Source organism: Psittacula echo (assembly GCF_963264785.1).
Source record: "Psittacula echo genome assembly, chromosome: 3".
Classification (NCBI taxonomy): domain Eukaryota; kingdom Metazoa; phylum Chordata; class Aves; order Psittaciformes; family Psittacidae; genus Psittacula; species Psittacula echo.
The window spans coordinates 72,971,148-73,043,236 of record NC_137736.1 but is presented as its reverse complement, the minus strand read 5'-3'; the positions used below and the strand labels follow the sequence as shown (position 1 = coordinate 73,043,236).

Genomic DNA, 72,089 nt, shown 5'->3' with positions numbered 1-72,089 from the left:
TCTCCACGCAGCCTTCTCTTCTCCAGGCTGAACAGCCCTAACTTTCTCAGCCTGTCTCCATACGGGAGGTGCTCCAGTCCCCTGATCATCCTCGTGGCCCTCCTCTGGACTTGTTCCAACAGTTCCATGTCCTTTTTATGTTGAGGACACCAGAACTGCACACAATACTCCAAGTGAGGTCTCACGAGAGCAGAGTAGAGGGGCAGGATCACCTCCTTCCACCTGCTGGTCACATTCCTTTTGATGCAGCCCAGGATATGATTGGCTTTCTGGGCTGTGAGCGCACACTGAAGCCGGCTCATGTTCATTTTCTCATCGACCAACACCCCCAAGTCCTTCTCTGCAGGGCTGCTCTGAATCTCTTCTCTGCCCAACCTGTAGCTGTGCCTGGGATTGCTCCGACCCAGGTGTAGGACCTTGCACTTGGCATGGTTAAACTTCATAAGGTTGGCATCAGCCCACCTCACAAGCGTGTCAAGGTCCCTCTGGATGGCATCCCTTCCCTCCAGCGTTATCAACCGAACCACACAGCTTGGTGTCATTGGCAAACTTGCTGAGGGCGCACTCAATCCCACTGTCCATGTCACCAGCAAAGATGTTGAACAAGACCGGTCCCAACACCGATCCCTGAGGGACACCACTTGTTACCGGTCTCCAGCCGGACATCGAGCCATTGACCACAACTCTTTGTGTGCAGCCATCCAGCCAGTTCTTTATCCACCGAGTGGTCCACCCATCAAATTGATGTCTCTCCAATTTAGAGACAAGGATGTCGTGTGGGACAGTGTCGAACGCTTTGCACAAGTCCAGGTAGATGACATCAACTGCTCTGCCCCTGTCCATCAGTTTCGTAGCCCCATCATAGAAGGCCACCAAATTGGTCAGGCAGGATTTCCCCTTAGTGAAACCATGCTGGCTGTCACCAAGCACCTTGTTGTTTTTCTTGTGCCTTAGCATGTCTTCCAGGAGAATCTGCTCCAAGATTTTGCCAGGCACAGAGGTGAGACTGACTGGTCTGTAATTCCCCGGGTCATCCATTTTCCCCTTCTTGAAAATCAGGGTTATATTTCCTTTCTTCCAGTCGTTGGGAACTTCACCTGACTGCCATGATTTTTCAAATATGATGGCCAGTGGCTTAGCAACTTCATTCACCAGCTCCTTCAGGACCCGCGGATGGATTTCGTCAGGTCCCATGGACTTGTGTACGTTCAGGTTTTTAAGTTGGTCTTCAACCAGATCCTCTCCTACAGTGGGCCTAGGGTCTTCGTTCTCACATTCCCTGCGTCTGCCTTCCAAGACTTGGGTGGTGCGGTCAGAGCCTTTGCCAGTGAAGACCGAGGCAAAGAAGTCATTAAGAACCTCAGCCTTCTCCAAATCCCGGGTAGCCAGTTCTCCTGATAGCTTCCGGAGAGGGCCCACGTTGTCCCTAGTCTGTCTTTTATTCGCAATGTACCTATAGAATCCCTTCCTGTTATCTTTCACATCCCTACCCAAGTTTAATTCTAACTGGGCCTTAGCTTTCCTAACCTGGTCCCTAGGTTCCCGGACAACATCCCTGTATTCTTCCCAGGCCACCTGTCCTTTCTTCCATCTTTTATAAGCCTCCCTTTTCCCTCTAAGTTTCCTCAGCAGCTCCTTATCCATCCATGGAGGTCTCCTGGCCTTCCTGCTGCACAATGCTCCTGGGCTTGTCACAACACTCCTGAGCTTGTATTTTATCTTTTCCCATTGATTCTACTGGCCTTCCTTCAGAGATCCTTGGATCCAAATTAAAAGCCAGGCAGAGAAGTTCCTTGTGAGCTCACAAAAGCTTGTGTGAGAGTCACTTCCAGTGGGGCTGACCAGATGGCCTTAATTTTCATAACTAAAGCAGGAAACCACAAGCATTTAAAGTGTCATTTAATTATGGATTTGCTCTGGGTGGAAGGTAGAGTAGTCTAAACCTTCCTAGAGAGGATCTGACTTCCACGCAGGCAGTGCCTCACCTGCTCTGTCCAACTTTTTAAGGTCAGGGAGAAGACAGAGAGGACAGGCTGCAATCCAGGCTGACTGCAAACAAACCCTGCTTCAGCAGCAGAAACAGCTCTCTGCTTACAATTATTCAGCCAGAAACATTTTCCAGTCTTTCACAGTGAATGCTGTTCACATGAAAGGTTTTGATGAGAGCTTGTGGGTATGGTGAAAACCCAATGGAAAACACAAGGTGTAGAATTGTGAGGGGACATCATACTGCGAGGAGCTAGGGATTCCTTTTCAAGTGGAAACCAAGTGCAGTATAATTATTCTCTTATTTGCCTCTCATCTACATCTACATCAGATGTTCCCTCTAAAAGATGTTTCACTGCTCCTTGATGGAAAGGACTTTCCTTTTTTTAACCTGGTATTTGGGAGTTTCATGTCCTTTGTTTGTTTCCTCTCCCTTTGCTTTAATTTTAGCCATAATGCCGATGCATCCTTCAGTGAATGCAGCAGATACATTCTTCTTCAGGAAGAATGATCAGAGGAACTGCTTTCAAATCCAAGTTTTCTGTGCAATATAATTATTCCTACTTATACAAAGGACTCTAGCAGCGCTACTCAGCAGCATCTCTCTATACAAAGTGAGGGTTGTTTCTTCTTGACACAGCTCTCTTTCTGCTTTTCTCAGAAAATGTCTCCGTTAGAATCAAACACTAGTCCATCAAGTGCCTAAAATCAATGATCATTTTATATTCAACTAAATCCTGACTTTAAAAAAAAAAAAATCACAATGAAATGTAACTGCCCTATTTTACTTCCCCTTATTCTTACTATTATTATCTCAGGAATACTGCGGAGATACAGCTGCCTCTCCTTTAATTTTCAGCTGCTTTCTAAAACATAGCTGGATGTGGCTTCATGCTCCAGAAGTCCATACACTTGAGCCAATTTGCAACAAAACTGATCAAGAAAATGGCCCCAGTAAGATGTGGTATTTGTAGAGCTTGGATTTAGTTCACTCTGATGGAAACATCCAGAAATGTGTGTTGTAGCATCATGGCATCAAAAGGTTAACAGGGCTAATGCCCATTGAACCAGCTGGAGTTTGTGGTGGGGCTCCTCAGCAGCGAGACCTGCAGCAGCTGGGCTTTGCTGGGGTTAGAAACTTATTACTAGAGCTAAAAGGAGTAAACTTGGGCTGGGTTACTTGGAGCAAGGTATTAGGATAAGCTAGTGTGTGGATTTATGGAGACTGCCATGTGCTAGTGCTCTGCAGGAGCTGTGGCCAGCTGCTCTGCAGTGAAACGTGCCCTAGCTGTTGGAAATGGAAGCAAGCATCTCACATCTTTTTAAAGGTAATGATTTTTTTCAGGATCTCATGGTGTCTGTCTGTGGCAATCAGCACATGCATAACCAGGTTGGCTGTGAACGAACCATAGAAGGTCCCCTCAGGTGCATGAATGAGCAGAGCAGCTCAGTCCACCAGCCACATTTATAGATTTACTATAGGAACAAACATCCTACAGCCTGCTAGCAGAGCTGGAGGCAACGGAAAGGCCCAAAGGAGAGCACTCAGGCACAAACCAGGGGTATGTGTCTTCATCCTGAACAGTCCAGCACACCCCTAACAGCCACACCAGCTGTCCCATTCCTGCACATGCGAAATAGTATCACTGTTCAAAATAAAACCCAAAGTCCTCTAACCTTGGTGCCAGCAGTAGCAAGACCCGTCTGAGAAGCTAGTTAAGTATGAAGAATAAAAGTCTGTGGCCTCTGCAGTAAGTCCTGTCAGCTTCTTCTAGTTGGGATTTCTTCTGCCAAATCTCTAGTGGATTCCAGCCCTGGCTGCCCTGGAGCCATCCCCTTCTGCCATGTTTCCTTCTTGCAAAACATGGCAGAATTGGATGGAGCACATGCAAACACAAATGTAGAAATGCCTGTATCTGTCACACTTGTGGGGGACCCAGGGGAGCAGGTGGGTTTTACAGGTCCAGCCGGATCATGAGGGAGTCTCCTCAGCTTCAGCCTCATAATGAGCCTGAGGCTATTTCTAAATCACCTGGGAAGTTGATTAGCTGCCATGGGGCATCTACACACCTTGGAGGTGGCTGAGGTAAGACTAAGCTTGCCCACAACATGCCTGCCTGTTTCTGTCCTGAGCTGCCCTTTGCTATTGATGGCATCTGCTCACGTCTTCAGCTGTACACCCAGCTCCAACCAAGCCCCTCAGCAAAAGCTCCTCAGCCCTTCCTGGCATCCCTACACATGCCTTCTCCACACAGCATAAGACACAGGGCTTGGATTGCTGCATCTTTCCCGTGTCAGGAAAAGCCCTATACCCTTTTAGAGCATTTTGCACCCGTTTAGGGGTTAACTTTGCATTTGTTTTGATGAGATGAAAATAGCTGGAGGTTTATGATGACAGCAGCCTGCAGCTACGTCTGCTGGTACAGCAAACCCGCTGCACCTGCTGCAGGGAGGAACTGCTCTGTGCTGTGCTGCTGGGGGCATCCCTGGAACCTCACACACCACTGCCTTTGTCTTCTGGATAAAGCTCAGATTGGCACCTTTTCCCAATCCTCAGGTCCCCAGGTTTGGGTTCATCACTGCCTCCTTTATCTCAGGGGAAAAAGAAAACTATTTAAAAATCCCACTCTTCAGGCATTTACATTCTGAACAATTTAGCTTCCCACTTTTGTCCCTGTGTGTCCATCTACCCACACACTGCAGATGGGCACAACTGCACAGGTAGAGCCTGTGGGGGCCTACCATTTAATTTGTTTTGCCCTCACATGGATGAAGCACTTGTGTGAGCACAAAGAGAGTGCCGCAGCACTGCAAAAGCAGCACCTCATCCCTTCAGTTTTAGCCTTTGGAGGACATGAATGTTGTTCCTGTCCTTTTCTCCAACTGCCTCTACATCACTCCTGTGACAAGTGAGGGGCTTGGAGGAACAAAGTGTTCTTGTGCTGCCAAGGGTTCCCCAGGAGGAGGGTTTGCCCCTCACTTAGTACTGGATGTGTACTTAGCATGGCAGTGAAGAGACAGCTTCCCTCTTCATGAGTTCCCCCATCTGCAAGATGAGAATGACAGCACCCAGGGGTTGGGGAGGTTGTGGTAGGGAGAAGTGCAGAACTGCGGAAGGTTCCCTTCTCCCCTCTGCTGCTTCATGTGATGCTGTTTAAATCAAGGAGCGACATGTGAGCATGGAGACAGGACTGGACCAAAAGCATTATTTACTTTATCCTTGGCAGGTTGAAAGCTCTGGTGTTTACACAGTGGTCCACAAATGCCAGAGAGGTCATCTCCTCTGGTCACATAAATTAACACAGCTTTAAGGTATTAGAGTTTATGCCATCTTACAGCAGCTGACTCTGGCTGAAGGTTTTCAAGGCCATAGAAAATACTGCAGCTAAGACTGTTCCTGCTCTTTAATTTCCTTTACGTGTTGTTCAATCGATGTTTCTTTCTCTAATCAAATGGCTTTGTGTGACAGTATATCAGCATTAGAGACAATCCACTTCTTACGCACTAGCTAAAATACCAAAATAAATGAAATTAAAAAGTACAAACAGAGTTGCAAACAGCCTGTTTAACCAAAACATGCTGCTTTGTCTTTTCTTTGTAGATAGGGTTTGTGTGTCTGTGTTAACTATATTATCATCCTTTTTTTCTGGACAGCTACTTGACTTAGAATATGAAAAAATATTATTTCTTGCTCAAACAGGCAAGAATTAACCACTCTAAAAAGTTCTTGATCATGACTGCGTTTAAATAAAACTCAGTGGGGTTTGAGGCTATTTACATACACAGACACTTAGACAATATATGCAAATTGAATTACCACTTTTTGCAATTCAACACCCTTTTTTTTTTTTTTTCTAGTACACGTTTAATAATTTCAACAATTCAATAATTCTTTGTTTGCAAGAGTATTTTATGAAAAGCTAGTCCTTAACTAGACAGGTGGTGGCTGACTTGTATGGTTAAGAGTGCATTTCAGGACCACAGTGACCAGCAACTTTTGCTGCTTTTGTATTCCTCTGTGTAAAGAAAGATACAATATTATCTGACAGAAACATATTTTCTCTACGTATTTCCTCTACGTGGTTACACATATAACTACAGCTAATGTACACGCACACCTCCAAAAGTATAGGCCTGTGGGGAGCAGGGACACACGTTTATTCCCTCCCCTCTCTTCCCAGACACACACACACAACAGGCCGCATTACCATGGTCCAGAAAACATGCAGCTAGCCCAATACAAACTGCCATTCTGTGCAGTGAGATCAGGTCTATGTGAAAGTTCCTGAATCATTCTGGAAAACCTAATAGTATAGATTTGGTGTGTTCTGAATTGCTCCCCAATTATTTTGCAACAATCTACCTACAATTGTATCAGCCCCCGCTGATATCCCAAGAGCGTATACAAAGAGAAGCTGGAGCTAACTGTGTATTATTTTCCTCAAGCAAATGAGCTATGGTTCTTCTTTAAAGTAGCACATACATGTCTTGAGCTTGTTGGATAAGCCTCCCACATAACACAGCTCTGAAAGTTATTCGAAAGCAGCAGTCACAGGTTGCATTCATGTACAGCACTGAAGACCTAAATAAAGAGTATTCAGGTGCCATACACCTCACTAACTCAGTTCCTTTTTGAGTTTCCCTTGCATGAATCTTTTCTCCAGGCTCAGAATGATTACTGAGCTATTTTTTTCTTTATCCATAGTCACTGTTGCCAAAACTTCTGATTTTATCACAAATTTATGATATTGGGTCTTTTCAAAGCACCAGCTACTGGGATCAAGAGCATGAGACTTCTGGCTTCAGTTAAAAAAAACCTAAACAAAACAAAACACATGTTCAATCTATGAAGAAGCAGTGAAATGAAGCAATAATATCTAAAGACTAAAAGGCAAACCCAATGATCAGTGTGGGGATGCAAACCCTCTTGATTTTCAAGTCTTTAATGTTTATCTTTGAAGGCCATTGGTTAGCAACTCCTATGTTGATACAGATCATACATGAAACTCATGATTCTGAAGCTTTTAGTTAAAACTTCCTGTTACGCTAATTAGAGGTTGGGCTCAACAAGCTCCCAGAAGAGGCAACTCCAGAAGAAGACCTTCAGGTAGAAACAAAGAAGTTACTCTACAGGTGAGACCTGCCTCCCCACGCCCATATCCCCAAATTACCTCCTATCTAAGTCTATTCACTGAGGCAGGGAGCATGGGCCCGTGCTTGAGCTGGGCACACTTGTCCAGCTATTTGTGTATGGAGTTGGGGCAGCAATGGCTGATAAATCGGCTGCTGAGATTTTTGGGGCATCTCACATCCCCCAAGCAATGGCCAGCCCCACTGAAACTCTCTCTCTGTAGTCTGCCCTTAAAACCTGCCTCTTGAGGGATTTCTCAGGGGTCTTTTGCTGTTTGATCTGGATACTCTGCAGAGCAACCAGCTCCACAGCCTCGAACAGATGATCAAAACCCAAACACCCAGAGCAAGTGTGTCCATTTGGACACGCATCAAAAAGATGCATCCTCAGTTTTAGGACACGTACTGAATTGAACTGATCTAAGTTATGATTTGATTACACGAGATGAAGATTAAACGCTGCCCCTTTCAAGAAAATGCATATAGAAGAAACGTGAAAACTGTATTAGAAATCTTATTTTAATTTACAGTGTAACTCACAGCAATTAAGGCATCTTACAATTTAATTCAGTTCTGAATATTTTGCTCAAAATAACCATGTAAAAAGAAAATATTATTGTAACTGTAATATTAAATTTTCATTGACGCCCACGAAATACAAGTCCCTGATGCTTATACTCTGGTTATTAAAAAGAAGGAGTTAAACTTATTTCAAGTCTGACTCAGGGAAAAAAAAAAAGTGGCTATGCGACTTGTGACAGATATTGCAAGACTTTTGTACCTTAATCAAAACAGACTATCATTATCTTCACTTTCTACTAAGTCTTGCAACTGAATTGATTTATTTTTGCACATCATGAGGAGAAAGAAAGAGTCAAATGGAATAATAAATTAGCTGGGTTTAGTTTATTTTGCTATGTTGCTTTTATATTCTGAAACTGACTTTCCCTCTTTCGAACCTACATCTGAATGACAGCTATTTAACTGAACTTTATTGGCATATGAGCATTTCTGACAAAATTTAGATATGCAATGGAAGCTTTGCATGAAAATTAGCGACACCAAGGTTTCCTCTTTGCTTTTACGGGAAGCAAAAAAATAATGTCTTGTGAAATGCCATAACCCATCAGCAGAAGTCCACCAAAACTATGCTAAAATATATAAAAAAATCAGGTCACAAACTAAACGATAATATTTTCACTTAGATTTCTTGCTGCTCTGGGGAATGGTATGATCAAATTTTCACTCATAATAAAAAGAGGGGCCAGGAGCAATTACTCCTTTTAAATTTAACCACCATCTTCAACTGAACACGATGACCTTATTATGTGACAGGGATGGCTATCTGACTGCATAAAGTAGTTAGAAAACATCAGCCCTAACCCTCAACAAGTGATCCCCTTCCTTTGAATGGTTAATTCGCAATGTCTGGAAAGAACATTCATGAGATGATAACAGCAGAAAGCTGTCCTGATTTGCAGAGCTCTCAAACTGGCCATGCTCTGAAATAAACCCATGGGACTGAAGCCTTAATGCTCCTTTCTGGTTAGAAAATTAAATTATGACTGAGAGAAGACTGCAGTATGCCTTGTCCTACTGCCTCCATCTCTTTCAAACTGTAAAAAACAAAAAAAGGCAGACTCTGGAGACTGGAGTACACAATTGAAAGTGGCAGGTATGGCAATTTAATGAGTATCTATTGGTGGAGCCACAGTAATTGTGTTCAAACTTGTTGCCCTCTCTAGTTGTAAGGTAAAACACATTAATTGAATCTCCTTCTGCTGGAATTTAATCTAGTTTGTTTTCCTTCACAACACAAAACAGTCTCTTGGGAAGAAACAGGTGGGGGTTTAAACTGTTTAAAGCTGAGGATGGCGTTAACTCTGTTCCTCTTCCATGGCTGAGTCCCTGGCAGGTAGCAAATATAAAACAATTGGCATTTCTAGTCTGGATTCGCTTTCTACAAATTCAGGGAGCTGAAATGGCCCAGCACAGGTGTCATGGGGAGAAAGGCAGTATAGCTCTGGGCAGAGTGGGGAAGCTAACACAGCAAGCAGGGTCTGCTTACATCCCTATGGAGTCACAGGAAGTGCAAGAGACCATTTTGGATTTTTGCTGACTCTAAACATGCTTAAATGAATGCTATAAGCAATTTAACCTGAGGAGAAGAAATCTGCCCACACATTTCTGATCAGCTGATTTAAGATCTCTCAGCTCAGCATGCTTGACTGCTGCAAACCCAAGCGCTAAAGTCTCAATTTGGCGAAGAATTTCCTACCACTTACCACACCTTTGTGAACTTCTTCCCAAAACCAGGTACCAGAAGTAAAGCACGGCAATGCTGATCACTGGCTCACTTACTACACTCAGTGGATCACCTGAGATCCAGCCCCACACACTCAACTGTGCTAAGCATACCTCCTATACCTTGCTGCCACTGGTCGGGCCCTTGGGCTACCAAAGCTGCTACCCAACCACTACCAAACAGGATAGAGGAGGCCCAACCTCCTTTCCCTTTGCAAGTGCACTTAGGCGGTTTTTGCTCTCCTCTAGAAAGCTGCTGTCTTAATGAACAAAGATGTCAAACCCCTACAAATTTGCAGTCAGTAAAATAAAAAAAGGACAATATTTCCAATGGGATGAAAGGGAAATTAACAGTGTAATCATCTGAAAATGCTAAGGATAGCGTAAGAAAAGTCAGCCACCTTTCACTCCAGTTAGTTGTATCCTGAATTTGATAACAGTTTTATGGACAGTTCTAATAAGATAATTAATTTAGCAAGTAATATTTAAGACTAAACATAATCTCAATCCTTAACACTTCCTACACTTCCTAAAATAGTTTAATGACACATGCTTAGGAGCAATCCATGTGCTGAAAGAATGCCACTAAAAGCCCAAATGTAAAAATATGACAGTAAGCAAGGACAGGGGATCACTGCTGTTCTACTAACATGCACTAAAAAAGCTCTTGACCAGGGAAATCAAACATACACTAGAACAGTTTGCAGAGTAGACAGACTCTATTTCACACGCTCTTTTGTGCTTCAGCACCAGGAGACCATCTTCAGCTCTCGGGGGGAGTGGGCTATGGATTTATGGATTTCCCATTTTTCACATTACTGCAGTTTACATCTTGCCACTGGTACTGTTACTACTGAAGAATTAGCAAACCCTGGCTTTGTAATTAAAACAGGTATTAGAGACCTTGTTCCTCTTTCATGCCCTAATGCGTAGTCACAGGCAACAGCAGCTAGCAAAAAAAATCTGAAACAGTATGTTGGTTTCTGCATAAGATAAAAAAAAAACAAACTATCTTTATTGAGAAACTTCATCATAAAAGAGTGTGGTCAGCCGCAGGCTGCTGAAATTTGAAATAGAGTAGTTTGATATAAGACATAAAAAAGACTTGAGAAGTGAGCAATTAAACTGAAGTTTCTGAATCCTAGGCAGCCGGCAAAACCCAGCTGTAAAACACAGAGGGACTGGATGCCTCCCGAGTCTCCTTTCAGAAGCTGCAGAGGAAGTTGTGCTGGGAAAGCATGCTGTGGGCTGAGACATTTGCCTGGTAAGCCTTGCCCAGCTCAATCTTTTGTGGCAGGAAGTTTCTCTTCCATGAAATTTACTTCTTCCTCTCCTCCCCCCAAATCCCCTTTGGTAAAAGACAGGAAAAGTATAAGCAGCGTGCATAAAAGAAAGACTGGCCGCACCTAAACAGCTCCATGTTCTCCACCTCATTATAAATAACTCCACATAACTGATACTGTATTTGATTTTAGGGCTGAGCGTCCAGCACTTATTAGCTAAATTTTCAATGTTGCTGTTCTCCCCAGGTGAATCAAAATCAACCAAGGGTGAAGGCTAGAAAAACGGAGCAATGGGAAGGTGTTCAGCCTCACAACAAAGTATCTGAGATCCTTGGGAACAGTCATCCATTCAAGGCATCCATTACCCCTCCCAGTAGCCCATTCTGCCTTTTCTTTTCCATCCTCCACGCTCCTTCCATACTGTCCCTCTATATTTTGGGTTTGTACATGTTTCTTTAGTCCCTGCACACATCACTCCACTATCCTTATTAAGAGAAAAAACACTTTGCTGCCCATCAAACTCAGTAATCTATGAGACTGAACACCTGGTGTAAATCTTTCTAGTGTGAACACTTCTGTTATCTCTTTCTGAACTGTTGCCTTCTCACTCTAATCATCATCCTCATTGCAAATCAGCAGTTCTCTTTCTGAGGAGTATTGAACATCAGGAGATTGTTCCAGTCTCACGACGAGTAATAAGGGAGGCCCAAATCTCCTCACTTCAACACAGATCACAAATCTATTTTGTATAGATCATCTTCCTGTTCTGAAGTGCAATACAATTTGAAGCCTGTTACACATGTTCATCTTTCACTGGTTTTAATCGAAGGCAAAGCCCTCAGTCCTCTGAGATAGCTCTTAGTTTTCTATCTAGATTATAATCAGTTTAAATCCATGCTCTTCTATCAATATTGTTCATTATCTTAAATGCTTACTCACTTGAGCTTAACTCCACCCTGCTTTACTGGTTACTCTCAACCCTCCTCTGCATTTGGTTTTCCTAGGTTAATCAGACAAATATTCCTAGTGTACTCTTGTAGATAAGCTTTGTTCTTTTCCAGTAACCATCCTGGGTGTATTTCTGTGCAAGTTCCTCTTTCCTGCACCTGGTTTATCAGAACTGGACACAGTAATGTCTCACTAGTCACCCAGAAGCTTGACTGTGTGCACACCACAGTCACATTTGTTTTTTCCCCAACTGCATTGAACTGGCAGCTTCCTTTCAGCATTGACTAATGAAGCCAAGTATTTTCCCATTACTCTGCTGGAGGGTTCCTGGATTTATGCTACAAATACTTATTAATCCATACATGCAGTATCTTGTATTTTGTGCTATGACATGTTCTTGTAGGCTCATTTCTATTACTTGAAGGTGTCAAGTCATCTATGGAAATGAGATTATTTATTGAAATCATTGCTCACTTCTGACTAGATTGACCAGGCCCTGCAACATGTACAAATGGATTCTCATAGTCCTGTAAAAAAAAAAAATAATCCACGTTTGCCTTTGGTATTGAATATATTTATAGAGATGTGTCGCATTCTCATTTTGCTTTGATGGTTTTGGACTACAAGGGCATTGCAAGAGCCCAGTGTATTATATTCTTTCTTCTAGACAGACCAGTGCTTTGGGCACTAAAAACACACAGAGGGAAAACCAAACAGAATGCCCAAGCAAAACACTAGAAAGCTTAAAACACTCACGTGGCAAGCATTTCACCAAAGACTCAGAGAGAGAATAAATGTGCTCCAAAAAGCCAGAAATACATTCGCCACCCAAAAGCTCCCAGTGAGCTCTGGAAACATGAAAACAAGTCAACAAGGAAGCAGACCAGAACTGGGCTTGCCTGGAAAGCATGCCGATACCTTGGGCCTTACTTAAAATGAAGACATGACAATGCAAAGAATAGCAGAGTAAGAATAATAGGCAACCCCAGGAGTGAGCTCCTTTCCTGACAGCCTTCAGAGAGTAACTGGTCAGCAAACAAATGGCTCTGACTGAAGCTTAAGCCTCTAATAGAAAGGAAATCTTTTCTGCTTACATCAGATCATTCTAACCAGTGATGTTTGAGAAATTTCAAAAATGAAAACCAAAAAAAGGATTATGGAGTCTTACAGTAACCAGAGGAGCATACAAATGTGCATCTTTCTAGAGCACTACTGGTTCCCATGAGAAACTGTTACTGTCATCTCATCAATCATCTTCATTTTTGTTACTGTTTAGATGGAGTATTTTTACCAAACTGTATCATTATCTTTCCTGGCCCCCTATCAGAGGGGGATGAGTGGGTAGCACTCGTTAGTAGCAAGCACCTAGCTACATCCCAAGCCCGGACCAGCATGGCGATCGCAGTGCACTCAAAAGGACACACTCACAGGATCGGTGCGTTGGATTTTATGAATCCCTGATATTTTTGTACACAAAATAAGTGGGATTAACACGGTGTTGGCCTCGGGCCCTACGGAGACACCTCCAGCCGCCGGAGAAATGCCGGGTTTAAACCAGCAAGCACTTACCACGACAAAGCACCCTCCCCCAGCGCACCGGGAAGCGGAACCGGGGAGCCTGCATGGGATGTCAACTCGAGCGGCTCGGAAAGGCCTCTCCCCACTCCTGCACTCCCGCCACCTACCGGGACAGGGGGCAGCGCCGCCACATCACCCTACCGCCCCGCACGCCCCCCTCGCCGGTGCGACACCAGCTCCCATTCGGGCCACATGCCGCTTCCGAGGCCCAGGACCGAGACGGCCGCAGCTGCCTCTGCACCGAGTCCCGGCACCACGAGCCCCTGACAAGCACTTCCGGCCTCGGGGCCGCCGAGCGCCCACCCAGCCCCGCTCTCCCCCAGCCAGCGCTCCCATTGGTTCATGCCGCCAGCCGCGTGACCGTTGCGCGGCCGCTGGTTGGCCCTGCGGGAAGCGCGTGTCGCGCAGCTGGCCCGAGGAGCTGGCTGCGGGGCGGGGGCGGGCCGTTGTCTCCACGGCGACAGCGGCGGGCGAGAGGCGGTGCCGCCGCCGCCCGACGAGTCAGCTGCTGCCGTCGTAGTCACGTGAGACGGCTTGCGCCCGCCGGTTGGCCGGCTCCTTCCATCCTCCCCCCTCCCGGCGGGGGAGGTGCCACGTGACGAGACACCGCCCGCCCGCCTCCCCGCTCTTTCTTCCTCCCCGGCGCCCCTCCGCGCGCCGGCCGGTTGGTTGTTGCCGTGGCGACAGGGGCAGGAGGGGGAGTGGCCCGCGCCCCACCTCAGCCGCGCCGCAGCCCGCGAGCGCGGCCCCGCCGCCGGCAGCACCGCCCAGCAGCCGCCGCGTCCGGCAGCATCCGCCGGGCGGGCGCGGAGCGGAGCGGGGGTGGCGGCGGCAGGCAGGGCGGGGCGGCCCATGGCGGGGGGGTGAGGAGGGGCCGTCGGCAGGTGCGGATCGGACGGACGGGGGCTCCGTCCGCGCTGGCGGGGGTGGTGGCGGCGGGAGGATGCGCGAGTACAAGGTGGTGGTGCTGGGCTCGGGCGGGGTGGGGAAGTCGGCGCTCACGGTGCAGTTTGTGACCGGCACCTTCATCGAGAAGTACGACCCCACCATCGAGGACTTCTACCGCAAGGAGATCGAGGTGGACGCCTCCCCCTCCGTCCTGGAGATCCTGGACACAGCCGGCACCGAGCAGTTCGCCTCCATGCGGGACCTCTACATCAAGAACGGGCAGGGCTTCATCCTCGTCTACAGCCTGGTCAACCAGCAGAGCTTCCAGGATATCCGACCCATGCGCGACCAGATCATCCGCGTCAAGAGGTGACTTGCCTGCCGGCCTCTCGCTCCTCCGCCGGCCGCGCCCGACGCCCACCTGCGGCCCAGCCCGGCCCGGCGGGGCCTGCGGGCCGCCTGTCCCCCTCTCCGTTCCCTTATCTCCCGCGCCGGGCCGCCCTTCAGGGCCCGGATCTCCGGCACGGGGGCTGCCCACGCCCTGCCTGCCGCCCGCTCAGGTGCCTGCCCCGTGGCTTCCTTTCCTCGCCTCCCTCCTTCTCTGGAGGCGCCCCTGGGCGGCGGGACCCCCTCCGGTGCCTCTCTCCCAGCGCCGGGCTCCCCCGGGCTACGTTCGGCAGGGGTAGCGAAGCGGGGGCAGGGGGCTCTGGCGGTTTCCGCTTCTCACCCTCCTTCCACCACTTCTCCCATCCCCCTTTCGCGTTTACGACGCGGTAAGTTTGGGGTGCTCCTGCGAGATATATGGCAGGCAGGCTGAGCACAGGCGGGCAGGCGGCAGTCTGTGCCGTGGCTGTAACCTGCGGCGGAAAAGCAGTTCCCCCAATATTGCATCGGGTCTGTCCTCGACTGTACTTTTTTAATGGATATGCCGTAGCTGATTTACAAGGGAAGCACCTGGTGTTTTCGTGCGGCACATGCCTCCAACGGCAGGTAGAGATTTGCCTTTTCAGATCCCTTCATAGGTACCTCTGGGAACTTCCCACTCCTTTAAAAAGTGCAGAACGCAAGAGCTTGGGTAAAGACGTGATGGCTGTGAGCGTTAGGCCTCATATATATGCTGGTTGTTCTCTTAATTTCCCACGATTGCGCTGCCAGCCGCTCTGTCACGAGTGAATCCACTATGGTGAAACACCGGTGCATACTGTCAGTTTGTTTTTATAACCACTACGTTGTTTAGATATGTGTCAGTCAGATGTCAGCAGCTGAAATGCAGCCAGTCATGCTAAAATAAGGGTAGATGCACTATTTGAAATCATAGCAACCGTCTGAACCATAGCCTGGATGAGAAAATGCCGCTGGCCACATCATCGCAGACAGAGATCTGTTATTGCCTGTGGAGAGAGGTTGTAATTATGTCGCAGAACTGGTTGCAGCTTTGGCTTGGACATCTGAAAGGGGAGCCCTTGTAAATAACTTAAGTTGGACCACAGCTGTTGGATTTGCATTTTAATGTAGAGTGGAGCATAAAACGTGGTAATGGCTAATCATATGGTTGGCATGGTCTGTTTGCAGAAACTACCATTCCAGACCCAAGGCCTGGGGAAGATGTATTTTGAAACTGGGGAGGAGGGCAAGTTGGGGAAAGGAGAGGGAGGAGGCAAAGCCATGATATTTTTAGATACTTGCAACTCTGTTGTGGTAGGTGTTTCTTAATGCGTGTCTTAACTTTTTCACTGGGGATTTCTTAATCCCGGTGTAATTAAGTTATTTTGGATTATAGTGGAATTGAATTTATTGTGGAAAATGCGTTTTCCATGATATCCTCATGATCCTTATTATTCACACATACCTTATAGAAGAACTTTTTTTTTTCCTCTGAGTGGTTAGGGTAGACTTTAATCATTAATAAATGCTTTGGTTTTCCTGTATTTAATCAGTGATATAAATTAATTTACTTTATGAATGCTTAGCTGTGGCTTTTGCAGGTTGCATTGTGCCTTGCGATGTAACATCTGCATTCAAACCCCAGCTGAGAAGCTGTAACTAGGTGAAGCAGAATAGAAAGCAACTTGTACTTCCATAGTTACATTGGCTCAGCACTCCTGACAGTGTATCTAAGTGCTACTTTTAATTGCTTCTGTCATCTCTTACTGCAAGGCTTTAACTTTTGGCTTTTGGTTAGGCACTTTAGTGAAATGTAGGATTAAAACATTGCTTATCTGTCTTTCACAATGTAATCTAAAAGCAGATGAAATCTTGAAAATATTAACAAGTCCTGAGTTGCAATTGAAATGGATATGCTGTTGACTTGCAATATTAAAAAGATGTAGTTTCAGCAAGTGTACTGGATTTTTCCTTCTCAACTCACCTCATCTTATATTTGTGGGTTGTTTTGTTGTTGTTACATTTTGGAGCTCAGGTTTGCAGGTGGTGTAAGACAATGTGCTGCTGACTTAAGCTTGCATCCTTTTTACTAGTTAAACTGGAACAATGCGTATTTAAAGATTTATACCTGTGTAAAGACTTCTAAATTATAATTTATAGTTACACAAATACATTTAATCCATATTGAAAAATAATCATAGTCCTGTTTACTTAGGGATTTTGGATGAGATGTGCCTGAAAATAACAACTGTATGCTTGCTTTGCTACAAAACCATGATCTAAATAATCTCTGAACTTTCATTGTTCTGGAAAACCAATTGGCCAGGTCTCTTAACTGTCAGGTATCTCTGCACTTTATGTGTTGTCCTTGCAATTTAGTTTTTTTTTCTTAATGCATAAATCCTTGTGTTATTACATAATTAGAGAGTAATTTTAATTACTCTCCCATGAAGTAGAGAAGGCAGGTAAATTTCCTTCTTCAGGTTAAGAAACGCACGCTTGAGTCTTCTGCTTCCCTGGTCTAACCACCACATACCAGGCCAGACTAAGCTAAAGGAATCCTTCACTCCACCTGGTGAAGTTAACTTTACAGGAACAAATGACATCTTCATGAATGAAAAGGAGGAAACAAGTGGACCTTACTTAACTCTGAAGCTTAGTGGTTAGAAGAGGCTGAGGTCAGTGTATTTCTGTTCTCATTAAATGTCTGTTTAGTATTTAAAAAAATGCATAAATAGACTCAGAAAAGGACTGAAATCCAGGTCTTCCAGTTTACAGAGAAGGCTCTTATGGCAAAACTATGTAGTCAGTCTTCTTTGTGTACTGTATAGCGTGGCAGCCTTGCATCCCTTTCAGTCATGGTGCACAGCTTTATCAAGAGTGGAGGATGCCTCCGTAGCTTTTAAACAGGTAATTAAAGTTCTTTCCTGGGAAGTGGTTTAAATGTAAACCATACTCTTATTTTTAAAGTAAATAAAATATTTTTGTCTAGGTCTTTCTAAGAATGAGTCCAGGTGCTTTGCCTTCAGTGAAGGAGCCCTGTCAGTTCTGAGCAGATGGGTACACACCCAATAGCTCTGCCTAGACACAAAGTGAGGAGAAGGAAGAGGTTTCATAAGTGCTCACTGTACTCTGGGACAGTTTCCCACTGTGCAGAATGCTGCTGGTATTGGATGAAGGATCACAGTGGTGCAAAAATCATAGCTGCTGTTCCTCCTCCTCCAGATGCTGTGTCTTACAATAGTTTCTACCCAAGAAGTTACTTGGCTATAGCTTGTGTTGTACAAAGCAATCTCTTCTGCAATCAGCTGTTCTTGCAGTGCTTACAACTAGCCCTGCTTATCTGAAACTTGTGCTTTGGTATCAGGATGTGGGGGCCAGGAAACAGATGAAGTGGGATGTGCCTGTGGTGAGTGAAGCTGTGGATGCCTTGTTTTTCTGGATGAGGAGTGTAATCAGAAAACAGGAGGATGGAGGGGTTGTGTCCTGACATAGGGTGATGAGTTGTGCAGAATGAGGCCACAAGTAGAGGATTGATCTCTGGGTTTAGGAACCTGAGTGTCTCTGTGCTTGTTTGAAGGTGTTACCACCGATGATGGTAGCTAAGTAAGCATTTTGGTAGCTCCTAATCACTATCCAACTGACTACTTATGTGAAATGAAGTGTTCTAGCCCCCATGATCTTGGGGTTTTGGGCACCTGGCACAAGTTTCTGGATCCTACTTGTGCCAAATATGTCTATTAAACCTTGTTTCCTCTGGCTCTTGCAAGTGCTGGGGGTTTGTGCTGTTGGGAAGATGGAGTGTAAGTAAGCATAATATTTTTTATGTGGTAGCTTTGAAGAGTACTTCTTACTTTCTGTATACAAGAAGGATAAAAGGAATCATCTGCTGCTTTACTGTCTCCTGGTGAGATGTTATGCAAAAGATGTTATCTGTGCATTTGTAGGTGCTGCAACTCTGGGACCTTCTTTCCCTCCAAAATGGATTTGCAAGCTTGGCAGCCAAGAACAGTCTGTTTATGCTGTGGACAGAACTCGCTGTAGTTGCAGAATGAGCTGTTTTCTGGAGAAACCTTTTATTTGGGAGAGCAAGGCTAAACTGAGCAGCCCATGCAAGCGAAGATCTGCAGTGGAGGAAGAGCAGAAACTGTCAAATGAAACAGATTGGAACTGGTACTCCTCAGTTAGGTATCAAGATTTAGAAATAAGTAGTGAATATGTAGGCTAAGCAGTGTAGTTTTTTGTGGGGGTTTTTTTGAGTTGGTTTTTTTTTTTTTTTTGGTGGACAAAAGGAGTTAGGTAACACTTTTGTATTTGTCTTCTGTATGATTAGAAAGTTCTCTGAAGAGAATCTGCTGTTATTATATTGATTTTTAATTTTAGAAATTACTTTGCCAATATTTTTCTTCCATGAAGGTATGTTTAAACCTTGTTAGATATGTATTCTAGGTGCTTATGAAGCCTTCAATAATGTGATTTCTCAATCTGTCCTCCAGGCTTTAATATACATATTTTTAGTAGAACCCCATGAAAGAGAAGAGATTTTTTCAATTTGAACAACAAACTAAAGCACAGAAATAAAAAGGAACTCAAAATTTTTGGAGCTTATCACTTGCAGTAGTTTCTCTAGATGTCTGACCAGTGCTTTAAAGACAGGAATGTTGTATTCATGTTTTGGAGACTCTTAACAGATTCTGCGTAAAGCATTTCTCAAAAATACTATTTTATTTCCAATAGTGAAAAAACAAAAAAGCCTTTTTATTAATCTATTGCTCTTTTTCTGGAAAACAAAGACCAGAACATTTATTAATTTAGACTGGCTGAAGATGCAAACTAAATGATACAGGTATATTGCTAAGAAATATGACAGGAATGTGTTTCAGAGTTGAGAATGTTCTTCATGGTGGTGTTTGTTATCAGGGCGAGAGCCTGCCTCTCAGTCTAGGGACTCTGTGTGGTGATTTAAAACATACAAGAGATGTAATTATTGAAATGTACTAATTGTGAAATCAGCATCTTCAGTCAGTGCTAATTGACATATTTATTGACTTAATGGCGATTAAGTCTGAAAAACTATACTTAAAATTACAAATTGTGCAAATATGTAGTTTGAAAATGTTGCTTTCCAAGTACTATGGAAATTAAGTCTGCTTTTTACTCAAAGATCGTAAATCCTCTTTAAGCATGGTTGAATTTAGAAGATTTCTGGAATTCTCTATATTTCTCATCTTTATTTTCAGAAAATATTTTTCTAATTTTTCTAACTTTCTAGAGAATTCTTTATAAAAACTGCTATAACCTAGTCAACACAAACATAACTCCAACCTTCCAGGAAGAAATACGTAAGGGTTTGGTAGAAATGAAACTTGGAAAATCCTATTCCTCTGAAATACAGTATGTGAAGCTTGACAAATGTCTAAGGACTTTCATAGATGCTGAATGTGTAGAGATGATAGAAATAAGAAGAGACTGAAATCCTGAAGTCTTTCTCAGCAAGAGTTTTTTCTTGCAATAATCTCAGTGTAGTAGGCTGATTAGAGTACTCATCTTTACATGAAAAAGGCAGAGCAAGTAATAAACATGGTCCCCATTCTCTATAGGATGCCTGGCCAAGCTACCAGCCACTCTTGTGCACCTTTCAGATGATATTTAGCACTTTATTGGAAGAACAGATTAATATGTCTTAAATCCCATCAAACACTTGTACATATTTTGGAGAAACTGTAAGAACCTGGATAGAATTCTAAGATCTGTAGTGATATAAAGATCTAAAGGAGAGGTAAACACAAAGAATCAGTCTTATCAAATTGACCCTGACTGTACATAACATCAGAACCTTTAGCTGTATGGCCATTTCTTCTGTCTTATTGGGGAACTGGTACATAGACTGTAATAGTGTCTGTAATAGAGTACAACTTTACAGATACAGGACATTACTGCAAAATTTATTTAGTTTTAAACTCAGATTTTTAGTTTTTCTCTATGTTCTCATGCTTTTAAAATAACTTTCCAGCACTTCTTTCTGGCTATATAGAGTTTAGATCTTTTTCTTTTGCAAATCAACCTTTGTTTTAATTTGAAATTAATAAACTAATTCTGTCAGACAAAATTATAGGTTTCTTGATTCAACTGAGGAATTCATACATACTCTAAAACATGTCTCTGACAGCATGCAATTTTAAGTTATAGAGGATTATTTTAAAGTTGCTTGGTTTAGTCTTAAACTTGGATATTTCAAGGTGTTCATGCATCTTTGGAACACACTAATGTTTTCCTCTAGAAGCTTCTGAATTAAATGTCATACTTGCAGAGTTCTCATGACTCTTTTGACTCTTGCCCGCACACACACACACACATACACGCACACATACTTTCTTGATAATCTGAAATATTCATGTTGCTTTGAATTACTTCAGGGGGAAACCATGATAATTTGAGAGAATGCTATAACCATGACAGGTTTTGGCTGCTCCCTCTGCCCTCCACCCCTCACCCCAGATAATTGCATAGGTATTATTTTCTAAGATTTATTAATTTTTTCTTTGTAAGGTAAAGTGACATGATAGTTTCCTTATGTGTGCACTGAAAATAAATCTTTTTATCCCCTCCTGCTTTTAGGTATTCTTTGGACTTTTATTGGAAAAGTCAGGTAGGCAAGCTCCTTCTGTATGCATGTTTAGGTTAGATTGTGCTAGTTTAGAGTAGAGCACATCTATATCTTTTTATGATGCCTGTATCACTTAGCATCATCTCTTCTAAGGTCTTAATTACTGCTGTAGCTCATGTTGTAGTGGTGTGTGAATAAATATGGATAGCTACAATAATGAAGTAGTAGAACAATGTGTGGCAAGACTTCTTAAATTCGTTTTGGGTTGTGCAGTGTTGCTTGATCATGTCTGTGTTGTAAAAATGCTATTTAATGTGTTAAAGACCAAATATATAACAGTGATAATGGCTTTCATCGTTTAGTACACTAATACATCATTGATGCTTGGGGTTGAATGTTTTCTATCTTGCTCTTCATTAAGCTATTTTGACACAGATTTTTGCAATGACTGTTTGGAAAATTTTATCAAAAAAAAAATCATTGCTCATTAAAATTTCTGTTTTGCCTTTGAATTTCTGTTTTGCCTAGAGGACAATAATTTTTTAAATACTGATTTTTATAGCCAACACAGTTGGCAGTAACTTTCATCTCAAAATAACCATGATTCTCTACTCTTCAGTTGAATAGTATATGGATAAAGACAAATCTTGTTGCTTGGCCATACATAAAACCTTCTGGGTAACAGTATGTTTAGTTAAAACTCTTGTGTTAGTGGGCATGCTTTTTGGACTGAAAATTCAAAAATACACACTCTTTGGCATTTGGAAGTTTTTAGGTGAAAATTTGAAATGTCTGAGTGGGTGACTTTCCAAAAAAATCATTAAATGTAGTCTTTCCCTTAATAATTCAGTGTCAGGTTTTTATTTCTTGCACCTAAGAACAAACCTGGGGTTACTGGTTATTTCCATTCCTGAAATAATTGCAAGTGTTGCTCAAACATTTTTTTTTTCTCTTCTTTTTCCTTCTTGTAAATTGTGTAGGTGGTATGTGATGATAACGTTTTGAGAGAGAATAAGGAAGCAATTGGGACTGCAGTGCTAAATTATCCTGACACGTAGTAACTTGCACAAAGATTTACAATTTATGTGATTGTTAAGGTAAAAAGAACTATGGCTATCTGCTTCTTCATGTTCTGTTATTCATTAGCTTCCTGCTGGTCTGTTTTTCTTTGGTGGTTTTGGGTTTGCTGTTTTCTTTTTGTTTTCCAGAGGTTTCCAATACACAGCTAGTATTCGGTTTTTGCTGCACTAAGGCAAACAGTACAGTCTAAGTACAATGATGAGTGCAACTCAGACACTTTCTTTGTTAACAGATTGCATTTTAACAGCTGTGTTGTCTTAAATCCTAGTCTAGACAAGAGAATTAAAGGTGTGATATGAACATGTTATCCTTTCTCAACATTAATGTCATAGAGTTCACTCAGTAGTTTGGTGCTGTACCCTTTAAAAATGCAATGGTGACAACGTTTCAATTCTTGTCTTAATTGTGCCTGGACTAGGTGAAAGATCGGGTGAAGGACAAAAGATTAAGTGTTTTTCAAGTTGATTAGCTTGTTTTGAAATGTTGCTTGTGTCATGTAGGTGGAGCCTTAACAGCTTTAAAAATATCGTTAACTTTTGCAAAAAGTCAGGGTAATGAGGCAGACATTAAACTTTTTAAATATTAGAATGTAACAGCTTAGGGTACTGATCTGGGTAAAATAAAATACAACTCTTACTTTATAGAATGGTTTGGTGACTTCCTGTTATTTATTGTTCTGGTTAACACATAGCCAGCTTAACTAAAAGATTAATAGTGTTTGAGATTCCCATGTGAGTATCAACTCAAGTACAATTTAATTTGAACTGGAAATGAATTGGAAAGGGTGCTGAACTTAAGTGCTCTGAATGTTGTGAAGAAGAGCTTTGGTCCTGGATTTCTGATTAATTGCAAAAAAAGGTGCTTTCTAGAAATATTGACAAAGATTACCTCTGGACCGTATGTGTGCTTGCTGTGACAAGCAAGTTTTGCTTTTACTCCTAATGTATTTTACAGTATAGAGGATAAGCCAGTACTGATCAGCCTATTTTATCTGATTAGATTTGATTGCAGTTTCCCACATTGCTATAACATCGTTTTAACTACAGTACAAAATCTTACTTGAAACATTCTGTAAATATGCAAATAATTGGAATGTGTTGGGTTTTTTCTTTCGAAAAACCCATGAAATCTGTAAGACCTATGTTATATACGTAAATCAGGTCTTAAGAAATAAGAAATACGTAAATTAGGTCTTAAGAACTGCTTCTCTTTTGAATTTTTCTTACCATGTTTTCAATTTCATTTTTAAAATTTGCCCCTCTTCTGCTGAAAACCAGTCGAGTGATGGTATTTTGTGTTTTTCATGGGTTAGTTGTGGTTTGGTGGTTTTTTGTTTTGTCTTTTTTTTTTCTTTTTTTTTTTTTCCCCAGGAATTCATTTTCTTTTTGAAAACAGTTTGGAGCACAGAAGATGGTCACCTTGAGCTATTTCTTCTGGAGCATTTTATCAGATGCCTTTCATACACCTTGCGTGCCTCCCATCCAAAAAAATCTAAATGGCTTGAGCTCTTCTCAGTCTCCAATCAAATCAGGCTTGCCATCTTGCAGTTTAAAGAAGGCATCTGCTCTGCTTGTCTCAGAAGCGGTTAGATTTTTGGTGGCTGACATGCAGATTACTCCCTACAATGCCTGGAAGAGAGAAGCATGAGTCACCTTCTGTTGGGTTAATGCTGCAGTCCACAATCAAAATCCGAACAGTAATTTGGAATGAATTCATTTGGGTGCGGTGTTAGGTCTGGGGAGGAGAGTGCATGTGGAGGGGTCAATGTAGTACCACTTAAATCTGTTTGATCTGCTTGGGATCTTTAGCAGATAACCTCCTCAGTATACACTGGAGGTTTGGGGGTAGCAGAGATTGGCTTTGGTTTTGTACCAAATGTGCAGGATGCTGTCCAAAGCAGGGGATCCTGGCACTGATCTTTGGAAAATGCAGTGCACTGGAGGAGATGCTGCTCCCCTGCCCCCTCCTCCCAGTGTCAGCCTTCTCTTTTCTTGCATTTTATTAAGAAATAAATGAGAAATGGGTCTTGCAAAATAGCTTAGTGTTTCTTTTCTGTGTCAGATTTTGGGAATCTGCTTTGCTCTGAGGTGTGTAGTCCTGTTGCAGCAAACCACCTGAGCTGTCTCCTTCTATATGTAGAATCTCTTCTCTTGAGAGGGTGGCCTTCTCACTGATCAAAGCTCTTCAATTCTGAAAGAATAGGGGAAAAAATGGAAGCCATTGTGTCATTATGAAGCAACAGCTGACTTTTCCTGAAATACTGTGGTCACTTGGACTAGGGGAGTATTTTGGTGACATTTCAGTATATGGGGTATTGAGGTTGCATTTTTGCAGTGGCTTTTGGCAGTCCTAAGAAATCCCTGGATTTCTGTTCCTAGTATCTTTCTTCAGCATGTACACCTGACCTTTTCCTGTTCTTGTTCCCTTGGGACTTGTGAATTTGCTTTCATGTATTTTGTCTTCATAGTGGCTCATCTTCAACAGGAAGACTGAAGAGTATTTTCTCAACCTCACTTGTAGCTTAGTGGCTGGAGTAGTCTCCTGGGAAAAGCAGATGTGAAACTCCTGTGACTAAAGAAGGTGTATGGTATAGGTCTTCCACCTCCTTGATCAGTGCTGTAATAGCTGTACTGCCATGTTAAAAGTGAGAAACGGCATTGCCACTGCTTGCTTTTATTCCCGTGACTTCCTGTGGAAGGGAAATCGGTTGTGTGTGTTGTTATCTTACTGTTACTGTGTTATTAGATTCACAGAGGAATGTTCAGTGAATTAGGCCACTCAAGGGACATGGCTGCTTGAGTGCCTAATCTATAAATCCCAGGAGATCTTATGTGTGACCCTGTTGTGATTCCAATATATGGCTCAGCTGGGTTCGCACAGCTGAAGGCCTTCAGACAGCTACCTTGTTTTGACAAAAAAACTTCAGATGGATGTGGCCTGTCAAGAAATTAAGTGGGTGTACAGAAATATTGTGGAGAAGTCTCTTGGACATGGCTCCCTAAATTTTTCTGGAGTCTCAGTATATTTACCTACCCCAGTTTTGCATCTGAAATATTTGCCATCAAAATGTTTTTCTCTCTTTACCTCCTGCTTTTCACATGAGTTGCATTCCTTACATTTTGAGCAGTGAATTTCTGAATGCCTTTGTATGGATCTTGTTAGTATAGAATATTGACTAGACAACAGACTTGATGGTCCACAGCATGGGCTTGGCAGTTCTTGTACTTCAGATGTCTTCCTTCTCTAAAAAGAGTTCTATGTACAGGTTGTATTATATTGCTGATTATAGCATTGTATTTGGAGCAGAATCTGCTTAGGTGGCTATCTTTGTACAAACAGTTTTCTGAGGGATGATAAACTCGTTCCTAGGAAAAAAGCGGAGAAGCAGATGATATCAAGATAGCCTTCTGAGAGTCCATAGAGATTTAATGTTAAATATCAAATGTGAATAACTTGATTAATTAGTCTTCATAGGCATCTATTCTGTGTTTCCCCAAACTCCTCCCCTTCAGTTTGGATGTCTGCAGCCTCACTTAACATTAAAAGCTGCAGTTGCTCAGCAGGCTGTCTTCGTATCATCTGCTTCTCCAGTATTTGTTACAGGTTGGCGATGTGATAGTATCGGTAGCCCTCTGCTCCTTGATCCTCTGATGTTCCAGAAAATTTAGGCATTATGGCACATTCTGGAACTCCACTCAATCCAGATATTCCCAAATTTTAATCAAATTCAGGAGAAGCTAGGCTGTCTGTTGATGTGGTAAATGGCTGTTTTTGATGGGATTAGGCTTGAAGAATCCTCTGCTGCCTTTAGAGATTATATTATGGCTCAGATGATAGTTTTGCCTGGATGCATGAATGTATATCCAATATCTTGCTTCTGGTCTGGCACTGTGTATACATTATTGTTGTTCCATTTGGGATTGTGTAACCTCTGTTACTTACTGAAGTGTCACTATCATAAAATATGTAGCTGCTGCAATTTTCTGGTGGATCTGTTTACCATCTAACAGTTTTCAGTCAAACCTTGTAACCTGTTTATTTCTGGTGCTTTCTGTAGCCAGATTTCATATCATCCGAAATCAGATGCTTGCTACCCATCAGATGAGTCTGTCAGCAACTGTTGGCAAGGAATGCTGTTCCTATTAGTACTAGGAGTACCAGTTTTTTACTTAAAGGTCTGGCATTATTGTGAAAGTAGTCCTGCTGACACCAGGCCTGGTGCCTCAGATTCTTAACTGTCCATGGAATTGGAGGATTGCTGGAATTGCTTTGCATCTGTGCAAGTGTGGGGTTTAGGAACCATAGTGAGCAACTGCAGTCCTTGAACAGCCTCCTGATGGACCAAAGCTACTGTTCTTCCCATCTCTTTGATTTACACTGTCAGCCATGTTAGTAATTGCCAAGATTTCAGCTACTGGGCAGCTGTAAGGAGGTACAGACAGGACACAATATGAATGTTGAACTAGAGACAGGGTCCTTTCTCAGGGGAGGGAGATGACTGGTACTTGCAGACAATATGAACCCTCAGTCATACTACTGAACTACAGCAGATATGTTCAAAATAACCATTATCTATCTGAAAACTTTGTCACGAGAAGCTCAAGATAAGCATCATGGTAGTCTGACCTGATGATGGAAAAGTGGTTTCTCCTGACTGCTTCCCCTTACTTCTTTTGTAACAAATCAATAATAATAATTCCATTTCTACCTACCAAGGTTTGAGGAAAGCTAGGGTCAGGATACTTGAACTTAAAAAGTCCAGACTGCTCTGGAACATAAGAAAGAGGGAAGAAGGGTGGCCTGCATACTATGTGTTGCAGGATTTACTGGCGTATCCCTAGGCTTGATAGGGACGCATTGAGGAAAAAAAACAAACCTCTAGTTACAAAGTTTTCACCTCTGGGAAGAGTTGCTAGCTTGTTGATTCAAACAAAGTCTACTCTGTATTCTTTTCATGGATTCTCAAGAACTTCAGTATCATTTGCTGTTTATTGCAGGATATTGTTTGTCTTGTTCTAACCTTCATAAACTGTTTTTGGCTAAAATATCCAAAACCGCATCCTTTTTTAACTTGAGCATATTGAAGACAGAAAACAAATAACCTGAAGGTCTGAAATAGCTGAATTTAGTGTATGTTGAATTCTCCTCCAGATGGTTTTATTCAGAAATAGTGACTGCCATCATGGTGGCTTCATCTGCCAGAAAAGGACAATGGAAAGCTCAAACTTGGAAGAAAGCTGAGAAGGCACACCTTGAATGTCCCTTATTACTCTAAAATTAAGCAATTGTATTGCCTTCCTAGCTGGGATAATTGGACTGGTAATTGAAGTCTACATTCTTCTCCCAGAGATGATCAAAACGCCTTCCTTTTGAAAGACTTTCTGTCAGCAAGAAATGTGGTTAGATTAAAAGGACTGGGAACAGTCTGGGCTTCACACCCACGCACACACCTTCATATTAATTGAAATGGCCTTTCTGCATAGGACAACTTAATGTGGAAAAAATAATTAGTGGACAATTTCAGGAAATTCTAGTTACCAATTAGTGATTCAATGAAGAAGGTATAATGGACGCTAAGGTATGTGGTACCTTTAAATATAGGCTCTTTCTTAAAAGAAATCCAACTTTCTCAAATATTTTCTTACCATTATTACTGTCACTTTTGAAGGTTAAATATACAAATTGTCATCCTTTCTGTACCTGGAACGTGTCAAACAGACATTTAAATATTGTGGTAGTAGTTTGTTTCTCAGAATAAAGTATTTGATAGTTTAGCATCTAAGGTATCAAACTGTTACCTACCTAAATGCTGCCACTTTAAGAATAAGCTTACTGAGAGACAGTTAAAATGTACATATATGCATATATGTGCAGAGGAGTTTTTCAGTCTTCCAGCCTGTGGGGTCAGGACGAAAAACAAAATGTGGATTTCACAAGGTTCTGCAGTCATCTTCTATTTAAAATAGGCTTTGTCCACATATGAAAATTTTGTCACTAAGCTACCTTCTGAACAAGTCTGGTTAAACCAATATGAAGCCACATTATTTGTTTCCTGCCTAATTTAAGCAATATTAAAATGGGTGCCCATGTGGGAATTTGCAACATCTTGAAGAAATTATTTAGGTTGGCCTGACTTACTTGTTTTATCCCCTTATGAAAAATAATGACAGTAAGTAAAATAGCCTTTTGTGAAGGTTTTCATTCTTTTTTTCTCTCCTTTCCTCTCTCACATGCATGCACTCATTGCTTTTTCAATCTGCTAGCAAAGCCCATCCTTTCCATCAGTTCAGCTAAGTAGCCATCTCTTTGGGTGACACAGGTCATCAGCCAGACCACAGAGGTGCCAGTGATCTAGGGAAGCTGACAGCCAGGAGCCTTGGGCTCTGACCTGGTGCACCCCCTCCACTGCTGACACAGCTTTGACATTGGCCAAAGCAGCCAGGTGACTTAAAATCCCAGAGATGCAGTGGTGTAGGTAGCTGTGTGGTGATGGAGTCCCAGAGGGTAGCCTTGCTGGTGCAGGCATGGCCTAATAGCAGATAGGGTTAAGGTTAGCAAGATAAAATGGTCTTCAAGATGACTGAATACTACAAAATATCTTTGTAGACAATAAAATGGCTGTCAGACAGGTTAGTAAAACTCTTCTGGGGAAAGGAAGCTTTTTTATCCTAGACTAGACCCAAAGAAATTAACAATTGTACAATAGTTAACATATAAATAGCTCAACATCTGAGATGATTAGATTTCCTCATATCAGATTTCCTCATTCTAGCAGGCTTCATTTCAAGAGTTACTCAAATGTTAGATTTGAGACATATATAAACACATGTAAGGAAGAATAAGATGTTTAGATTTTACTGTTTTATGAGCTACATACTCTATATTTGATGTCATTTTATAAACAAGTTTTTACTAGGAAAGTTCTGGATACTAGTATGGGTAAAACTTAGTTTCAAGTCTTCAAATATATTCTGGATGCTGATTTAGAATGAAGTAATGTGCTGTTGTTTTTCTTTAATTGGCAAATGTCTTATTACAGGAAGAATGGGGGGAAAAAAGGTTCCTAAGAAAACTGTTTTTTCAGCCCAGAAAGCCAACTGTATCCTGGGTTGCATCAAAAGGAGCGTGACCAGCAGGTCGAAGGAGGTGATCCTGCCCCTCTCTACTCTGCTCTCGTGAGACCTCACTTGGAGTATTGTGTGCAGTTCTGGTGTCCTCAACATAGAAAGGACATGGAACTGTTGGAACAAGTCCAGAGGAGGGCCACGAGGATGATCAGAGGACTGGAGCACCTCCCGTATGAAGACAGGCTGAGAAAGTTGGGGCTGTTGAGCCTGGAGAAGAGAAGGCTGCGTGGAGATCTCATAGCAGCCTTCCAGTATCTGAAGGGGGCCTACAGTGATTCTGAGGATGGACTATTCATCAGGGACTGTAGTGACAGGACAAGGGGTAATGGGTTAAAACTTAAACAGGGGAAGTTTAGATTGGATCTAAGGAAGAAATTCTTTACTGAGAGGGTGGTGAGGCACTGGAATGGGTTGCCCAGGGAAGTTGTGAATGCTCCATCGGTGGTGGTGTTCAAGGCCAGGTTGGACAGAGCCTTGGGTGACATGGTTTAGTGTGAGGTGTCCCTGCCCATGGCAGGGGGGTTGGAACTAGATGATCCTCAGGTCCTTTCCAACCCTGACTATTCTATGATTCTATTCTATGCTCAACATAGAGGAGAGTTTATCAGTAAGTCATACCTTATATCCATCACATAGAGGTAGTATTTTATATTTGAATTTGAACCAAAACTTAACAAAAAAACCCAAAACAAATAACAAAACCCCCACATGATTTTGGAAGCTCTTATTTTTGTATATTCATCTTTAGATATGGAAACAGTTTCACTTAACCTAGTCGATGTGCTCTTTTTGAATCAAATTGCTAGAGTTACAAGTTGCATTGTCAAAGATAGAGGTCACTTCTGAAAACTGTGGAAAAGAAAACCTTCTTGGTGCTCTGTTTATTCAGGCATTCCAATTATTTAAACCAGACTTATGATAATTAGATAAATTATTCTCTAAGATAAGGGCCACCATCTTTCTGAAGTCATGGCAGAATGTTTATCTTTCCAAAGTTGAAAGTCAAATGTTCTGGTAGAAACTGTGCAGGAGTGAAGAGGCTTTCAGAGCATCTGCTAATGAAACTAGTCAAGGCCTTCAGATTCATGTCTGGTTTTTTCTTTCTTGGTGACAAGTTTTGTATTGGTAAGAGGGCTTGACTGTAGTCAGAAGGACATGAAGTCATAATGCTACTTCTGAAGTAAAAGAAAATTATATAACTTGTACTATTTTCTCCTAAACTGGTTCACTGTAGCAGTGTGGCCACTTGCTTAGAATTTCTGTAAAATTTTCTATCTTCTTAAAAATCGCCACAGTAATAACCTAATCATACTCTTGTGAGGAAAATCTGTCTCAACAGAGCATTTTTTGCAGTTTTCTTATATGCATTGTAGGATATTTTTATTAGCTTGAAGGACATTAAGCTGTATTCTCCTTTGGTTACTGGGGCAACAACGAAGTGTCTGCTTTCTACTAGGCACACAAATTCTCTTCAGGTTATGCAATATCATATAAACTGTGGTATCTACCTGACTTAGCTTCTACTTGGGGACTGATGAAAGAGCAGAAATTTATGCCAGGTTGTTCATCTCTTAATGCCATTATTTTTATTTTACTTTTCCTGGAATTTTAGTGACCTGAAGCTAGATTCATTGCGAAAGGTCAAATTCTTTAAAAAGTAACTAACTAAAAACCACTATGGAAATGTAGATTATATGCATATGTAATGCTTGATTCTGCAGACCAGATGGCGGCAATCAAATTTTCAGAGGTGAATTTTGTGATCCAGGCTTGCCTATGTTTTCAGAGGCTGGATCTGGGTAGTGCTGAAAGTCAGCAGCTTTGACTTCACGGAGTAAGAAAGTTCTTACCTTAATGTGGAGGAGAAACTGTTGCTTTCTGCGTGGTTCTGACTGGACAGCATGACAGGATCCTTACTGAACTCTAATCCTCTGGAAACAGGTGATGCTACTAAGAAGGTTTTGAATTAATTGTTAGCCCTATTCTTGAAGACTGTAAAAGTGTAATTTTAATGAGCTAGAGAAAATCCTATTAGAATTGTTTAGGTTTTGCAGTGGGATTTTTATCAGTGATTATAAATTGTTTAAAGGAATATAAGAACATGTTCACTTTGAAGAGTAAAATAATAATATATTATAGGACTATAGCCTTCTGGCCCTTTTAAAAAGCATATGTGTTTGAGTGTTTTTGCTAGCCGAAGTTTTTACTTTGTGTATCCACTAAAAAATTTCTATAGTTTAAAGATACAGGATAAAGAGATTGAAGTTCTCATTAACTTCTGCTTGAGTTTTAGTTAATTCTGTAAAATCTGGTTAATTCACTTTGCTTTCAGAATTCTAGCATATATGCCTATCTTGAGTCTTGTAAGGATGACTATCAGTTCCTCTATATAAATGGCTATAAATATTTGTATAGCTTTGGCATTTGTTTCTCAGCCCTTTTTCTATGGAAACAAGCCTTATGCAACTCAGTCATCTGCTTGTCTCATCTTCCTCCATTACCTGCCAGTATGCTTTGAATTCCGTAGCAAAGCTAAACTAAACACTAAAGCAAATTTCCAAAGAGGTTGTAGAAGGTCTGTCTTTGGAGGTTTTCAAGACTACATGGCCCTGAGCAAGCTGGCTGAGATCTCCTGGCTGACCCTGCTCTGAACAGCATATTGGACTAGAGACTTCCCAAGGTCTCTTCCTGCCCCAGTGACTCTGTGGTTCAATGTCTGGAACAAATTAGAAATCTGAATAATGAGTAAATTGTATGTGAATTGTTGTGGGAAAGACACCTTGTCAGTGCTGTAGTTGTGGAGGAAACTGCGGTATGTGCTCAGCCCTAATTATAGACTGGAGAATGGCGAGGGGAAGAGTTGTAGGGAGAAGGAAAAACTAGAGCTCTTGATATCAGCACTGACCAAATCTGTAAAAAAACTAGATCTACCATTATCCTGATAAATTACTTCCCAGAGTCTGTGCCTTATAGAAGGGCTGGATGCTGCTTCATGTATTGTATTTTATCTTTGTCTCAAAGATTTTTCTTTAGCCCAGCTACAAAGCATGAACTCTGATATATCTGAATTGGTACAAATCTGTTTGGTCTCCTTCCTTCCCCTCCCCCATCTTTGTCAGTGCTTCCTTGTGCAGTAAGTTTACAGTATATTTTAAAGTATTATAGTAATTCATCTAAAGGTTTGCATATAGATTTGCTGTATGATGTACAAGAGGCTTATATTGCTTTTAATAGATATCTGCATTTTTCATTGCATTTGCACACGTCATCAGAATAGGTAGGTTTTTTTGATCTTTTACAAGTTCTGACAGAGAAGCAAGAACAAGGAGAAATCCCTCAATGTCAGCATACGTTTAAGATATTGTGAACCCTTGCAGTTTCTGCTCAAGCCAATGGTGTTGAAATGAGGTAACAACCTTGGCTTTGTCCACTAAGCTGGTGTTCTTGCGGCTGGTCCAAGGCACACCTAATCCAATAGCTTTATTCTTTCCGCTGGCAAGCTTGATGTTGGTGCAAAATCTACCCTGATGTGTCTGTTCTCAAGACTTGTAAAGAAAACCTGAAGTTTTGTGGTGCTGCATAGACTACTGCTAAGAATAGCAGTAGAATGCAGGTTTTTTTTCTCTTAAAGACCAAGCAAAGCTGCTAATGTATCTTTTGATGTTCAGGTTGCCTCTATTGCTGATGATGTGTTTACATGCCATAGGCTTTCAGAAGCTAAAGCTGACAACTTGTTTTCTTCAGATGGAGAACAGAGGTACAGAGTTCAAGGGACTTGCTAGAAATTGCACAGGTAGTCTGTAACAGGGTATGGAACTGAATCCACATCTCTTAAATTGCATGTCAGCACTCCTCTCTGATGTTAATGTGTTTTCTGCAAGGTGTCGGAAGATGAAGTTTAATTATAAATGGTTGTGTCTGAAAAAAATGGTCATTTTAAAGAATTATCTGGTTTTAAGACTTTAAATTACAAATAGAAGATAAATGGTAGCCTCTAATTTTAGAGTCTTCCATGTGTTGTACATTTGGTAGGTACGGAAAACCTTGACATGCTCATTATATTGGAATAAAAATGAATATATTAGCATGGCATATGGCTTAAAATATTTAAGGTCAGAAAACTAATATGGTCATTAAGAATAATTTTTTCAATTAAATATGAGGCCTGTTTTTAACCATTTTTTTTAACCAGTTAACCATTTTTTAACCATTCCTACGGTTAGTAGCAGCAATTTTCTAAAAATTAGATGCTCAGCTTTAGTGTCTGGAAATCTTGAGCAAGAACTTTGAACTTCAGCACCCTTTACTGTACCTCATAATCTGTTGATAGTTTTCTTGACATCTGTCAAATTTTCTGGACAGCAAGACTTCTTTCAGTGTGAACTGAGTATAGATATGAGTATATATTGCTTTTAGAAGCAAGAGAATTACTCATGATGGAAAACGTCAGGTAAAACACTTGCATTTTATATAAAATTGAAATGTGTAGTTGTTGCTTCTTAAGAATTTCCTGTTCCTTGGTATAGTTTATTTGAAAATCCCAGTGTTTTGTAAGTTACTAAATGAGATAAGCAGTTTGGGGTTGTAGCAAGATGATGTTAATGCTTGATTATATAAAACAAGAATTTTGATTGGCATAGAGAGGGAACTCAAGGATTAAAATATTGTTTGGATGTACTGAAAGCAAGCGTGCTGCTAAGAGGTAGATATTAAGTAGGTGCTTAGATACTAAACTTAAACTTGATAATAAACTTCTGTGTTAGATATGAATTTTAATGGTAGATAAATACTAGGGAGAGGTGTCCTGTTTAAGATGAAAGCTAACCTCTTGTTTGTGAAGGCTTTTAAGCATCCGAAATGCTGGTAGATGAGAACTGCTGTTACTCCTATTGTAGGCTCCTTGTTGTCAGCCCCAGCACTCAAAGTCCTGTTTGCCTGGCACTTCCTATGCCAAAGCTTTACTTAACAGGAGAGATGATAAACCATGTCCCATGGAATTAAACATTCATGGAGTTCTGCAAACTTGATGAGAAAAGGTCTCCCTTAATGATCAGAGATTTTTCTTTAGGAGCTCCGGTTAGTGAATACTGAACTCTTCTCCCATACAGCATGTTGGCAGGCTATTGAATTTGTGGGTGTTTCTGCTGTTTTATCATGCAAGATGGTGGCAGAGCTGAAGATATTTGCTATATCGACTTGCAGAAGCAGTTTGAACACATGGAAGGAGTTTATAGTTATTTGAATTCCCCGGAGGTCTTAGATGGGGAAGTTTCTCTACAGATAAGGGTTTCTCTCTGAAGTGATTGGAAATTACTTAGGAAGTTCTTTAGTGTCCTTCATACAGAAATGAAATGCATCTTTCTGTTGCCTCTGTTGCAGCAAAGGAATGTAGGTTTAGTAGATGGCCTTTCAGTATGCATATTGGGGAGTACTATCCACCATTCTTGTCCTTTGGAAGGTCCTGGCTCTAAGCTGCCTAGAAGGAATGTGTTTAAGTGCTTTGGTTGAAAGTACTTGTAGTAACAGTTGAGAAATAAACATATATAGTGCGTTGTTACCTTGGGTTTTGTTATTCTTGTTTCTGGGGCTTTTGTTTGGAAGAGAACTATTTCTTCTAATCTCTTACGAGCACAGCACCAAGGGTGAGCCTGCAAAATGATTTGAGCAGAATTGACATTGTCTGAGGCTTTTCCTAGACCTTGAAACCAAATTGGGAAGTGTAATCTGACTGTAACAACCACAGGATTTTAAAGTATTTTATTTGAGGTGATTATTTCCAGAAAATTTCATGTACAAGGACAGAGATAATTTCCGCAGCCTCCTGAAAAGCGATATGGTGTGGTGGTTATTTATTACTCTAATATTATTCTTCAAGTTGTTTTACAATTATTATTTAATTTGCTGTCATATGAGTAAGTACGTTTATCCTGACTTTATATACCTCAGCCTGTCCATCTGAAGAGTTTGTTTCCCAAAGGCTATAGTTCATGTCAAAGCCTAGAATAAAATGTTAGATCCCTAGTCATGCAGTTAGGCTATGCACTGTTCTTCGTAGCAAACTAATTCATGACTCAGCCACCTAATTGCAGTGGGACTTCCAATAAGCTCTTTAGCAACCTCTCATTTATAAAAATTATTTTAAGACTACTTTTTTTTTTTTTTTTTTTTTTACTTGGGAGTTGTTGCTGAAGTAATGAAATCCTTACACAATGTAGCTTACAAAACTGATTATTAAATGCAATTAATTAATAAACTGGAAGAACTTGTTTGCATCAGAATCATGGGGGTTTACAGCTGTTCTGTATGGATTTGCCTGAGAAGCTGTAATAATTTTCATTAGAGAGCAAAGTGCTCAAACTTTGCAGAAACCTACTTATTTTTAGGTTTGTGTACCTATCTCATTCCATACATTTATGGAGATATAGGTGCATCTTCATTACAGGACTCCATGGAAAAAGATATAGCTCTGCAGACTGAGCCCCTGCTGTTGATTTAACTCAATGTTTAAATATTTAAAGCAACCAAAATACAAAGTACCTGAGTTTGGAGATAGTGAAATGTCTTCTGTGGCTGAATTTGTTGAGGTAGAAATTGCTTTAGAAGTATGTTTATATTTTTCCTGCTACTTTGGTTCAAGAATTTGAAGCTTTCAACAAAGGGTTAAGATTGTTTTCCCCTTGACAATTCTGTGATCTTGCTTCCTCTCATCCTGGTGTTTGAGAAGCTCAGAATCAGGCTAGTGAACACCAAGTGTCTAGGGAACCTCTGAAGCCAATGTGAGTTTTTAACTATTGAGGATTCTGTAGTAAATGTCCAAAGAATTGTGTGAAAAGAATAAGTCTTGATGGAACAACTTGGAAGATGTTCTTTCTCTAGATGAGGAAACTTCTAGTTCAAATTATGACAGATTTTACTGTAGACAATCAAAGTTTGCAGTTATGTTACAAAATGTTTAGTAATATTTATGTATGAATTTGTAAGCAATCTAATTGATTTAACTGCCATTTCTGATACTTTATTTCTTATTGCCCAGAATTCTTTTACTGTGTATTTTGGCAGGATTCTTACCACAATTTTTTCTAAGTCTAAAATGAAGCATAATTATTTTTACTGGCTTTCTGATATTATTTGCATCATCATTGTCCGTAATATCTTCATCCTGTAAATCATTTTCCATTTTGAAATACTATGAAATTGCCAGAAATACACTTGAAAGAAGTAGAAGGTGATAAAGGTGGCTTAGTACTGGAGATCCATTTTGATGATTAGCCGTAGTTATCATGGGTAGATACCTTTGCATTTCAGTGTCCCTGGTATTTAACATGTAAAGATAGAAATCACGCGTCTTTCCATAAATGTCTTCAGGACAGAGGGTAGTTATAAGAAATAGTCTTTAAGAATACATACGGGGGGGTTTTTTTGTCTTTATTATACAGAAAGTTTCTGCATTTTGATTGGACGTATTTGCCTCTGATATGAAACTCAGGCAAAAATCCTAGAAAAGATGAAACATTTAACAGAATGTAAAGTTAGAAAGCAGGAACCCATTTAAAGTTTTAAGGTCTTCTCTTGTACTGGTTTGGCTCACTTTTCTTCCTCCAGTTTAGGGGTGCTGGGTAAGTGAATCAAATCAGTTTATTAGCATTGGTGTACATAATGTTTTTAATTCTTACTCTCTTATTCTTCATTTTTATTATATTTTCACTGCACATCATCTTTGTTTTTATCTTTATCCAATGACTGCTACAACCAGAAATCTGAAAAGTACCTTGTAAAAGAGATTCAATGTGATGTCAGGTACTGCCCATATTTTTCTTTCTCTGAATAAGATTGGAGGTAGGAAAAAATGGGAGGTAAAAAAACTAAATCTCTGAAAGTCATTTACATACCATTCATCTTGAGGCTTTCTAAATGTTTTAAGCTGTTATTCAAGGTATACCTATTAATCTAAACAGAAATGTGGGTGATGTATGTGCTGTGTGATGTAAGGTAAAATATATCAGCTGTCGCTGTGTGGTCAGTCATGCATAGCTGGGCCACGTAAAACATTTAAAGTGTGTGTATTTATTGATTTTGTGTGGCTATGATGTCCATCCTTGGGAAAACTGAGGTTTTTGCTGTGGTCTGATGGTCCCAAAAGCTCATTAAAGGTGGATAACAGGGTGGTTCTTAGCACTAAATAGTTATCTGGGACTGCAAAATACGTGCTGCTTATTTTTTATAGAGAAATAAGTGTATCTTGCCAGCAGTGATATCCTAGGTATAATGGTATTTGACTCTGCACCTGTGTCTTTCATGGGGCTATAAGTGACTGCAGTTGTGTTATCTCTTCAGGAATTGCCACTGCTCTCTGTCATATTGGAGCTTAAGATAGTGAGATTGTTGAAACAGGGTGAAGTCCTTGTTCTTTAAATGCGTTCTGCAAACATGTGCAATTGGTCTAACAAAAATTTGTTCCTGACAAGGTCTTGAAAAGTCAAGCCCTCCTGTACTGCATTTGAGTATATTTCTTACAGGCTCTATGATGCTTGCCCTAGAATACATCCCGTGCTGCAATGATACAGATGAAACAGCAGTTCCTATTTTCAGGTGGCCCTCATGCTTTTCATTAGGAATGATCAGTGCTGCTCAAAGCTTTTCAGCAGTACTGAGCAAATTGGATTTTCGTGCTCCAGGAACAAGGAGCAGAGCTGTGCCACTTCTCCAGTGCTAAAGGGTGAGGCAGGGGAAGATGGACTGCACTCAAAGGCAAGACCTCTGCCCATCTCCCACATAAGGTTGAGCTGCCCTCTCACATGTTCTGATAGCAGCAGCAATCTGGCTTTTCAGGACTTTAGTATAGGTGGTGTGGTCTTATTCTCTTTTGGTCTGCTAAAAGTATTTGTGTGCAGGTTAGATCCTACTTGAAGCTTTCGGAGGGACTTGTGAATTCCTGGATTTGATTTTCTTGTGGTTGTGTGGAAGGGTTTTGTACTGCTGATAGGGCATTGCAAGATGGCTTCTTTTCCTTTGTAAAGAAGTTATTTTCTTCTTGGGCCACTGAAACTCAACAGGGTGAAACGCCTGTGAGGAAGAGATATTCTTCTACCCTTCAGATTTCATTAGAATCTTCTAATTCCACATCTGAGAAATCACTCTTTCCCACTGTGGGCCTGTGCTGCTGCACACTACCTCAGCGGTGGGTGTGCCAGCATCTGGCCAATCCAAAGCTCTGTGAAGAGCAAGTGGAGCCAGCCTCCAGCAGCAGGCAAAAGTTGCCTCCAGCAAGATCAGCAAGTGTGGTAGGGAGCATGTTGAGCCAGGGATCTCTCTTGTACTCATCAGAGATAAATTTGCCCACGATACCAACTGAAGCAAGAGTTTCTGGCGGTGTTGGGAGGTAAAGGGTAGAGAGCCAGCTTGGATGTCAGAACTTGTACAGTTTGATTTAGTTGAAAGCTAGGGTTTCCACAGTGTATTACCAGAACTCAAAAGCTAGGAAGTCCAGTGTGGGAGATCCTTGAGGGTTCTGAATGAAGAAGACAAGCAGGGGCTGGAGCCACTACATGTAACCATATAGTTTGTGTGAAGACTTTTTAGTTCACGTATGGCACTCTTCAACATGTGGTCAATGCATCATCATCTTGGTATCTGGAGAATACAGTACACAGATGCATGGTCTGGCTCTCCACTACTCGCTTGGGTCTGTCAGGACTGATACTGAGCTGGAGCTCATACGCCTGTACTGAAGCCAGTCTTCTGCTCAGTACCCGTGGACTGCTTTCCCATTGTTTGCCGTATTCCAACCTCCAGTATTCTGGATAATGGATACTGACTTTTCTATATAGAAAGACAAAATGCATGACTGTGTATATGTGTGTGTATATATTATAGACAGTTTCTGTGCATATTATATGCATGTTATGCCAGCATAAGTAGATATACTTTCATATTAAAATCTAAAATATTTGTCACACACAATATACATGTATAAAAAGTGGTTTTTATGTGAAGTTGATTACTCAACTGCCATTCAGCGGGACCTTGATAGGCTGGAAATTAATCAAAATATCAGATATTTGATAAGATGACGTCATGAAAGTTTTGCAGAAACATTTTCTTACAAAATTTGGTGTTGTGAAGTAGTTATTGGACAAATCTGGGTTGTAAGGTGAATAGGGCTATTGACTGTAGGATTCTCATCTCATTTTAGGTGATCAAGTTAGTGAATAAGGTAAATGTAAGAGTTGAAAGCAAGAAAATGTAATACAGAAAAATACTTCTATCTGCTCTACCTATCAGTTCCTAGGTGGTCCTGTGCAAATAAATTAAATAAGACTTTTCACATCTTTCCTCATCAGTTCTTCTTTTTGTTCTGCTGTATGAAACTTCACTGTTTTAACAGCTCCATTTCCCAGCTACTGAGTACTCATAATATCTTCTGACATTTAGTTGTTCAGCTTTTCTAGGGCTCCTAAACCTTTGTAAGCACCTGAATATTTCAGTGGAACTAGCTATAAATCTGCAACAAGTGTGAATTCCCCCCTTTATGTTTCCCCTTTTCCAGTCAGTGGGAACTTCACTGGACTGCCATCTCTTCTCAAATAGGATGGATAGCAGCTAAGCTACTTCATCCACCAGTTCCCTCAGGACCTGCAGATGCATCTCATCAGGTGCCATGAACTTCTGGTTCCTTAGATGTTCTCAAACCTGATCTTATCCTACAGTGGGTAGCTCATTCTTCCAGTCCTTGTCTTTCTTTCTGTGGATTAGGCATTACGACTGAAGGAGCACTTGCTGGTGAAGACCAAGGCAAAAAAGTCACTGAGTACCTCAGCCTTCTCCATATCCCAGTTAACCAGATGTCCCGCTTCCCTCCAGAGAGGACCCACAGTTTCCCTTTATCTTGCTTTTATCACTGATGCGCCTGTAGAAGTTTTTCTTGTTGCCCTTGATGTCCTTGGCTGGATTTAATTCTACCAGGGCTTTAGCTTTCCTAACTTGATGCAGTGAAGGTGTACCTGACTGCACTTTCATTGAAGGTTTTTTAATGCTGTACAGCAAATACAATAGGAGCCATGCATCTGAACAGCAAAGATAAAAAGAAATATTGAATTGCTGTCTTATCTCTTGAATGCCATCCATCTTATGTAATTAAAAACTATGCTATCATGTGTTGAAACATGGGAGGACAGACTTCAAGATGCTTGTGTATTTTAGTACTTAATGGCAGCTTAGCTCTTGCAAGAGTTCCAGAGGAATCATTGTGCTAAATACCGTGTATCCACAGAGTAAGAAATGTATTGTGTCTCTTTAGATGGTAAACAAGGATAGGATAAATAGTGAGAGAGAGGGGAATTCTCTACAATTATTGACCACAGCCCTGGACCTTGGATTAAATGACATTCTCATAGTTATCAAAGATACATAAAATTTCAGCTGCATCTTATGACATGGTTGGACCAACTTTTTATACTGCTGTGGTAGTGTAAGAGTTGCTGAGGTAGTTTGAGAAGTTACTGCCCTTTTATCCTTTCTGACTCTGTGGGAGCCCACTCTGCTTGCACAGGAGCAGGCAGGAACATGTAGGTTCTCTGTTCCAGTGCAGGGAAACTCAACAGCTGAGTTTGATCATGGCTGGTAGGCTGTGGCAAGCTGCTGGATGTTTCCTTCAACCAGCTGAGGCACATGCACCAGCTCTGCTCTGCTGCCCTGCCTGGAAGTCGGGGAGGGTGGGTGTAGGGGTGAAGGAGTAATGAAGGCTTAAGGACAGTGACATCTCCAGCTGCTGCAGTTGTCAGCCGTGACTGTTGTCTGTCCACAGCTCTGTCTTAACCGATTTGACTCAAAGCAGTACTACTAAGCTAATATGAAGGAGAAAATCAGGTTTAAATGGAGAGTGAACCATCTTGTTTCTCTTAAATCTTGGTTTAGTTTAAGTGCTAAAAGCCATAATCAGTTTTTTTCTCAGTCCTTCTTGTTTTTGTGAGAAAACCCGTGTAAGAGTGTTTTGGAAATGGGCCCAGTGTTTTCTTCTTTGCTATGGCAAATATGTAAATTTAAAACCTGACTGAACACTTACTTAGTTCAATGTATGAAGCAGGGTTTATGCTTGTTAGGACGGGGTGGGGGGAAAGGAAGGCAGGCATTTTAACTTCAAAAAAATTTGGCAAGGATCCCCTCACAAGGAGGTGTAAAGTAATAAATTATCTCATAGCTTATATGATCTACTGTGCTGCCAAGTTGATTATGAAGAACTGTGATAATATTGCCTGGAACTTTTTCTTTCCCTCCAGATTGTTTAACTGGCATAATGATGCGAATGCTGCAGTGGACAGTTGTGTATTCTGTATCAACTAGGGTCAATTGTGTGTTCCGTATTAGCTAATACATATTTTTATAAACCAATGCTCTCGTATATACAGTACTTGGAAGCGGGCTACATTTCCTGAGATTTCAAATTAATTTACTGGCCCTTTGGTTTTTTCCCTTTTGTTGCTAATCTGCAAGTTCCAAATATATTAAACAAATTACCCTTGAAAGGGACAGTGGTGCATCCTTATCACAAGCAGGAAATAGAGCATGATACCTGTTCAGGGAGGAGGATGTAATGTTAAAGGGAGAGCTGGACATCCATCTTGTTCTTAGACCCTGAGGTTGCAAACATAGAAAATATTGCTAGATTCCTTGGATTTTGTAGTGGGGAAGCATTCCTGGCAGATTTTCTGTTAGGGAAGAAAACTTTTACTGGAGGAGGGAGTATTGCCTAGAACTTTAAGAAATCTCTGGGGGGAAAAAGAGATGTGCACAGATTGCTAGACTGTTACATATACAAAGTATGTTTTCAACGTAAAATTTTCAGATTATCCAAATGTCTCTTTCCTGTTGGGTCTGTACTATTTGCAAATAGATGTTTACATTTAAAATATTGCCATTTAAAAAATATAATTATTGCTGTTGTTCTTGTGTTCTTGTTTTTAAACTCTAGGTATGAGAAGGTGCCAGTAATTCTGGTTGGTAATAAAGTGGACCTGGAAAGTGAGAGAGAAGTATCATTGAGTGAAGGCAGAGCCTTAGCTGAAGAATGGGGCTGCCCCTTTATGGAGACCTCTGCTAAAAGTAAAACAATGGTGGATGAGCTCTTTGCGGAAATTGTTAGACAAATGAACTATGCAGCGCAGCCAGACAAAGATGATCCATGCTGTTCTGCATGCAATATACAATAGCATTAAAAATGACCTAACCTGGACTTAATTTGCAGAACTTTTGTAAGGTGGTAAAACTGTCTACTTCACTTCCTGGTTTGTGGGTCACTTGAAATACATCTGTAGTGGAGTAGCAACATTAACTCAGAGCTGAGCATTGGAAGTCAATCACTGACTCTGAATATAATTGCGTTAGATGACCACATCTCACCCGTTTTTCCCTTTGAGCACCTGCAATTTTATGGCACAGCCAGTTGATCTACAGGGTCATTCCAGTCAAAAGTACATGTGTTGCCATGTCAGACAGCAGCTATTTTTTGAAGAAGCTGGAAAACTTTTGGAACAAAAGCAATGAAGAGAATATCTCTGAAGACCGTTCCCAACTAGTATGAGCGTGAAAGGAGAGCCAAGTCTTTCAGCGTCTCATCACCGTGCTTCAGGACGTGCGCTGTCACTTGTGGCCAAGTTTGTTCAGTCAAATACGTTGATTTCACCAGAACTTCTGACAGTGTTAAGAGGCTACCAGAGACCTATATAGTTTGGATTTTTTTCAAAATCAATGCTATTATTTCTACACTTTATCCCACATCTTGAAATAGAAAACATTGAATCAGTGTGTGAAATGAGAGGCAAGATCCGAAAACAAATGATGGGTGAAGAAACAGTCTGGCATTGGAATGTTTTGAGTCTTTCATTTTGCTGCTCGAAAATGGAGGATCACTTCAGGGTTTGGTCTTCAAAAAGCCAAACAAACCCTCTGTTTACAAAGCAGGAAGCATCTTTATTTATCACTTTACTGAACCAGGAGGAAGCAACTGTGATGAAAAAAAATTGCTGAGCCTTACTAACAAGGAACACTTTAATAGAATAACTAGTACCATCTTGTAAGGAAAATTAAGCCATGTTGCATCCATATGTTCCCTTCTGCAGAAACCTCGTGGGACAGTATGAACATCCTGCATTTTTAAGTTTGAAAGATAACAGTTTTTCTTGCCTTCAAGGGCTACGTTCTCTGGTATGATCCCCAACTAAGCTTTGAAAATCAAGTTTGCTATTTGATAGCTTTAAGGATGAAAACTTAAATTGAATAACCATATGAAAACATTCGGTTCAGAGGTGAAATAGTTACAGTTGTGATTCCTTAGGTGAGTGTGGAAATGGCTCTTTAATTGCCTGACACACAATTCAAAGGTTGCCCCAATTATTGGTGTGTTAAGTGGTGGGAGCAAATATTTTATTTTGAAAGGATGCTCGAGCTCTGACTTGCTAGTTTCATAGCAGTGAAGTATTTATCATTTGCATGACTAATGGCACAGAAATACCTATTCCGAAGTCTTACAATCAAAGTATAGAAATGTTTTCAATCACAATGTTTAGATTTTAAATGCTGGAGAGATTGTCTTGAGCTGGTTCTTTTATGGGTAAAATTGGCCATAAAAATACAGAGTCACTGAGCCTGTAGTCTAAATAACACCATGCGTTTATTAGTTTTTCAATCTTGTGCAGTAACAGTGTAGTTCCTTGTGTTTAAATGAGTGAAAACAGGGGTGCTGGGGTGTGTGTGTGTGTTGAGTGTGTATGTGTGTGTGTATATGGCCCTTAGAAATGCTGTAATTGGAGTTAGATTCGAGAGTTTTGCCTCCATCTGCAGAACTTCCTAAAACGCTCTCATCTGCTACAAAGGAAACTTGAGTACAAAGCGCTTTGCAGTTTTTCATACATAAATATCCTTAACGTTTTGAATTATAGTTCAGTGGATGGTAACTAAAGGAAATCATATTCATGGAAGAGAACTGGCCATCTCTGCCCTTAATCTTTCAAGACCTTTCCATAACCAATGTATTGAAGGGCATTAGATGTCGCAAAACATTAAGCCTTACTAGAACATAAATGTAGCCCGTTTCCCATCTACCTTGCAGAGCTTTTGTTACTGTACTTTGTTCTCTTCGGGAGATAGGCACACCGTTTATTTCTGGCATCTGAATGCCCATTTTGGGTGCTCTGAATCGCCCTCCTAGAGGCACCTACCTCTTTCCATTGACAATATAGCAAACTTAGGCTTTTAACTTTGGTCCTCCAACTCACACAACTTATATGCCTAAACTAGATGGTATGAATGTTCTCTTACCCCCCTGCCCACCCATTGTGTGAGCCACCATGCTTAAGCAAGATGCGAGATGTTGAATTAATGATATTTCAATTTTCATAGTATCTAGATTGGGAAAGGGTTTATTGAGCAGAGCAACCTCTCTGTAAAACAGCTTGTCAGTGTGAGATCACTGCATAAGTGCTCAAAAAAACCAAAACAAACCCCTACCAAACCTAAATTTGAAACTGAGTTGGAAGTACATGTTATGCAATGTTATTTACAGAGATATTAAAATCTTACCTCACAAATTGTTCATCAACCAATGAAATGGCATGAAGTACAATATGAGCAGCCTAACATGAAGTTCATAATATAAAACAGATGGGCTTTTAATATAGGGGAAAATGCACACTGAATTTTTAACAGAAATGTTAATGAAAATATCTCCCAGTCTTGTTCCCTCATTATGCTCTTACATTTCCAAAAACATCGGCTGTATGTAAGCTACCACACAGCATGGCGGGGGGGAAGTGTAAGTGTTGTTTTTCACTGTATAGTTCTGAGGAAGTAGTTATGCACTATTTGTATTTCCACTAATGTGAAGATAGTGGAGCTTGAATCAATGACAGTTGCACTCAACAGAGATTTTTCAAATGACAGGGGTAGCAGGAAGGGAGGTGAGGGAACCATGCAGCCGCTGCGTGGCCACCCTGCAGGAGACATTGGTCTTGGGTCATAGTGTCGTTTGTACCCTGATAGGATTACCAATTCTAGTATTTGAAAGTTTCTTATAACATGCCTTAAAAATATTATGATTTGTTCCAAAGACCCACTTTTCCTTTGGCTGTTCTTCTACTTTTCTACAAAGACAGCATTTCTGCAGTTTTGTTGGGTTGGTTTGTTTTGTTTTTTTTTTTAAAGTTGCAAATTTTATTCTTTGAAGCTATGATAGTGAGAGCAACTGTTTCCTCTTTCCCTTAAAAATACACAAAAACTAGTCAAAGCGAACAAACCAGAATCAGATCAAGAGTATAAAACATCATTGCATTGGGTTTTGTTTGGTTTTGTTTTTTTCCTGTTGTGTCTGTCCCCCCACCTCCCCGTCAGAGCATCAAGAAAAATTTTGGTGACATTTTCTCTTCTGGTTCTAGCCTCTCCCTAATCCCAGTGCTACAGTTGCCATTGCGTTTCTGTGGGAAAACTACTGGTATTTGCTTTCCTGTATAGGATGTTGCCTAAAGATGTCAGCCATTTGGTTGGGGGGTTTTGTGCATGTTTGGTTTTTATTTACTTTTATTATTTTATTTTTTTTTTTACCAGTGTGCTGTCAGAGCACTGGTTAGGCTTTAATTATGAAACTCCACAACAAAAGCAAATGTTTGACAACTGCAGGAGGCTTTTATCTGCATTGTTGTGCATCTGTTAATTCTTGATCAGGGTTTGAAGGAAGACTGAAGTGGGTTCTGGAATCAGGCTTAACGCTGTTGATTTGGAGTTTCCTAGGGGTGAATTAATGTATTTCACAGTTAATTGTTGAGCTCTAATACAACTGGCAACTTAAAATGGGGCAACAGTTTGTTTTGTAACAATGTCAGTTGTTTAAACCTTGATGTTTCAGATAAAACAAGAATTGTACATAGAACTCAATGCAAACTCAGCAGTTGTATTTGGAGTTAAATTATTTTAACAAATAAATTTATTTAATGAAATCTCCTTTGCATCTTTCTTGTATTTTCCATTTTGATTTGATCAAAAAGCTCATCCAAAGCTGATGAGGGCTACCCAGTGAATTCAGACAGCACTGTCATCTATTTGCAGTTCAGCCATGATTTTTTGCCAAAATGCTCTTGTACAAATTAAACAATATATTAAAATCAAACACTCTTTATTTTTCATGGGTGAATACATGTTGTGATTTAAGGTATAAGCTTGATAAAGAACCATAGCAAAGGGTTATTTTTGGTTGGTTACTTTTCTTAGAGGGATAAGATATGGCAAGAGAATAGTGCTTATTGTAGAGTGTAATAAAATGATGTACGAATTTAGTATATGCATATAGTTAATATGCAGAACTACTTTTATAAGGTTGAGTTTGGAAAGGGTTAAAAACAGGATTTCTTGTTCTATCAGCTGTTCAGTTGATGAGTGTTTTGCAGGCTTTCAGCACCATACAAAAGGAGTTAGTGTTAGAAAGAACTTCAAATACAATTAGGGTTGCAGGGATTTACAAATGAACAGTTGAGCTAATGCTAACAGGATTATTCTTGCTAATTGGCACTGATCAGCAGTTACATTTTAGTCATGCCAGTATCTCTAAAATACCCTGTTTTCAGTAATGATAGTTGCTTGGTAGTCCCTTGTTTTCATGTCACACATGCCATAAGGAACAAGAAGCCTGAGGCTGGCACATCTTAAAAGCTCCTAGTTCTATGGATAATGTAGAAGGCTGACACATCCTGGTAATTTTATGGTTTTGATTCGTCCATTCATTCTGTAAACCAGTTCCGGGGAAACTTGTGCTGATGAGTTCTTGCAGTCCTATTAACTTAGTAATAGCCTTTTGTTTTGCCTGAGAAGATCCCTGTACAGGGACAACAGGAATTCACTGGGCTGCTTTGGAACAGTTCAAAAAACCCCAAACTGTCAGTGTGGGACATTCTGTTTTCAAATAACAACTAGAAAACTTTGAATATTGTACTCTTAATAAAAGCTTTCTGTCGTGTGTCACCTCCCCCTCCCCCCCCCCTTTTGTAGGAAACAAAAGGAAACTCGTAAAATTCCTGAGAAAGCTTTATAAAAAAAGGCATGTAGATACATCTTATACATTATTACTGTTTTGCCATAAAATCCACAGACAGACCTTTTCTGTTTATCTGTCACAGAATTTGCAGATGTTCTGAGCTGCAGGTTTCTCATCTTTCTTCATAGGGAGGTCAGTTAATGCCTGTGTAAATATATCTGGAGTTTGACTCTGTTGTTACTTGGGCTTTGTCTGATGGTCAACACATTTTCCTTACCCTCTCACATTGGAGGTGAAAAGTACCGAGTTAATGTAACATTTAAAATGTCTTCATTGTTTTGACTCTGCTCTTACAATTACACTCATAATGTGGTCTTTTAATATTTTCAAATGGCACTTCTACTTGAAAAGTGACCATAAAAGCACAACCTCAATGGCTGGGCTACGTAACTGTATTCAGAGTTGCATCTGTGCAAGATTTACTAGATTTTGTGCCTATTTGCCCAGCAAAACCAACCCAGCTTGGAAGCAGGGACTGGAAGCTTTGTTCGATGCACAGAGCAGGCAGAGCCCACACCAAGCGACGTTCAGAGAGTGGGTTGCATTTAGAGGATGGATTGCAAGTGGGTGGAAGGAAAAGCCATGTTGCTGTGAACCAGGCACCACACAGTACTGGAATTGCTAACAGCAAATCTTCATCCCACTCTGCTGGAACTGAGTTTTTTTCTGTATACTTTCAAGCACACACATTTTGACTTGACTGGAATATTAAATAGTTTAGGGAGCACTGAGAATTTATTTCAAACTCTTCACGGTGCAGTGACCACATATGCAGACAACAGGATAACATACCTGTCTGCTTGTTTTATTAGGGGTTGCAAGGTCAGCCAGGCACATAGGAATCTCACTGAAGAATGGAAAAGTGAGGTGGTCAGCTTGCAGGAGTGAAGGGGAATATGGATGAATCTGGGTAAAGGGGTGAAAGTATTAAACTAAAAGATTGTTGAAGAAAAACATGTAGGTAGATGTGTTGGATGGGAGAAATACAGCATTTATCTCAGACCAAGATCAAGCTTTTTTGAGTAGGAATACAGTTATCAGCTAAAGTTAGTACGTCAGAGAACCGGATGTCATGAGTAGCCTTCTACAAGGCATTTCTTTTAGTTGAAAGAAGTACAAAGATGTTTCCGGAGATGTTGAAGTGAAAGGTTCTGAGTACTTTGATTTTTTTTTTTTTTTTCTTCTTCATTTAGAATCCTTGTACGGTTTAATAACCAGGAGATGCCATCCCCAAATATGTGGGACATGGCACCTTGGCTTTCCAGTTGTACAACACAGTTTAGAAATACAAAGCGTGCTTTCATCCTACAGCTGAGTATATGCTCTACATTATAGCTCTTTTGGTTATTACATAGTCTTCTCTTTACTATTCATCCTCTGTTCTTGCAGATGGAATAGATAATCAAAGTAAATAAAGGTGCCAGGCACTTTCCAACATGAGACAAGGTGGGTTTTTTATTGCTTTCCAAACTACCTAGTAGAGCTCCAGTGTTCTCAGGGTGATCTATTTGTCCCGGATTTGGGAGTGGGTTGTTTGTTCTCTTCTTTTTTTAATGGGTCAGCTGTTTCTAAGGGTAAAACAAAGGCAGATGCATCAACCTGCATGTGCTAAATCCTTGAAAACAGTCTGTTAAGACCTGGCACCTTTCTGGTTTGAACCACGGAGAAATTGTCTTATAAAGCCATTAGCTCAAGACGTAGGTCTCAACTTGGCCAAGTTCTAAGCCTCTGGAAAATGGTTTATCCTGTATGAAGAGGGATGGAAATCTGCATTCAAACTCTTCAGTTGCCACTGGATATGCTCTTAGCCCTTCATAGTTCATATATGGTAACTATTGGGTTCAAGGCACAGCCCTTGTGCATATATACATATTTATTTACATGCTGTGTAGGAGCTGAGACACAGTAGGAAAGAGTAGGATGAGACTGTTCAGCAGGGAGGATTTCCAACCTTAGATCTTAATGTATCTTTTTCAAGAAATAGAAAGAGACTTTGCTGACGGTAAGTCACCTAGGAGCAGAATTGGAGGCGGATGTCTGTAACCTGCCTGATGGCTCATGTCCGACACAGTGACACAAGAAAAGCTTTCCAAAAGTGTTAGCATAATTTTACTTTGAAATCTTTCCATCTTTAAGTAAGGCAATAATAAGTTAACCTTTAGAGTATTTGCTGAGATTTTAATTACAGGAACATGAATAATTGATTAATCCAAAGAAGACTGGATTCTGCAAAGCAAAACAGATGACATGTAAGCATCCTATTGATAGGCAGTAAATGGATGAGGACTCTTGATGCAATATGAATTAAGGCACTTCTCAAATTCTCTATGAAGCCTCAAGGGCTGTATCTGATGCTACTGTAACAGGGTAGTATGCTTTCCAGACTTGTATATTTCTCTAACTGCTTTTTAAATAGTTTATATTTTTCATGTATGACTCTATTGTAAATTTGTTTTGGAGAAGGCAACCCTGAAAGTGAGTCAGAGGCAGTACTGATTTCATATTTAGCTTTGGGTTTGAAGATGGAGGCAGATAACAAAAAGCTCTTCTAGTTCTATTTTTTCTGGTAAAGATTTGCCTGAGAAGATTCAGGGCTTTCCAGGAGTCTTTGTAAGAGTTGGCACCTCTTTATTCAGTGAACTCAAGCACTCTTTTCTTGATGAAAGTGGTATTCGTGGTTATTTCTGGGACCGTGCTTACTCAGTCAGAGACCATGAAGTGTAGATATGCATTTACAGCATATTGTCTACTGGTTCCCCTTTTCATGCTCTGTGTAAAATGCATGATAGTTTACTGAGATAATCCCTAATCTCTGTATTTAAAGTGACTGTTACCCCATCAGGTAGACATCCTTAATCCAGAAGGACAGCATGCAGCTGAAGGAAAGCTATATAAGATGACAGTGAGGAGGGGGCTCTCATCTCTGCTTCAGATCTAAAGCAAATCACTCATTTTCTGGGTCACTGTTCATGGTTACAAGAAATCTGAAGAGTAATAATCGTTGTTTTCTCCCCATCAGGACAAAGCAGCTCTGGATTCAGAGCTCCTTGGTTTGTCCAGAAACATACACTGGTAAAAACTTGATGTTTGTCACTATGGAGGAAGGATAGTGACAGGGAGGGTTTCCTGCTCATCAAGGTACATGGCTCTTCGCCCTTTGCCATTGGGTGAGCGTCCTGTTCTCATGTGTTATTTTCCATGTAGAAAAAAGATGAACGACGTGTTTCATGTAGGATGGGACATTCTTCCACCTTTCTTTTTTTTTTTTTTTCTTCACATCTTGTCTTGGCTTTGCGAGTATCAGCCGCTCTGTGTTCCCGAATCAATAGTTTATGGCAGAAGCCACTTATCCTCTGCTCTCAGATGTTCTGACTCAGAAACAAACAGACCTATGTAAGACTAAAATGATAAACCTGGCTTGCTTGCCTGTAAATGGCAAAGTTTTCCAAGAAATTATCAAGACCACACTTTTGGAAAGTTTGTAATGCTGCCTGCTCATTAAAATTGTACAGTTGTTCCAGATTTTAGCATGTTTGTCTAGAAAGTTTAAACAAGCAAACAAACAAACAGTGCCAAACAGTGAAACCCAAGCAAACCAGCCAGAAAACAATACAAGCCCAATTCAGGTTTTCTCATTTCAGTAACTCCAACAACAACACAAAGGTTTCAGCTGCTATTTTTATGTATCCAAAAACTGATAAATGCAAATAAAAAGGAGGGAAAAGGGGACACTTGGGGCTGGAGGAGGGCTCTGCCTGCTCCCTGGGTTGGGATGGCAATGTTAAAATAATCTCTAAAGGTCTCTGATAAAGTATAGATAGGTGATGGAAGCAGGTTATCACTGGGCTCGATGGTGATAATAAGAAAAGTTCAAGAAAAAAAGGATGTTCATTTCTCTAACCATGCAAGTCTTCCTGTAAGGAAGTGCTTGAATGGACAGTGTCTGCCGCATTGTATGCTGCATGCTTGGTGATGAGCAGCAGCATGCTCCAGCGGTATGTGCTGTGAGCACTGAGAAAGCTGGGTTAGCACTGCAGCAGCTGCTGGAGTCACCTTTAGCAAAGCTTCCCTGCAGACCACAGCTGGGACTCAGGATGCTTAGAAACGCACAGCTACTTTGGCTGATCATGTAATTGCTCCTAAACCTGCATTTTCCTTTAAAAACAACCTTTAGGTTCTGTCTGTTGCAGAGGAAGGGTGGGAAGCTATCTTTCTCACCAAGGTTTTGGTCAGGAACTGCACAACCGGAGCATGCTGAATACTTGTTCTGCCCAGTATACACACTGCTGAGGATGTTTCCAGGTAAGCTGGGCTAGTTGGGCCCCTGTGATTTCAGGGGTTGTTGCTCTGCCACTCTGTGAGGGTGATATTGCCTTTGTTTCCTCCTGACCAGCTCTGTGTCAGTGTGATTCCAGATATCTCTGCTACTGGATTTCTTGTGGGTCAAAAGCCTTAACTGGTGCTGTCACATCACCTGATATGTGCAGTAATTGACCAACCCAAAGATCCTTTAGTAGCCTTTTTTGCTCTAAGAAATCATCTTCAAGATCAGCCCTCTTAGGCTAATTAAGCAGGGATCCTTCCTAATCCCTTTAGAGCAGACCTCCCATTTTCCTGGCTTTGTGTGGACAGACTCCATAAAAACTCTTGCCGTTGCCTGATTGCTGAAATAGCCGTACTGGCTGAGATAAACACACTGCCAAAGGTGAACTGGGGGGATAACCAAGCATCTGTGCTGTCAGATTTGATAGGATGTTTGGATGCATTAATTTCACTGTGTTGCACCCACAGCAGAGCAGCTCAATGCCCCAGAGCGTGATGTCCTGCTTGTGTTGCCTTCTAGTGCTATGAAATGCCCACGATGCTGCACTGTGCGCACATTTCTAGCTGTCTTTCTCCAGGATATGCCTCCTGAACACCACCCTGAGCACAGCCTTAACAAAACCCACGTTCTGCTGCCTGCAGTGAAGCTGCAGACAGACCATGCCACCTCATAAGGTGGCTCAGGCCCTGGCCCTTGGCATGCCTGCACTGTATCTAAGCCAGAGCTGAAGTGTCCTGGTGGTGCAAAATCTATATTACAGTCCCAAGGGACCCTCTCTAGAGAGACACATAGGGCGAGATGCAGAGTTATCAGAGATGTTTAGGGCATGCAAAGAGGACATGGCCACCAGCGAGCCACTGAAGGGGCAGGAAGTGATAGGATGAGTCAAGGTAGCACGTAGGATGTTTTCCCTCTCCCTGAATGTCTCTCTACCAATACATCCGAGATTCTTCAAAGGAAGGGGTACTTCTTACCTGCCCGTCTCTCGATAGCTACCACTTACTGCTGTCACTGGCAAAACATTCAATACTGACTGAAGGACCCAAATAAGATTGCAGAGCAGGAGTTTTTCCTGTAGTCAACTGAACAGTCACGGAGACCAGAGGGTTTCTGAGGCTCCTATGGAAGAGCCAAATTAATATCGAGTGAAACCTGGCAAGGCTCCTCATCTAGTGATTACTGTACAACAGCATTTAAAATGTTCTGCCAGTGCCGGTCAGATGCTGATGGAAAGTAGACTTCTGACACCATACCTTAAAAGTCTGTAAAAATAAAGTATCCTGGTAATGTCTGTTCAGTGTTTTGAAGAAGGTAATAGTTGATCCTGAGTTAAAGCAAAGGTAATTTCCAGCTAAGACTGATTTTTACGATTTCTTTCTTCTGCACAGCTATTGTAAAAAGACTTTGGAAAGGATGAACACTTGCTTTTCCATCAGCTGAGCGTCTGATAGGTGAGTTAATCTCAGGACCCCAGGAGATCTCAAATGACCTGTCTTTCACAGCTTTTTCCTGTTGCAGCAGAGAGACACCTTTGTATAAGTGCCATGTTCAAGTCTGGGAATAAGAAACCTTTTCCTCTGCTGATATTTAACAGAACCTTTACTGGTAGTTTTTCCAGGCATGCATGTAACCTTTTTCAGCAGCTTTTTGTTTTAATCATAGACTCACGGAATACCAGTCTGGAAGATACCTCAATGATTATCTGGTCCAACCTTTCAAGGCAAAAGCATGGTGTATACAAGAGGTCCCAGCACTTTGTCTAGCTGAATCCCTGAAGTGTCCAGTGCTGGGGAATTCATCATTTCCCTGGGGAGATTATTCCAGTGTCCGATTGTTCTCACTGGGATAAATTTTCCTCTTATGTCCAATCAGAATTTCCCCAGAAATAACTTGTGCCCGTTACTCCATGTCTATTCCATGCGACTTCTTGTAAAAAGAGAGTCTCTATCTTCTTTGTAGCCACTCTTTAAATACTGGAATGTGGTGATAAGGTCTTCCCTGGGCCTTGTTGTCTTCAGGCTGAGCAAACCTTTCCTCATGCAGAAGGCTTTCCAGTCCTTTGATCATCCTTGTGGCTCTTCTCTGGACCCTCTCCAGCCTGTCCCCATCTTTTTTGCACAGCAGGGACCAAAACTGAACACAGCGTTCCAGATGTGGCCTGACAAGGGCTGAGTAGAGTGGGATGATGACGTCTTCCTCTCTGCTGGTGATGCCCTTGTAGATGTAACCCAGCATTCCAAGTGCTGGCTTTCATTCAAACAGCTGCGCACTGTTCACTCGGATTGAGCTTGTGATCACCAAGACCCCTCAGTTCCCTTTCCACAATGCTGCTCCCCAGCCTCATAGATCCCAGTGGGTGCTGCACTCTTCATGTTTATCCAAGTGCAAGACCTTGCACTTGTCCTTTTTGAACTTCGAAAGATCCTTGTTAGCCCACTCTTCCAATGGTCTAACACTTTTAGTGGACTAAAAATCTCCTGTGTTGAAATTTGCTTAAAAAAAGAAAAGAGATTATTTGGCTTCTCTTTGTTGAATTTATAGTCTATATTTAAATCATGCTCTCAGGCAATGATCTTTAAACTTTTCTGTAAAATGGATGCCTTATATCCTCATTTCACTCTTATGGAAAGGAAGCTGTGGAGACAGTTATTTGCCCAAAGGAGCACTCCAGGTCACAAAGGATCCCCAGACTCTGTCTCAGAGTTGCTACTCTGCAATAATGATAAACAACAATAAAAATTAAACTCTGAAAATAAAGGAACTTGAAAAACATTGGTGTCAGAACTACTCTGCTTCTAAGTGCACCAATATACGCAAAGTGTCAGACAACAAGGGAGGAAGTAAAGTTTGTATGATTTCCATTTGTTATAAAATCTTGGGGCTTCAATTTTCTTCTGCCCTTTTAAAAGGCTGCCCCTTTTAAACAAACCCTGATGAAGTAAGCAGTAGCTCTGTAGGTCTTGTACTTATAAAAATAGTCTGGGTAAATATAAGCTCTACTCCAGTCCTTTTAGCACTCTGTGGCAAAAGAGACTAAAAGCATTTAAAGCGCTCAAATGGGGAATCTCCTGGAAGAAGACAGCCTGAATAGAGCTGGTCTTTGTGATGCCAGGGAAACAGGAGGTCAGACTTAGTGAATTGGCAGGAATTATTTTGAAAGAGCTATTGTAAACTGAGAAGGATACATTTTTATGTAACAGCACATTTCTGCTCACTACTATAATGGTCAGAGGGAATATAAGATGCTTCTGGATGGGGGTCTGCAAGTTCTGGTGTGGTGGATGGGAAAGAAGAAAGCGAGGAGGGAACTCCTGCTCATATCTCAGTTCTAGATTCTGAATGCTTTTCCTGATCCTCAAGTGGTGGAGAGAATGAAAAAAGTGGAGTGATGCTTTGTGATCTCAGAGGCAACATATGTTAAAAGAAAGCTCGTTGATCTGTTTGGCAGCATGGTGATGAATACTGAGCCTCTGTGGGGACTCTCCAGCCTTTACCCAGGGATGCATATCTTCCTACAACCAGTTATTGAAGCAATAAGTGTGGTGGACTCCAGCTTATGAGTGCATGGGATACCCTGAATAGACTGAGGTAGGAGTGGTTCCACAGAAAGACTTCTATTGTCATGCAAAACCCAGCAGAAATGTGGAGAAGCGTTTGTAATAATTGTAACTGCTTTTACTGACAGAGAAATAGGCAGCTGGAGAGGGAGCAATAAGAAAGCGCCTACAGCAGAGAGGTCAGCGTGTGAACTTCCACTGTAGACACAATGGCAATCCAATTAAATCCCCCAAAAAAAGCCCCCTAAATGCTCTTTCTTTCCTAAGGACAGCAAAAGCTATAGCTGAAATGCCTGTTCTCACCACCAAAATTGCCTCTGTCTGAGAACTGCTCAGAAGGGTCTTTGTGAGTTGGTTCAAGCAGGCAGTTTCCACTGGCACATACTTACAGGGAAACACTTCCTTAGAGCTGCTAGAAAAAAAAATAGGAAAAAAACCCCAAACCCCAGCATTTTCAGGCTGAGGTCAGCTGATGTCTTGTAAAATCAGTTTGCCTGAGATGTCCTCCAAGAAAAAACCCCAAACAAATCCATCAGACCAGCACACCTTTGCGTTGGGCAAGAAGGAGGAAGGTAGGCGCAAAAGCATCTTCCTAGATGAAGCCATCATAGAGTTTGGATGCTGTCAAGCCAGGCCTGGTGTGACACAGCTGACCCTGCTGAGGAAGGGTTTTGCCCTGGCCTGAATGGAAAAGATAAATGGAAAAGAGATAAAGGGGAGGAAACCCCAGAAAAGCTGTGAGATCCCAGCTGGCTGGTATGGGCAAGCAGGGACACCTTTTACTAGGCTAGGCTGCTCAAAGCTCCATCCAGCCTGGCCTTGAACACTGCCAGCAATGGAGCATTTACCACTTCCTTGGGCAAGACATTCCAGTGCATCACCACCCTCACAGTAAAGAACTTCCTCCTTATATCTAATCTAAACTTCCCCTGTTCAAGTTTAAACCCGTTATCCCTTGTCCTGTCACTACAGTCCCTGATGAAGAGTCACTCTCTGTCATCCTTGTAGGCCCCCTTCAGATACTGGAAGGCTGCTATGAGGTCTCCACGCAGCCTTCTCTTCTCCAGGCTGAACAGTCCCAGCTTTCTCAACCTGTCTCCATATGGGAAGTGCTGGAGCCCCCTGATCATCCTCGTGGCCCTCCTCTGGACTCGTTCCAACAGTTCCATGTCCTTTTTATGTTAGGGACACCAGAACCGCACACAGTACTGCACTCTCCTGTTCTTGATTTACTCCTCTCCAGTGAAGAGAGACCTTCATTCTTCAGAAGAGGGAGTGGGTACAAGCTCCTCTGGGGCCACATGCGAAACCTGCGCTCACCACCTATCACACAGGCAATAATTTTTAGAAACTGGAAGAAGCAAAGTATGGCCTCCCTGTTTGACCTCCCTCAAATGAAGGCAGCAGGGGTGTCCTTAAGTGGGTGTCAGGAGCGGGGCTTTGTATTTCATTGCGCTCTTTTTCTCCTCATATTTTCAAGCTAAAAGCAGCTTTCACTGAAGCCCTCCCAGATTCTGTCACTCTCTCCCATTTAGATGGGTGATAAGTTTTAGTGTTAACATGCTCTCTCCTTTCTCCACTCAAAGGCTTTTGAATGAGTTCTTCCAGCCCAGGAGATGCTCGTTTAATGTTTGCTATGAGCGTTGCCAGTGCTAATTGAGATTCACGGCACTGAGGCGTTGATGGGATGCAAGGTCACAGGGTGTATCTGTTCCCTGATTGAGCATGGCTTATTGAAGCAACTTCCTTTTGCCAGTGCTTGACATGAATTTGCAATTCACTTCCAGTGCCTATTCTGCAGGCATCTGAGATTTATGGCTTTGTGTACCCTCCTGCTGGTTGTCTTTTTGGGCATCAGATGTGCCATATGCGTTTCCAGGCTTCCCTCCTCCCTGCGAGCCTCTTCCGTGGCCATGGAATGGGAAGTACGGAGCATCTCCCATATGGAGCTACCCTGGACATTCAGGAACACAGACCAAGTGGTCACCAAGTCTTCAAGGCTGGCTGTCAGACTGTTTGCCTAGCTGTAAGCACAGGAAATAGTACTGCTAGTACCGAATGGGGAATACACTCAAGTGCTGCAATGAAATGCCATCCTACTGACACCCCAGGAACCTGCTAAGGAGTTTATCTTCTCACCATCTGCCTGCTGGGGCCCTCTTCAGTGCTAACAACTCTGGGACATGGTCAGCAAAAACCACCTGGCAGAAGAGCTTGCTGGCACTGTGAAACCTGTCATTCCAGTGCGCTTACTCAAGGCACCAAAACGGCAAGAGAGGGCAAAAGATGTTTCTAATTATCAACTGAAACGGGCGGGAGACAAAGGAAGAGGGGAAAATGATTCACTTTAATGCAGTGAGAGGTGAAGAACTGGGTATGCTGTCCTTCCAAACTGGCAACAGTGATTAATAGAGCTGTTAATGACCTGGAACAGCAGTGTGGGGGCAGAACTGGCTGGTAGCAAAATACACAACTCACTTCCTGAATACCGAGGAAGGCTAGAGGGGGCTCTGATGCTAACTGGGAAAACCAGATACACAGAACAATGGTGGGTGGAAATCCTTTTTGACATGCACATGGCAAGGGATGATTTGAAAGTTTTAGCATATATGGGCTGTATGTCCTAGACTAATTCAAGTCACTTCAATCCAGGCATCATTGCACTTTGTTGTGTTCAGTAACCTGGCCTCAAAAAAGACAGCAAATCTGAAAACAGACAAATTGATAAACTTCTTTATAATTTTTTTATACCCCCTCTTGAAATACCGTAGAGCATTATTAGCGTGCTGTTCCACAGCATACATCAGAAATGGCAAAGTGAGACAGAGACAAGAAGGATTAGTGATATACAAAACTACTGCAGCCAGCAGTGAAAAAATGAGAGTTGTTTGAGATACAGATGAGGCTAATACAATGAGACTAAGAGATGAAGAGGTGACAGTTGGTGAGCTGTACAGGAAATGTAGATCCAACAGGGTCCATGCACCTTCTCTTAGCAACACCAAAAAGGAAAATATCTGAACACAGCATAAATACAAGGCAGTGGAGTTTATTGCACGTGATAACCACAGTCAAGAAATTGTTGGAGCTGAAATGCATACAACAGTTAAATGCATAGTGATGGAGAGGAATAAAACCACGGCAACAGTCATAATACTCCAGAGCCACCCAAACAATGACTTGAAATTTCAGTAGCTACTGCTGGAAACAGGGGAAAAGACAAAGTGTGTCGAATGCTCTGTCTCGGGTGAGATGGTCCAGAGGAGTCAGTCAAATGTACTTCATATGCTGGTGCCAGGAATAGCACCTGGCCCTTTCTGGTGATCTCCCCACCCAGTGACAGTGACAGCACAGCTTTGGTGTGAATGTGATAAACAAAACCTGAAGGAGAGTGAAGGTCCTTCCTGCAGTGCTATACATGCTGGATCTAGATCCTTTAAGGAAAAGCAGCTTGTTTTTGGAAGCAGTAAGTTTGAGAGCCCTGGCTCATGCTGGAAACATGGTTGATGCTTTGCATTTAATCCTGTGATTATTAATGATTGAAATACTCTGCCAGCTGGTGGGTATCTGGCAACCTGAGCATTTGAGTCAGATCTCCGTGCAACACTCACTCCAAGCTGGCTCCAGTGCCAAAGCCATCTCCTTGCTGGAAACCTCCATAAAGGAGTCAGCCAGAGACTGCAGGGCTGCTGAGTGAAAGAGAAGTTTCTTGTGAGCAGGTTGGTGCAGTGCTGGCTATGTGCACCATGTCTGTCCTCACACAGCCCACACAGCCGGGCAGCATCCTCAGTGATGTTCAGACAGGGGCAGCTGAGCCAGAGGGCAGAGGTTTTCTGGGGGTCCCTGACACAAATGCCCCATCACTGTGGAGATCCTGTGTAACAGTGCGCTGCGGAGAGCCCACGATGCTTATGTTCAGTGCTGCCTATGTGTCCTGCCTGCAGCACTTCTCTCCTGCCGCCCTGTTTCCCTGGGTGTCAGAGTCAGAGGAAAATGATTCAGCAAAGCACACACCTGTGCAGAGACAGGCATAGAAAACCAATGGTAAACCCTTAAATCAGAAATCTTCAGAGTCTGTGGATCTGGCTTGCTCAACACAGGCCATATTTCTCACTGTAAGAAACTGCCACGTAACATTAGCTACATAAGGGGGAAAAGGAGAGGAAATGGGATGTACAGCATCATGAAAATCAGGCAGGGTACATATCCCTCATCTTGGACCCTTAAAGCTGGTGGGAAATTGGTGATCATCTCCTGTATGTACAAGGAGCAAACAAGTCCTAGAGCAAGAAAAAGTAAAATAATGTGTTCTTGAAACTCATCTAAAATATTCAAGTACTTGCACACATGAAATGGAAAGCTCTCTGCCAACCCATTCTGTAATCTGAGTTCTGACAAGAGCAGCAACATGCATCTAAGTTTTAAACACAGCTTCTTGGTAAAGAGACACTGTGCCTGGCTGAGACTTAGTCTAATGCGTGCCATACGCAAAAGGCAATGCTGACCTTGCATGTCAAATAAAAGAGGCTCATTCGAGTCTCAAATTAGGATGCTGTGCTTACAGGCAAATAAAGATAATTTCTCTGGATTGTTACTATTTGCTTTACCAGCTGTCCCTCAAAGCGCTGGAGCAGATAATCTGAGTAGCCTGGTAGCAGTTCCATTGCAAATCGTTCCTACCCAGACAGCTGTGCTTGACAGCAAGCAAAGATCAGCCTTGCTGGTTGAAGGTGGGCTGACCGTCATCTCGAATGTCCCCCTGGGTTGGTTGTCTGTGGTTGTGGAAGGGCAAAGGGCTTTATGGTGGGAGCGGAGAATGGTGCAAGAAGCATGTGCCTCTGTGGTGAAGGGGTCAGCAGCACTGGGAACAGGCCATGGTGGGCAAACGCAGGCACGGCTGTCTTTGCAGGATGGTGAGCTTTGTATTGAATCCCTGATATCAGTAGTTTAAGCACTGCCACCCCAAGTGATACTGCCGGAGGACACTGGCTAGGATGGCAGCCAACCCAACTGGCTGCTTAGGGCAGAAACACCCTGGAGAAGTGCTTCAGCCCAAACGGTAAGCCAGAGGCTGGTCCTGCCCCGGTTTTCACTAGGAGGCTGTGTGAATCCTTCAGTGTATTGTACTGACAGATACCAGGCGTTCAAGGGAGACACCCTGACCCAGCTTCAACGCATTGCCAAAATAACCCTCTGATTTATTGCCTGTGAGCTGCACTCAGTGAGTGCGCACTGTGAGCACACAGTGGCATTTGCCAAGGCAAGGGGAGAGAACTGGGGGTACCCAGCACCGTATGGCCTCATATCAGCCACAATTATGGGATGTGGTGTGGTGGTGCCTTCATGAAACAACAACTTTGCTGATTGCACTTTTTTAACTCGAGTTCCCTCCACGTTCCACTCCATGCTGGACAAGGTGATGCATTAAAAATAGCACCATGTACAGAAAGAGGCGAAACAGCAGGGTTAGCCACACACGTTGCTTTTGCTCCTGCAAGGACGTGACTGCCATATTCAATGTACCGATAAAAAAGCTGGGTGTAGCACAAACACCCTGATCTCCTCCCTTTGGACCCATTCCGTCTCTTTCCATTCTCATCCCCAAAATTCTTTAAAAAGATGCTTAAAAAGACGTTTTTCAAGAAGAAGAAATGAATTCTGAACGAAAAAAGCACACCATCGCTTCTGCTATTCAGCACAACAGGGTGACTTATGTAGTTAAATCAAAACCTAATTATTTCCTTCTACCTCTAACTCCAGCTTCACGTCTTAGAGTTAAAATAGACAAAATGAGCTGCTTTCCAGGAGAGAGCTTTGTACCATGGGAAAAATGTGCCTGGCAGTCTCCCCAAAATCCTCATCATTTTTATTACAGCGTTCATGTTTGTTTTCACTTTCCTCTTTGTTAAACATTTTAGGCAACTCAAATGAAGCCTTAGCCATCAAACCAGCTTTTTAGCAGTAATGACATAAATTACATTGTTCTCCTGGGCTTGCAGCACCCAGCTATTAAATCTAATCATGGGAGCCTGGCAAATCTTTTCACACATGAGGCAGCTGTTTCCTTTCTCCCCTGCTTCTGCCCTCCACCCCCTTTTTTGCCTTGCATGAGCGTGATGTGCACTCCTGAGGAACATGCTGCACCCAAACCCCTTTGCCTAAGGTGCTCTGTGCAGAGCCACCTGCAATACTCAGTGCACATGTGGGGTACAGACCAGCTCTTGGTCCCACTCCACTACATGCTTCCAGAAGCACAAGCTCATGCGCCCGGAGTGGTGTCATGGCACGGAGCTGGCTGAAGCACCATGATTTACACAGCTACCTCCATCACCAGGGGCAAATCCTAGTTTCTGCCATCGGGGCACCTCGTCTCAGTGTGGTGCAGCTCCAGGACTGGACACCCTGATGGAGCTTAGAATATGCTGCCAAGAGTCTATGCTCAGTTAAACAATCTTGATCTTTTCTTTGTCTTCCTCAGCACCTGCTGAAAGCATTTTGACTTGTGTTCGCTCATGTGGTTATCTGCCCAGGCTGGGCCACCTGGGAAAACCATCAGCTTGCAGAAGATGTAGCTGTGAATATCCTGCTTCAAAGGGCACTTATTTTCATCCTTAAATTGCCCTGTCGTCACTGGCAATTTTCACACTGTGCACAGTTATTCAGTGACAATACTCTAATACAGGCTAAAAGACTGTTAATCTGCAATCAGTGCTGTTTAACGTACACATGAAAATGGTAACGTGCCAGTCACATATTCCCCCTTGGGATGGATGTCTCCCATGGGGACACATGGCACGTGGCCCTGTTTGGTACCCGATGCAGCAGCGTGAACTGGCTGGTGCACAGGCCATTCCTGGCTATCCTAGTCCCCATGTGGCCTCAGGACAACCTGCCAGATGAATGAATGTGCCCAGGAACACCAAACTGCTCTCCACTGCCATTCTTCCCTGGTGCTGCTGCTGCAACACTGCCAGGTGTTCTGGAAAAGGAAGGGAAGCCCCAAGCTTCTAGCCAGCATCACCCAGAGGGCATCATCTGCAGGCTCAGTGACAGAAATGAGGAGCCCTGTGAGTGATTTGGGCCTCTTTGCAATGAATAGAAGTGAAACCCAAACCCCAGGAATATTTAATTTCAGTAAGCTCTGGCACGAGCAGAGAGTCTACTTTCCTGATGAACTTTTTTCTGTGCAACAGCAACCAAATTAAAAAGAACAGCACTTAAATGGGATTTGTTAGTAGACAAACAAGGTTAAACGGGTTAAGCTGTGGAAATAAAAGTGTCTGTGTTCATATCTTGGAGCAAATAGATGCCTGAATGTCTGTACCATCAATAAATGTTCCTGTGAGACATATTTGCTGGTGCTGCAGTGCAGAAAGAAAGGCACTGCAAGCCTTTGCCTCAACAAGCAAAACCTACCTGTGTTTGGAAAGGAAGGATGTATTTTTACTCCTGGGTTTCAGAAAGCTGGTTTTGAAACAAGTATCAGAGGTGTCAGTAAGAGCAAGGAAAGTGCACCTACCTTGCAGCTTAGGTGGGCGAAAGGAGAAGCAGCACTAAGCCACTCTGCCCTAACTAATAGACAGAAGGAACAGGGCCACAAGTTTACATAGATGCCAACCCCAACCCAACACATGCTCTCTCCCCAGATACTGAACAGCAGAAGTAATATAAAGGAAATAATGAGTATTTCCCAGCCACAGTGTTTGCCACCTAACCATCGCACTGACCTGCCCCAGCTGTGGGACAACGTATGGGGCACAAGAGGAGTGGTCGCTGGTCTTTCTCCAGCTTTAGCATGAGGGACATGTGGTGGAGAGTGCGGCTGGGCAGTGGTAGCTTCTCTGGCCCAAGGAAGGATGGAAAAGTGCGTGTGTGGTTGAGGACAGCAATTAGCTTTGACTGGGTATGTGACTGACCTTGCAGAAAAGCCTTTGCCTGCTTACAAAGTGCCTGGGTTTGCAGGCATAGTTATGTAGCAAACCTTCGGAGATGGTGAAGGTTTTTTTCCATCATCAAAGGTGAGATTCAGTGTCAGCAGGTGGACTCCTACATGTATTTGTCTCACCTTCCATTGGACACCTAAATCTGGTCATCTGAATCATTCTTCAAGCTTCATTAACCACAGTGAGGTGTACATACCTTGTTTGTCTTTAGTTACCTATATTTAGATGTCATATTTAGGTGATCAATTTTGAGGGGAAACAGTCAGCTACCAGGGGCTATGGCTACTCAAACAGCTCAATCTATGTCGGCGAAAGCCTTTTGGCCTAAAGGTTTGTTTCCGCATCATCACATCAATCATGTTTGTTCCTGCTCTCCTTGGATCACTTCTTTCTGCCAAGGTTATTACTGGTCAACCAAAGAGGTACAATGTTCATGTGATCCCAACAAGAATCAGTAGTGCTGCTGTTTCAACACTTCCAGCTACAGCCAGAAGCCAGGGCAGATGAGTTAAGATGCTTTGTCCTGTATCTACACCTGCCTCGATAGCCTTAAACCAGAAAAGCCAATGGCGCCTGCAGTGATGGATAATACACAGCAGTTTGCTCACAGGGTGAAGTTATCAACCTTCAAGTTCAGCAAATAACTGCTGAAGAATAAAACCCCAGTAAAAGCTAAATTAAAGTGAATTAATGTAGTTAATCTACTTTTCTGCTTGATTAGTTCACACTAAATAATCAGCAAATTCTTACAAGTTATTGGTAATAACATTGAAAAGGAATAGTTGCACTTCCTCAGGGATCCAGGACAAAGAAAATTTACGTGTTGCCGCTCTCCCTACCCCAGGCAAGGAGAGAAAAGGGCATGGAAAGACCACAGGCTTAACAGGACACATCGTAACTATATTATAAATGCTCTTGTGAGTAAAGACCAAGAAAGACAAAAGGAAAACGAATAGAAAGAAACCATGCATTTGTCTATGGCTAATTTGACCAATAACCCCACATGGGTCTGGTTAGACCTTGCAAAGGAACAAAAAGAAATAGCAGAGACCTCTGTAGCCATTGCATCCCTTTAGAAGCATTTAACAACGTGAAAATGCTGTGAACAAGCAGGGTAAGAAGAAGTGGCCTGCAGCGAGGGAGGGATCAGACAGAAACTGGGGTTATCAGATTGCTTAACCCATGTTGAAACCAGCAGCATAACCTTTTGATTAACGGTAAAGAAAGAAGATGGTAACAATTTTCTCAACATAATGTTGTGAGGGAGCTTGAGTGCTTGGGACCAGAAACGTTGCAGTTGGCTGCTGGTGGGGTGGCCACAGTGACTCAGCTTTGTAGGAAGCCTTGCCTGGGCTTGGCTGCTCCAGCATCATCCATCTGGCCTGGGCCAGGCAGGCAGGAACCCATCAGAGCCTTTCGTTCTGGACTTCACACATCCCTGCGAATGAAATGAAAATTATTCTTTCTTTCATTTCTTAAATGAAATTATCTGCAAGATCCTGACGTTCGGCTTCCAGCTCAGGTTAAAAGGAGTAACAGTTTATTTAGGTCTCAAAAAATAAGAGACTAGCTTGCCTCTGCAATTCAGTAAGAACAATTATCTAGACTGCAGGGTCAGAGCCAGGATGACTAATGGAAATGTTCACAGAAATGGAAATTACCCCACTACAGGTTGAAGCTAAACTCAGAGTTTAATATATTCCAGCTAGAAAGACCAGATAACCTCCATCCCCAGTGCTGAGGGAACTGGCCCATGAAATTGCCAGTCTGATAGCAAGGATTGCAGATCTATCAAGTCAGAGACAGATACCATAATATGGGAACCCAGCTACTGTGAGAAATGGAAGGGAGGGAATGATCCAAGCTGTTTACACACTCATTAATCCAATCTCATCAGTTTACAACCCAGTAAACCGATTTTTTTTGTGAACAAATAATTGAAGACATGGGAGAAAGTGAGGCTGAAATGTAGCATAGGCAAACAGTAAGTAGCTTACTAGCACAGTGTCCACAAATCTGTGTAATAACCACAGGTTACTTGTTATAAATGTAGGAGGAAACTTGTTTCCTGCCTCTGGACTCCGAAGTCTTGGTGGCAGGGCAGGAGAGTGGTGGTGACACACACCTGGCTCCAGGGAGGCAGCCAGCCATTGCCAGAGACGAGTAACTGAGGGGAACGAGAGAGGACGCTTTGACTGCCTTTACTGTGATCCAAGCATGTCACTTTGCGCAAATATGCAGCTCCCTTACTCCAGCAAATCTGGGCTTGGAGAAAACAGCATCATGAAGCACTTTGGTCAGAAAGCCCATGGATATTTTGAGCTGGTGGGTGAGCACAAAGTCACTACTTCAAACTTTGCAAAAACACCCATCTCAAGGGCAACTTTTTGAAGAGCGAAGGTGCTTGAAACCTGGACCTCAATTTGTAGAAACATGAAGCTGTACAGTCTCAAGCTCATACATGAAGGGTTGAGCCTTGTTCTACAGTCAGGGGCCTCTATTTTTGGTGTTAAGTAACTCAGTTTTGAACAGCTTTGTTGATATACCCAGTCTTGGTGTTTGCCAGCGTGAAAAATATATGGATGTTTTAGGCAAGCCTGACGTAAATTTTAGCAACTCTTTTCTTCTTTTCACTGTGAAGAGTGATTTTTCTTGTTCCTTTTTCAGAGGCCACTGGCACATGACATTTAAGGGGATTTATTGTTTTAACATGGAAATTTTGCTGAACTTCATTTTGTAGCTTTATAAATGCTTCCTCTTGTTGGTCTCCTGTGAGACTGATGGCACTGCAAGGTGTCTTATTACTATTCACAAGAAATCCTGGCCTGAAAACAGTATTTACAGCCTGACACAGATGTACGGAGTCTATTGGTACATCACAGAGCTTCTGTGGGGCAGATCTCCCTGACTGTCCCACATCTCATTGCACATTACTGCTGAAATACTTTGGCCCTTGTTCAACAAAGTGCAGACCAAAATTAGCTGTGCGATGTTAACTGTTAGTCAATTATTTTTTGAGCTCCGTGTCTCTATCCTAGCCCTTCTATAATTCCCCCATGGACAACAACACTGCAACCAATAGGTATGTAGAGAATTAAGGGCTTAGTCCTGCATTAATTCTACTTATAAAGATAAGTTATAGTAAGATCAAGAAAAATGGAGTGGAAAAAAACTAGAAAGTATTGCTGTGGCTCTTTCCACAGCCACCTTTCTTTTCAACTGATCCATGATCTCAGAATTAAGTCTGCAGACATCTCTGTCTCCATAAACACACACAACGGTTCCTCATGTACATCTGGACAGCTGGAAGGAATCTCTCAGTGTGATGCCTTTCCTGTATCCCTTCACTTCCTTTCCTTACTCTAGACACAGCATTTCTGACTTTCTGACCTCCTTCAAGGCTTTTTGTGCTTTTACTGCTTTAATTTAACAGCAGAGCCCCTGTTACACTGATGCTCAAGGGGCTTGGGGGATAACACTTGTCAAAAGTGCTTGCCAAAGCTGGGGTGCTGCTCAAGGTGCCTGTGTTATAAGGACATTCCAGTTACCTTTTGACCTGTAAAAACTGTCCCCCAGCTCCATGCCTGGCCAGCCCCATCATCTCAGAGAGCAGCAAGTCCAGCATTCACTTCCCTTGCAGGTGCAATGACAGTCATGTCTTGAGGTCAGACTTGGTAGAGAGGCTGCAGTCACTTCAGCCTCGCTGATGCTCCGGCAGCTGCCTGCCCTGCACAGACCTGAAGGAGGTGACTGTTAGGAGGTCCCATGGGAGCAAACCTCTATGGAGGCCTTTAGCAACCAAAGCCAAGCGAGGATCATCCTGGTTGGGTATTTTCATCCTGAAAGCATTTTGTTAAATCCACAACATTATCTTAGAACATAATAATTTATTTTTTTCTTTAATGGTGGGAGGAAAACCAAAACCTCAACATTTTGAGCAGCTTGAGATGTTGCCTCCTAACATATTTTCTTTTAATATGGGGATGTGTAGAGAAAGAGACATCTTCTGATATGTATTTTCTCCATAAATGTTCCAAAATCTTTTCCTGATTAAAAAGATCCCAGCTCTAAATTAAAATCATTTTTTTTCTGAGCCTGAAGTGATTCTTTTTCCACCAGAAGTGTGGTCTATGGGGAAGCTTCAAGCTCAGTTCTATGTCGAATGAAAACAATGTCAAAAATCTTGAGTGCACCCTCAGCAAGTTTGCCGATGACACCAAGCTGTGTGGTTCGGTTGATAACGCTGGAGGGAAGGGATGCCATCGAGAGGGACCTTGACATGCTTGTGAGGTGGGCTGATGTCAACCTTATGAAGTTTAACCATGCCAAGTGCAAGGTCCTACACCTGGGTCGGAGCAATCCCAGGCACAGCTACAGGTTGGGCAGAGAAGAGATTCAGAGCAGCCCTGCAGAGAAGGACTTGGGAGTGTTGGTCGATGAGAAACTGAACATGAGCTGGCTTCAGTGTGCGCTCGCAGCCCAGAAAGCCAACCGTATCCTGGGCTGCATCAAAAGGAGTGGGACCAGCAGGTCAAAGGAGGTGATCCTGCCCCTCTACTCTGCTCTCGTGAGACCTCACTTGGAGTATTGTGTGCAGTTCTGGTGTCCTCAACATAAAAAGGACATGGAACTGTTGCAACAAGTCCAGAGGAGGGCCACGAGGATGATCAGGGGACTGGAGCACCTCCCGTATGGAGACAGGCTGAGAAAGTTGGGGCTGTTCAGCCTGGAGAAGAGAAGGCTGCGTGCAGACCTCATAGCAGCCTTCCAGTATCTGAAGGGGGCCTGTAAGGATGCTGGGGATGGATTATTCATCAGGGACTGTAGTGACAGGACAAGGGGTAACGGGTTCAAACTTAAACAGGGGAAGTTTAGATTGGATATAAGGAGGAAGTTCTTTACTGAGAGGGTGGTGAGGCACTGGAATGGGTTGCCCAGGGAGGTTGTGAATACTCCATCCTTGGTGGTGTTCAAGGCTGGGTTAGATGAGGCCTTGGGTGACATGATTTAGTGTGAGGTGTGCCTGCCCATGGCAGGGGGTTTGGAACTAGATGATCTTAAGGTCCTTTCCAACCCTAACTATTCTACGATTCTATGATTCTATGAATCTGTAAAAGCTGGAAATTTGGACTCCCACCAGAGGAATCTGGAGATTTATATCCCCTGTGAGCAGGCTGGGTAAACCAGGGCTGTTCTGCCCCACAGCAGGTTTCCTTGGGACAGGTAAGCAGTAATGATCCATGGCTAGGATGGTTGCTAACATTCGGGATGGTCTCACAGAGATTTCTGAATTGGTTCATTTCAGAATTGTTCCCCTGTGTTGTCTTCCCACCATACTAATGGCAACCAACAGCCCTGGCCTTTGCTGGAGAGGGTTGTCTCCATCCCTTCTGTCACCTTTAAGGCACATGGGGAGACAAATGATGTCTCCTGAGAGCTCGTCGGTCCTTCAGGAAGAACATTTTCTGGTGCAGAAGAGTGACTGTGCCTGAGGCAGGTGCCCTGGGTCCCAAGTGTCCAGTGCAAGGTCATTAGACCATCCCCCATTTTGTATTTTTTACTTATACACAAGGAAAGCTTTCTTACTTTGGCAGCTATGTGCGTGCACAAAACCATCTAAATGATAGTCAAACTACACACAGTGACAACAGACAGCAGCATATACTTTCACAGGCGAGTTACAATCCATTTTACTGTGGTGCTATCAAACTCCAACTTCATATATATTTGGTTAGTTTTGTATAGTTTTGTTTTATGGAAATACAGATTTATGCACTTTTTATATTTATTTTATATATATGTACACACACACATACATATGAATATGTTTATATTTACCTATAAATAGGTACAATGCATAGTGCCCTGTAGTTTCAAGCAGTCACACTCTTAGCGAGGGTTGTATCATGAACGGTCAGAGTGAGTCATAGACATCTAAGCACATGAATACACTTGTAGTTTTCCTGACCTCATTAGATATCTGTTCTGGATATGATTTTACAAAGGACAGTGCTAAGCTAAAGTAAGCATCTCCCCTATTGCACTGTACAGAAGTACAGGTCTTTGAACGAAACCAGAGGAAGAAGAGCAGCATGGGCAACCAGATAAAACTCAGTATTTCAGGCCATTGGCAAATAGCCCAAAATCTGGTATTTCACGCAAGTATGATGTCTGTCTGCCAGCCTCTGACTGTCCTGGGGTGATGTTCAGCCCCTCCAAGTGGCATCCTTGGCACCCAACCAGATCCACACTGACAAGGTGGCAATGTCATCCTGCAAACATGCAGTCCTGATAGAAAACACTTATGGAAAACCCTTCACCTTTCCCTCCCCTGGCTGCCACACATCCCTTGGGCAGCGATTTGGCAGCAGAGTCGAATGACGAGCCAACTTGCAGGCGCAGTTTGGTGATTCCCTCATCCAGGCGCTGAAAGACACCACTGTGCAGATGTTTAATGTGCCCAGGAGTGAGCAGGGCCCTCAGCCTGATGCTGAGGTTAAAACGCTTGCTGGTCATCTGGAAGTGCTTCTTCCTTTGCCCAGGGGACAGCGGCACGCACTGCCCATTCAGACAGGGGCCAGCACACAGTCTGTGGGCATTTCTCTTCCATTCCTGGATGACGTCCGAGGAGCAGGAAAACAGTTTAGTGACTAAGCAAGTGGCTCACAGGAGGAGGAGGTCATTAAAATCCTGTGATTTTTAAGCCCTTATGAGGCTGATGTGAGACTCTCGCACACATTTACTATCTCTTTGACCTTAAAGTAATATGATTGTAATGTACTTACTGCTGTGAACACCAAGCATGCACCAGCGTACGGCTTCTTCTTCAGCACTGCCATGTTTCCTGAGGAAGTAACCAGGATAAGTTTTTTAGATAAACTCAAATAAAAATATTTCTTGGGTTTTAACCCTTTATTCTCTCTTTATTTGCTAAACTGCTCAGAGGGCTCTTTCGGTTATAAACGTGCTGTGTCTTGAGACACCCTTGCTGGTTTAGGTCTACTGGCCAGATGACAGCAAAAACTGCCAAGCAGTTCAGAGTGAAGCAGCATGGGGCTATTTTAGCTTGCATGATTCCATTTCAGGCCAGTGGCAATCTGTTTCACTCACTCACCCACAAGGATTATATTAGTGGGATGTCAGTCTGTACCCATAAATTATCAAAACTTTTTGGATATTGACTTTCTGTTCTCAAGCCTGCAAACACACACACTCACATCTAGCTGAATGCAGAGAAATCCCTCTGGTTTCAGTGAAACTAATGATTGTGCCAGATAGTTGATGGCAATGACAGGCAGTGCATCAGAGATGGTTTAGTCTCTCTTCATGGGGAAAAGTAGAAAGAAACAATATAAATAAAGCCCAAACTATGACAACACTGATAATCAACAGAAGGATTTTGTTCTTGAAACTCAGATTTGGGGCACTGCAAAGAGAAATTATCTCACCTATTAAAGGTGGATCAGGAATGGATCAGGAAAACAGCTGGTTTCCAAGATGACGAAATAGGAATAATTTCAGGGGGGAAGGATCTTCTATAGTCGATAGGAGACAGATAGATACTTCAAAAGAAAATACGGATAAGATGCGCAAACTTAATATTAATTACGCAAACGTAATAAAAGATAGGGAAGATGCTCTGGGAAAACCGTTAGATACTTCAATGGGGATTTTAAAGCTGTTGTTAAACTACAGGCTGACCTCATGAAGCAAAAGGGAAAAAATGTGAGCTCCAGAGAAGAATGGAAGCTCAAGGGGAGCATTTCCATAAGGCCAGCGCAGGCAGCTCTGATGAGAATGGGCAGAAAATGCATCTGCGTTTTTTCACTGTCTTTCCCCAAAGCAATTTCTAGATTAGCCAGCCCTGCCAGGGATTTCCCTGCAACGGGGCTGGTGCCCACCCTCTGCAGGAGCCAGGCCCTCGGGGAGGAGGCAGCGGCAGACCCACAGCCCCTCTGCCACCTCTTGAGACCTGCACACAAACCCACCATCTTCTCACCCTTCTGCACCTGAGAGGAGGAAGAGGCTGTGTGGAAGGTCTCGTGCCCCGAAGGAGTGGTGTCATTGGCATGGGTCTGTCACAAGAAATGCAGTGAGGCTCCCCAGGCACCTGTGTTCACTCCAGCTTGTTTATCATCTTCACTCAGCTCCAGAGTCCCTCCACTGCAAGCCCAGCAGTACAACCCATGTGGAAATCATCCACTGTGCCCTTCCTTTCCTTCAAGCCTGTGATGGTAAGACATGAGAAGGAGGAGGCTGGACAGTGTAACTGTGGTAAAGCAATGTTCAAACAGCCCATCAGTAGCAGTAATGAGGTCGATTTCTTTGCAGCGGTTGCTGTCAGTATTGAGGACAGGAGATGGTATGAACTTTATCTGTTCATCAAAGCCTGAGAGCCACAGGAGGAAGGAACAATGAGTGTGTCTCTGGACAGCCTTTCCAGACCTGCAGGTTCCCAGGTCACGAGTGGTGCTGCTGCCCCAACTATGATGTGATGAGTGACAGTGCTCGAGACATTGATCCATCCATCCATCTACAAAGCACAGCCTTGTTCTCTGAAGTGAGAGCTGGGTGGGAGTGGCAAAAACAGACGCCCAAAGGCTGCAGAAATAAGGTGGCTGCCTAAATGCCTTAGTTCTTACCTGCATACAAGCTCCAAGCCTGAGGGCCATGTTTTGGGAAGATCAGTAGGAAAGTGAGGGCCTGGCTTGTGTGAACACAAAGTACAAATTTGGGATGGGATCTCAGGCCAGCTCTGTTCTGGCAATGCTTCACTTTTCCCACAGGTAGAGGCAAGGGTTTTTTATTACAATGCTGGCATTAGCAACAGGTAAAACAAGGAGCTCAGCTGGTGAGCCTGCCAGGCTGGTTAGCCAC

At 42.3% G+C, this 72,089-nt stretch overlaps 1 protein-coding gene across 2 annotated transcripts; it reads left to right on the top strand.

Moving 5' to 3' along the window:
• Positions 1-13,881: 13,881 nt before the first annotated feature.
• Positions 13,882-46,488, top strand: RAP2A (RAP2A, member of RAS oncogene family). Of its 2 annotated transcripts, XM_080612183.1 has the most exons (3): positions 13,882-14,486; positions 21,120-21,150; positions 22,089-24,254. In XM_080612183.1, exons 1-3 carry the CDS (start codon positions 14,173-14,175, stop codon positions 22,164-22,166), a joined length of 423 nt encoding a protein of 140 aa, XP_080468309.1. In that variant the 5' UTR covers positions 13,882-14,172; the 3' UTR covers positions 22,167-24,254. The 2 variants fall into 2 exon arrangements, with proteins under 2 accessions (XP_080468309.1, XP_080468308.1); XM_080612182.1 differs by lacking the exons at positions 21,120-21,150; positions 22,089-24,254 and adding an exon at positions 42,283-46,488.
• Positions 46,489-72,089: the final 25,601 nt, after the last annotated feature.

What these genes read in the sequence shown, in the direction of transcription:
- RAP2A (XM_080612182.1), top strand. Translation starts at nt 14,173, where the DNA reads ATGCGCGAGTACAAGGTGGTGGTGCTGGGCTCGGGCGGGGTGGGGAAG. An exon ending in CAGATCATCCGCGTCAAGAG is followed by an intron (nt 14,487 to 42,282) that starts GTGACTTGCCTG and finishes TTTAAACTCTAG; the next exon opens with GTATGAGAAGGTGCCAGTAA.